Below are 72,089 nucleotides of genomic sequence, written 5' to 3' on the forward strand. Positions count from 1 at the left end.
GATTTGGTAGTACTTTCTCTGATTTGTGCGGCTGAGCGTTAACAGTCTTAAAGGGGAGCTGAACTCAAAATACAACTTATTTGGTTGAAAATGGCCTACATGGCATGCTATTAGTCAAGTACATGTTTTATTTAACAATGTATACATATTCTTTAACTAGGCAAGTCAGTTAAGAACAAATTCTTATTTACAATGACGCCTACACCATCCAAAACCGGACGATGCTGGACCAAATGTGCGCGGACCAAATGTGCGCAGCCCTATGGGACTCCCAATCACAGCCGGTTGTGATACAGCCCGTTTCCATTAACTTATCCAGATATTTTTTGTTGACAATTTGCATTGAAAATAGATTCCTGCTACAGTGCGTTTCCACTGAAGGTCTTGTCAATAAAAAAAAACAAACTTTTTTGCTAAAATCCTAGTCTTGGTTAAAACAATAAAGTAGTTGAAGTGTTTATCCATTTAGGGAAATTGATGAATGAACTGCAGACAGCTTGTATGCCATCCCACCTATCGGTTTCATGTTTCAGGTAGCCTGCAAAAGCCCGCATGGATAGAATGCAAGATTTTACTAATATTTGGCATATTCTAATAATTCTAATGTGCCAACGTGTCGCCACAGTCAGCGCCATGATGAAACGTGTACTCTAGGTGATCTGAAATAATTGGATGTTGAAACTTGTATCCAGCCAATCAGAAAATCAAGGCGAAGCAATTCAGGCATTCTTGAAAGTCAGGACAAGGATCCTGCAGACACATTTTTTATAGTTGAAATGTAGATTTAGCAAGCAGTTGGCATTTAGAATCACGTGCCCTGCATACCTTCACAATTATTATTCATCATTTTTTGGAGGGGTCAAATTAACCTGGATCAATAGAACCTACCTATTTACTACAAAGTGTAAACTACAAAGTCCTCTGACAAATCAACTGTAAATTTCGGTGTTCCTCAAGGTTCCATTTTAGGACCACTATTGTTTTCACTATATATTTTACCTCTTGGGGATGTCATTCGAAAACATAATGTTAAATTTCACTGCTATGCGGATGACACACAGCTGTACAATTCAATGAAACATGGTGAAGCCCCAAAATTGCCCTCGCTAGAAGCCTGTGTTTCAGACATAAGGAAGTGGATGGCTGCAAACTTTCTACTTTTAAACTCGGACAAAACAGAGATGCTTGTTCTAGGTCCCAAGAAACAAAGAGATCTTCTGTTGAATCTGACAATTAATCTTGATGGTTGTACAGTCGTCTCAAATAAAACTGTGAAGGACCTCGGCGTTACTCTGGACCCTGATCTCTCTTTTGAAGAACATATCAAGACTGTTTCAAGGACAGCTTTTTTCCATCTACCTAACATTGCAAAAATTAGAAACTTTCTGTCCAAAATGATGCAGAAAAATTTATCCATGCTTTTGTTACTTCTAGGTTGGACTACTGCAACGCTCTACTTTCCGGCTACCTGGATAAAGGACTAAATAAACTTCAGTTAGTGCTAAATACGGCTGCTAGAATCCTGACTAGAACCAAAAAATTTGATCATATTACTCCAGTGCTAGCCTCCCTACACTGGCTTCCTGTTAAGGCAAGGGCTGATTTCAAGGTTTTACTGCTAACCTACAAAGCATTACATAGGCTTGCTCCTACCTATCTTTCCGATTTGGTCCTGCCGTACATAGCTACACGTACGCTACGGTCACAAGACGCAGGCCTCCTAATTGTCCCTAGAATTTCTAAGCAAACAGCTGGAGGCAGGGCTTTCTCCTATAGAGCTCCATTTTTATGGAATGGTCTGCCTACCCATGTGAGAGACGCAGACTCGGTCTCAACCTTTAAGTCTTTACTGAAGACTCATCTCTTCAGTAGGTCCTATGATTGAGTGTAGTCTGGCCCAGGAGTGTGAAGGTGAACGGAAAGGCTCTGGAGAAACGAACCACCCTTGCTGTCTCTGCCTGGCCGGTTCCCCTCTCTCCACTGGGATTCTCTGCCTCTAACCCTATTACAGGGGCTGAGTCACTGGCTTACTGGTGTTCTTCCATGCCGTCCCTAGGAGGGGTGCGTCCCTTGAGTGGGTTGAGTCACTGACGTGGTCTTCCTGTCTGCGTTGGCGCCCCCCCTTGGGTTGTGCCGTGGCGGAGATCTTTGTGGGCTATACTCGGCCTTGTCTCAGGATGGTAAGTTGGTGGTTGAAGATATCCCTCTAGTGGTGTGGGGGCTGTGCTTTGGCAAAGTGGGTGGGGTTATATCCTTCCTGTTTGGCCCTGTCCAGGGGTATCATCGGATGGGGCCACAGTGTCTCCTGACCCCTCCTGTCTCAGCCTCCAGTATTTATGCTGCAGTAGTTTATGTGTCGGGGGGGCTAGGGTCAGTCTGTTATATCTGGAGTATTTCTCCTGTCTTATCCAGTGTCCTGTGTGAATTTAAGTATGCTCTCTCTAATTCTCTCTTTCTCTCTTTCTTTCTTTCTCTCTCACGGAGGACCTGAGCCCTAGGACCATGCCTCAGGACTACCTGGCATGATGACTCCTTGCTGTCCCCAGTCCACCTGGCCGTGCTGCTGCTCCAGTTTCAACTGTTCTGCCTGTGGCTATGGAACCCTGACCTGTTCACCGGACGTGCTACCTGTCCCAGACCTGCTGTTTTCAACTCTCTAGAGACAGCAGGAGCGGTAGAGATACTTTCAATGATCAGCTATGAAAAGCCAACTGACATTTACTCTTGAGGTGCTGACTTGTTGCACCCTCGACAACTACTGTGATTATTATTATTTGACCATGCTGGTCATTTATGAACATTTGAATAACTTGGCCATGTTCTGTTATAATCTCCACCCGGAACAGCCAGAAGAGGACTGGCCACCCCTCATAGCCTGGTTCCTCTCTAGGTTTCTTCCTAGGTTTTGGCCTTTCTAGGGAGTTTTTCCTAGCCACCGTGCTTCTACACCTGCATTACCTGCTGTTTGGGGTTTTAGGCTGGGTTTCTTTACAGCACTTTATAATATCAGCTGATGTAAGAAGGGCTATATAAATACATTTGATTTGTAAATAGGATAATTTTGGTCAGAGTCAGTTTTGATCAAAACAGACATGAGTAATTGAGGTCATCGCTTTTTACCTGCGGGTTGGGTTTTGATTTCAAATCTCTTGCCTACATGGGACCACTGCCAGGCACAGTTGACAATAAACAAATTATCCAGAGTACAGGTGCCAGTTGTGCTGCCGCACAATTATTTCACAGCCGATCTATCCATTAGCATGCAGAGCTTTGGAATTGTTCATACAATAATCTATTGTCACAAATTTTAATGTTGAAAGATTTTTTTTTTTGTTAAATAAAAGGCTTGTAATTTTCTCCAACTCAAACATCTTCACATTCATGAGCTACGGTTAGCATCAAACAGCTTTCATCAGAGATATGGATATATGATGATGCTTATGTCTACGCCCTAACAACGGGATTCTTTGTCCACAAAACGGAACCGCGGGCTGTCAAGCACCCGCCTTTTACAGGTTTTGGTGTCCATTTATGTTTCGAGGTTGGACTTAAGCACATTAGTGGTAGGGTGCACCGATTGGTGTCACCTCGATAGTCAGTATGTTACCAGTCTCTTTCTTTGATGAAAAGATTTGCCCACGAAGGACCGTCTGTCTCGCTCATTAATGTCTTAATCGAAATTACGCATTGCCTTTTATCCTCGTTGTCCCTTTATGTTTGAGTGGCATTTTTAGTTCTCTTGCTAGGGAACATAAAGCCACCTATTCCTCTCTTTGGATTGGTGGATACGTCTCGTTATTAGATTTAAAAATATATATATTCCATAGGAGGTGTTGACGTCAACCGTCTATGTCCTCTTACATCTAGACGTTCCGCTAGCGGAACACCTGCTCCAATATCCAATGATAGGCGTGGCGCGAATTACAAATTCCTCAAAAATCCCAAAACTTCAATTTTTCAAACATATGACTATTTTACACCATTTTAAAGACAAGACTCTCCTTTATCTAACCACACTGTCCGATTTCAAAAAGGCTTTACAGCGAAAGCAAAACATTAGATTATGTCAGCAGAGTACCCAGCCAGAAATAATCAGACACCCATTTTTCAAGCTAGCATATAATGTCACAAAAAACAAAACCACAGCTAAATGCAGCACTAACCTTTGATGATCTTCATCAGATGACACACCTAGGACATTATGTTATACAATACATGCATGTTTTGTTCAATCAAGTTCATATTTATATCAAAAACCAGCTTTTTTACATTAGCATGTGACGGTCAGAACTAGCATTCCCACCGAACACTTCTGGTGAATTCACTAAATTACTCACGATAAACGTTCACAAAAAACATAACAATTATTTTAAGAATTATAGATACAGAACTCCTTTATGCAATCGAGGTGTCCGATTTTAAAATTGCTTTTCGGTGAAAGCACATTTTGCAATATTCTGAGTAGATAGCTCGCCATCACAGGGTAGCTATTTTGACACCCACCAAGTTTGACCCTCACCAAACTCAGATTTACTATAAGAAAAATTGGATTATCTTTGCTGTTCTTCGTCAGAATGGACTTCTACTTCAATAACAAATGTTGGTTTGGTTCAAAATAATCCATAGTTATATCCAAATAGCGCCGTTTTGTTCGTGCGTTCAAGACACTATCCAAGGGTGACGAAGGGTTACGCGCCCGACGCGTTTCGTGACAAAAAAATTCTAAATATTCCATTACCGTACTTCGAAGCATGTCAACCGCTGTTTAAAATCAATTTTTATGATATTTTTCTCGTAAAAAAGTGATAATATTCCGACCAGGAGTCGTTGTTTTCGTTCAAAGACGAAATAATAAAAACATGGTGTCGCCTCGTGCACGCGCCTCCAGTCTCTGTTCTCTGATCGACCACTATCTAAATGCGCTAGTGTTTTTCAGCCAGGGCCTGCAAAGACATCATTCAGCTTTTTGCCGCCTTCTGAGAGCCTATGGGAGCCGTAGGAATTGTCACTTTACAGCAGAGATCCCCTGTTTTGGATAGAGATGATCAAGAAGGCCAAGAAATGGTCAGAGAGGGCGCTTCCTGTTTGGAATCTTCTCAGGTTTTGGCCTGCCAAATGAGTTCTGTTATACTCACAGACACCATTCAAACAGTTTTAAAAACTTTGGAGTGTTTTCTATCCAAAGCTAATAATTATATGCATATTCTAGTTTCTGGGCAGGAGTAATAATCATATTAAATCGGGTACGTTTTTTATCCGGCCGTGAAAATACAGCCACCTATCCATAACAGGATATTCAACCGAGAGTGAGATGCTAGCCTCATGAATATGCATAGACCGTCTCGAACTTCAACAAGGACAACTCCAATATAAAGTGTTTTTCTTAAAATTGCTGGGACATGACATGCATCACACTTATCACTATGCTCCTAACAAGCAAAGCATTACGAAACCATTAGATCACAAGCCTCAAATCAAAATAGCAATTAATGTTGATCTTGACAAAATTTGAGTCACTCATTCCCCCCATACAAAAACTCCTCACTTGCTTAATAATTAAGATCTGCTTAATGTGCGCTTCACCTCTTTAGTTAACCTTTATTTAACCAGGCAAGTCAGTTAAGAACCAATTCTTATTTACAATGAAGGCCTATCAAAAGGCCTCCTGCGGGGACGGGGGATAAAAAATAAATAAAAAGAGTCACAACTATAAAGCAGGAAACGCATTACGTCACAGATTATCCATTATATTGACCAGAAAATCTAGTGGCCGCTCAATGAAAATAAATGTCTTCAAAAAAGTGAAGGGAGGAGGCAAGATCAGGTGGGACCATTCTTGCACACATAGAACAATAAACCAGATATTTCACTGGACGTTTAAATGTGAAGCATCCGCTTGGCGTTTCCACTCACTACCAAATATAGTAGTGAGAGGAAGCCCAGTGGCCGGCAGTGGGGGAAGATGAAACAAGATGGATTTTGGGCGACATTCTGCAAATGTTTTCATCTCCTTGCTTGTTCTGACCACTGACTCTTTGTTCCCATTTGAAACAACGGGTTGTGGTCTATCTTGGTTTAGTTATAGACATCTTTGATTCTAGTCAATGAGAGGGCAGATACCTGTGAGAACAAACAACAGGCACAACAGTCACCACACCCAAAGTCAAAATTAGCTAGTATATCTTCAAAATTCATGAAAAAAATTTGCTTTTTTGTTAATGTAAGGTTAGGAAAAAGGTTAGCAGTGTGCTTAAGGTTAAGATACATTTTTAAAGAAGAGCAATTGTAGAAATAGGCGGGGTTTATGACTTTGTGGCTGTGGTAACTTGTGACCAGGCACAACTCCGATATAAAGTATTTTTTCTCAAAGTTGCAGGGATGTTACATGTCCTACTTATAACAGTACACTCATAAACTAATCATTGTAAAACTTATATTAGATAAAATAAGCCACATGTAGCAAATAAGACATTACATTTTCTGTTAATCAAATTCAACACTCATTGTCCTCCATACAAAAACTCCTCGTTTGGTGAGCGAACAAAACAAAAAAATGGCACCTGCTGGAGAAAACAGATTTTGGTCCCAGTTATCCCTCCCTCCATCTCTTCCTCTTTGATTACGCTCAGCGCATGGGATTCTTGACCATTCACGTCACGCTAAGCAATTCATCAACCAAAGTACTGTGGCCTGTTTGGGACTGTGACTCGAGGGACAAACAACAATTACTGTCAGGATACGATATAGCGAACATAACACACCCACATTGAACCACACCCCCAGGTGGCTCCTTAATTGGGGAGGACGGCTCATAGTAATGGCTGGAATGGTATCAAACACATGGTTTCTATGGTTTCCATGTGTAGTGTATGATAACATTCCAATCACTCAATTTCAGCCACTGTTATGAGCCGTCCTCCCCTCACCAGCCTCCTGTGATGCCAGGTTACCTTGGTGGTGTATAGACAGGTGCCGACATTCATGGCTTTGTCCACCGCCACCAGCTCCACTGTCAGAGAGCAGCACGAAGCGTTGAATGCTGCTGCAACAACCGTCTGCTTTAGGTCCGTGTAGGTGAGGTTGCCCACTCCCTGGCGGTGTGTGAGGCTGGCGATCCCCGTGCCATTGACGCCGTCGGTCATGTTGACGCCGTCGGAGCTGCAGGCTGCTGGGTCAGCTGGGCAGTCGACCGCCGAGACGCTGACCACCTCACACTGAGGAGGGGTGAAATCTGTCACCTGCAGAAAAGAGAGAGAGAGAGGGGGGAATGGCCCTAGCCCTCACCCTCCGATCCAACAGGTCCCAAGCGTGCTCAATGGGATTGAGATCCGGGCTCTTCGCTGGCCATGGCAGAACATTGACATTCCTGTCTTGCAGGAAATCACGCACAGAACAAGCAGTATGGTTGGTGGCATTGTCATGCTGGAGGGTCATGTCAGGATGAGCCTGCAGGAAGGGTACCACATGAGGGAGGAGGATGTCTTCCCTGTAACGCACAGCGTTGAGATTGCCTGCAATGACAACAAGCTCAGTCCGATGATGCTGTGACACACTGCCCAAAAACATGACGGACCCTCCACCTTCAAATCGATCCCGCTCCAGAGTACAGGCCTCGGTGTAACGCTCATTCCTTCGACGATAAACGCAAATCCAACCATCACCCCTGGTGAGACAAAACCGCGACTTGTCAGTGAAGAGCACTTTTTGCCAGTCCTGTCTGGTCCAGTGACGGTGGGTTTGTGCCCATAGGTGACGTTGTTACCGGTGATGTCTGGTGAGGACCTGCCTTACAACAGGCCTACAAGCCCTCAGTCCAGCCTCTCTCAGCCTATTGTGGACAGTCTGAGCACTGATGGAGGGATTGTATGTTCCTGGTGTAACTCGGGCAGTTGTTGTTGCCATCCTGTACTTCTCCCGCAGGTGTGATGTTCTTGCCTACCGTCTATAAGCTGTTAGTGTCTTAACGACCGTTCCACAAGTGCATGTTCATTAATTGATATGGTTCATTGAACAAGCATGGGAAACCGTGTTTAACCTGTCTGGGCTAGGGGGCAGTATTTTCACGGCCGGATGAAAAATGTACCCAATTTAAACAGGTTACTACTCTGGCCCAGAAACTAGAATATGCATATTATTAGTAGATTTGGATAGAAAACACTCTGAAGTTTCTAAAACTGTTTGAATGGTGTCTGTGAATATAACAGAACTCATATGGCAGGCAAAAACCTGAGAAAAAGTCAACCAGGAAGTGGAGGATCTGAGAATTGTAGTTCTTCTTTCTAGTCCCTTTCAAAACTACAGTATCCATGGGGTTACGTTGCCCTTCCTAAGGCTTCCATTGGCTGTCTAAAGCCTTCAGAAAGTGGTTTGAGCCTTCTCCTGTCACTGGGCAGAGTATAGGAGCTCAATTACTGAGTGGTCTGCCTGGCAACAAAGGGATTGGATATGCGTGGTCACGCAAGCCCGCTGTTCCTTCTTTTTCTCCTTGAATGAATACGCTATTGTCCGGTTGGAATATTATCGCAATGTTACGTTAAAAATACCATAAAGATTGATTTTAAACCGCGTTTCACATGCTTCTAAGTACGGCAATGGAACATTTTGACTTTTCGTCTCTGGTTCCGCGCTTGCGCGTTATGCCTTTGGATAAGTGATCTGTACGCACGAACAAAACGGAGGTATTTAGACATAAATATGGATTATTTGGAACAAAAACAACATTTATTGTGGAAGTAGCAGTCCTGGGAGTGCATTCTGACGAAGATCAGCAAAGGTAAGAGAATATTTCTAATACTAATTCTGAGTTTAGGTTGCCCCGAACTTGGCGGGTGTCTGAATAGCTCGCCGTGATGGCTGAGCTATGTACTCAGAATATTGAAAAATGTGCTTTCTCCATAAAGCTATTTTAAAATCTGACACAGCGGTTGCATCCAGGGGTAGTCTATCTATAATTCTTTAAGTAATTGTTATATATTTTGTCAACATTTATGATGAGTATTTTTGTAAATTGATGTGCACATTCACCGGACGTTTTGGTGGGAATACATTTTCTGAACATCACGCGCCAATGTAAAATGCTGTTTTTGGATATAAATATGAACTTTATCAAACATAACATACATGTATTGTGTAACATAATGTCCTAGGAGTGTCATCTGATGAAGATCGTCAAAGGTTAGTGCTTCATTTAGCTGTGTTTTGGGTTTTATTAACGCATGTCCTTGCTTGGAAAATGGCTGTGATTACTTTTGTCTATGTACTCTCCTAACATAATCTAATGTTTTGCTTTCGCTGTAAAGCCTTTTTGAAATCGGACAATGTGGTTACATCAAGGAGAAGTGTATCTTTAAAATGGTGTAAAATAGTTGTATGTTTGAGAAAGTTGAATTATGACATTTTGTTGTTTTTGAATTTGCCGCCCTGATATTTTGCTAGCGTCCCACCTAGCCCATTGAAGTTAAACCCTTTACAATGAAGATCTGTGAAGTTATTTGTATTTTTATGAATTATTTACGATTTTTTTTGCTGAGTCTATCATCTATCTATCTATCTATCTATCTATCTATCTATCTATCTATCTATCTATCTATCTATCTATCTATCTATCTATCTATCTATCTATCTATCTATCTATCTATCTATCTATCTATCTATCTATCTATCTATCTATCTATCTATCTATCTATCTATCTATCTATCTATCTATCTATGTCACGTCCTGACCATAGTAAGATGTTATTTTCTATGGTAGAGTAGGTCAGGGCATGACAGGGGGTGTTTTTCTATGTTTTGTATTTCTATGTTCATGTTCTAGTTTTGGTATTTCTATGTTGGTTTTGTTTGGGATGCTGTATAGACATATGAAAGATGACTGAAAACTCAGTAGACATATGAAAGATGACTGAAAACTCAATCAATACATAATGACTAGTAGACAGTAGACAGTAGACATATGAAAGATGACTGAAAACTCAGTAGACATATGAAAGATGACTGAAAACTCAATCAATACATAATGACTAGATAGGAACATGCATATTACACAGATCAGCTGAGCAAACAAGCCTTGTGTTTTCAACGGGAAGTTGGAGGCCTGATGCGTGGAGCTGGGTCTCTAATTGGAGATCATACTTAAGTACGTTTTTTTTCCACCTGGTGTTGTGGGATCTTGTTTTTGCACAGCTCTGTAAAGCCTGCAGAAGGTGACGTTCGGTTTCCGTTATTTGTTGTTCTGCTTTAGTGTTCTGAGTTTAAATAAATATTTATCATGAGCACTCAACATGCTGCACCTTGGTCTACTCTCTACGACGAGCACCTCTATCTATCCTCGTCGACCATCTGATTCCAAAGTCATGGGATAACACTGACCACAGTGGAAGGAGTTGGAATGAGTGGTTAGTCTAACTCCTGTGTTGTTCATACTCTAGGTTCTGAGAGAGTGGTCAGTCTAACTCTGTTGTTTCTACTGCAGGTATTGGAGGAGTGGAGGCCCTTATGGTGGTGGAGTGGAGAACTGTGTGGTGTGGTGGTACCTTACAGGCTATCAAGCCAAGGAGAATAGTGGGACAATCAGTGTTCATATCCAGAGTTCTGGATATGTGAGGAACTGCTGTTTAAGGAACTCTTCACTGTATGTTAAGCAACATTTGACTGCTGAACTTATTTGGGCTTGCCATAACAAAAGTGATGAATACTTACTGACTCAAGACATTTCAGATGTTCATTTTTAATCCATTTGTAAAATAAAAAAAAACGGAATTCTACTTTGACATGACCTTCTATGTACACTTTCTGAAGGTAATTGTAATGTATCCAATGCATAAGAACGTAATTCATAATACATAGCCAGCCTACTGAAACCTACTTTTGGCGAAGTTTGACGAAAACCTTGTCACTCCATATTTGTTGTACACAGTGTATTCACACCCTTTGACTTTTTCCCAAAAATGTTGTGTTACAGCCTGAATTTAAAATGGATTACATTTATATTTTGTGTCACTGGCCTATGCACAATACCCCACAATGTTAAAGTGGAATTATGTTTTTAGAAATGTTTACAAATTAATAACTACTATCCTAGTCAAGCAGACTAACAGCTGCTTAGTTTAATACGTGACGCGAAACTGAATGTGAGCTATCGAGATCAGGCTGGTTTCACATGGCTACTAAACTACCTCCGTATTATAACAAAACAACTAACATGAGTCATTCACACAGTAGCTTTTTATTCATGACAGAGATGTAACTGGAGACTTACATTATGATACAGAAATTAAACATCAATCTTACAGTGCAAATAACATGTTGAGAAAGTGCTTAGAGAGAGAGTACTGTTGGCAATTTAGTGACATTCATTTAAATGTTGGCTTTGTCACACGAACCATTGTTGATGCAATGCAATGTCTGCGATGTAGCCGGCCTGGAGCATAACCTTAACTTCAAGAGGCAGCATTGGTCAGGCAGTCAATGCATGAGCCTTACCCTGCGTTCATAACCATGTGGGAAGGTGGTATTTACCACATACGACTGGGAAAATATGCTTGAATGCCCCTCCAACTGGTAACTAGTCTATCATCCCTGAGCTACGTCTTCTCCCACATGCTGACCTCTAACGTCACCTACTAAGGAAATGAACTCAATAACATGTTCAGCAGTTAAATGCAACAACCAAACATTATTATTAAAATGGTTTTTGAACACTATAATATCTTTAAAAGCGTGATAGCTGTACTTTTAGTTTATGATTAAAGTAGCTTGTTGACGAATTTGCGTTTCTCAACGAGTTCAAAGCACATGAATGAATCCAATAGGTATTTACAACTTCACAACGGACAATTTCCACCTTCCCACTTGCTTATTAATGCAGCATTAGATCAGATAAGTAAGTCTCTGAGGGACGTAGTGAAGAAGGCAGAGACCAGCAGACATACCAACAGTGGGAGGGATAGAGCGATGGAGGGCGGTCCCGCGTTGCGGACGATGGAAAACCGACAGGTGCCGACATTCATGGCCTTGTCCACCGCCACCAGCTCCACTGTCAGAGAGCAGCACGAAGCGTTGAACGCTGCTGCAACTACCGTCTGCTTTAGGTCCGTGTGGGTGAGGTTGCCCACTCCCTGGCGGTGTGTGAGTCTAGTGATCCCCGTGCCATTGACACCATCGGTCAGGTTGGCAGAGAGCTGCCAGAAGGCGGAGCTGCAGGCTGCTGGGTCAGCTGGGCAGTCGACCACCGAGACGCTGACCACCTCACACTGGGGAGGGGTGAAATCTGTCACCTGGGGGGGGGGGGGGGGGGCAGAGAGAGAGAGAGAGAGAGAGAGAGAGAGAGAGAGAGAGAGAGAGAGAGAGAGAGAGGTCATGCATTGTTCAGCATGTTCTTAAAAAAAGCTAGATTTAGAGTTAGATAAACTTGGATTTTTTTGGTCAGGAACATATACAGGATGCTACCCTCTACAACATAACCTTCCCTCCAAATCAAAACTCAAAACCTACAACCTGATTTTGGACGGAATTACGGAATCACCTGGAAGGCTTACAACTACCAAAGATTATTATTCCAAAGCCATACATCAAATGCTCTGGAAAACAACAGAAACCTGAAACACCATCCAACCTGGAACTGAGTGAGTAATGTTTAGTCTGAAGCTATATTTTCTTTCCAAAAGCCAAGAAGAAAAATACATTACATTACTTTATAAGGACTGAATGCTAAATTAAGTGAGAGGTGTCAAAGCCCTTTAGCCAAACAATGGCAGGAGAGTCGAACAATCTACTCCAACCAAATGGAGAGGCCTTAGAAGCTGCCTCCCGCTGTTCAGATGTAATTAAAATACAGTACCCTGTGTATGTAAAGAATGATAAGGCAAGAAAAGATCCCAAAATGAAGCTCCTTGTGGAAAATCAAGAGACACTTTTTGCTGACTATTTTAAAAATGGGAACATCAGCAACCTCACCTTCCACACAAACCATCCCCTGGCATGGCACAGTGCTATACTAACACACTACCCCTCTGTTAAGGGGGGGGGGGGGGGGGGGGTGTTAATGAGGGGTGGAAAACAACGAGGATTCTGAGTCAGCTAATATAAATCGGTACAGGGCAACCCCAATCAGTTTCAGCTGGACTTTCACCTAATCAAAGAATTCGCCCAGCAGGAGAAGCTCTCCCTTGAGAAAGATACCCCCACCCCGAGCGGGTCAGACCAGACCTCTTCATTATATAACCCCACAGACGAGCAACCCCCAGTGGAAGGTCAACCGCCCAGCACAGAGTACCACCCCCTCACTGACATGAAGGATACATTTACCCAGCTGGAGGTAAGGCAGGTGGAGCTGGAATAGCAGGTGATTACACTCCAGTCAGCACAGACCCAGACAACAGTCCAGCACTACAGCACCCCCTTAACCAGACCCGGAGAGCTGGAGGTGGAGAGAAACGTATCTGCACTCTGGACTGTGGTGAGACAACTTCAACAATATAAAAAGCAAGAGCAGGAGAAGAACAGAGCACTAGAGGAGAGGACCAGACTGCTGGAGGAGAGGCTGAGGAGGATGGCGGGTGACAGAGAACAACCCACTAGAGAGGTGGCCACCACCACAGAGAAGCCAGCAGAACAGCCCACCTCAGCTCCCGACAAAAGTCTCGACACCACAGCAGAACAGTCCACACCAGACCCTGACCATAGCGTCGACATCACAGCAGAACAGACAAATGAAAAACCCAAAGCCCAGGGGATCTCACCCCCTCTGAGCCCCCCCACCTGTCAGCCACCCTGATAGCCCTCCTGACAACCCCCCCCCCCCACACCCACTGAGGACATACACAAGACAGATTGTACTCCTTATGGACTCAAATGGGAAATATATAGAAGAAAATAAACTCTAAACTCTGGTGTCCAAACACCCAGTGCGCCCTAGATCTTCTGTCTGAGGACCAACTAGGTTCACCTAGCCACATAATAATACACACAGGCACAATTGACCTGAGAACACAGCAGGAAAGGGTGGCCACAGCACTGAAGGGAGTGATTGAAAAATCTTCTTCTACTTTCCCCAATGCACAAGTGGTACCACGAAAATCCACCCTGCTACCACGAAAAAACTTCCACCCTGCTACCATACAGCGGGTAAACACAAGTATTTCCCATGACTGTGCCTCAAAACCAAATGTTTACCTGGTCCACCACTCCACCCTGGACTTGAACAGCCTTTATGACCAGGTCCACCTATACAAGGCAGCAGTGCCCACATCCAGACCACAACACCACCAGCCACATACACATACACATACACACCCCCACCCCAACCCCAACTAATCAACACCACCCCAAGTCAACCATGCCCACACCCCATTTAGGCCCCCTCAGATCAGACCTATGCCCCTCCTGCCCACCCCATGCACCCCTCCCCTGGTACAACAGACCACGTATTCACCCTGCACACCCTAATTGACAAACAAACAAACCAAAACAAAGGCAAGGTCTTCTCATGCTTTGTTGATTTAAAAAAAAGCCTTTGACTCAATTTGGCATGAGGGTCTGCTATACAAATTGATGGAAAGTGGTGTTGGGGGGAAAAAGATACGACATTATAAAATCCATGTACACAAACAACAAGTGTGCGGTTAAAATAGGCAAAAAACATACACATTTCTTCCCACAGGGCCATGGGGTGAGACAGGGATGCAGCTTAAGCCCCACTCTCTTCAACATACACATCAATGAATTGGCGAGGGCACTAGAAAAGTCTGCAGCACCCGGCCTCATCCTACTAGAATCTGAAGTCAAATGTTTATTGTTTGCTGACGATTTGGTGCTTCCGTCACCAACCAAGGAGGGCCTACAGCAGCACCTAGATCTTCTGCACAGATTCTGCCAGACCTGGGCTCTGACAGTAAATCTCAGTAAGACCAAAATAATGTTGTTCCAAAAAAGGTCCAGTCACCAGGACCACAATAATTCCATCTAGACACCATTGCCCTAGAGCACACAAAAAACTATACATACATTGGTCTAAACATCAGCGCCACAGGTAACTTCCACAAAGCTGTGAACGATCTGAGACAAGACAAGAAGGGCATTCTATGCCATCAAAAGGAACATAAAATTCGACATACCAATTAGGATCTGGCAAAACAATATTTGAATCAGTTATAGAACAAAATGCCCTTTATGGTTGTGAGGTCTGGGTCCGCTCACCAACCAAGAATTCACAAAATGGGACAAACACCAAATTGTACAACGGTGTACAACGTAGAACACCAAATAATGCATGCAGAGCAGAATTAGGCCGATACCCGCTAAATATCAAAATCCAGAAAAAATCAGTTCAATTCTACAACCACCTAAAAGGAAGCGATTCCCAAACCTTCCATAACAAAGCCATCACCTACAGAAAGATGAACCTGGAGAAGAGCCCCTAAGCAAGCTGGTCCTGGGGCTCTGTTCACAAACACAAACACACTCCACAGGGCCCCAGGACAGCAACACAATTAGACCCAACCAAATCATGAGAAAACAAAAAGATAATTACTTGACACATTGGAAAACATTAACAAAAAAACTAGAATGCTATTTGGCCCTAAACAGAGAGTACAAGGTGGCAGAATACCTGGCCACTGTGACTGACCCAAACTTAAGGAAAGCTTTGACTATGTACAGACTCAGTGAGCATAGCCTTGCTATTGAGAAAGGCCGCCGTAGGCAGACTTGGCTCTCAAGAGAAGACAGGCTATGTGCACACTGCCCACAAAATGAGGTGGAAACTGAGCTGCACTTCCTAACCTCATGCCCAATGTATGACCATATTAGAGGCACATATTTCTCTCAGATTACACAGATCCACAAAGAATTCGAAGACAAGCCCAATTTTGATAAACTCCCATATCTACTGGGTGAAATACCACAGTGTGCCATCACAGCAACAAGATTTGTGACCTGTTGCCATAAGAAAAGGTCAACTATTGAAGAACCAACACCATTGTAAATACTACCCATATTTATGCTTATTTATTTTCCCTTTTGTACTTTAACCATTTGTACATCGTTACAACACTTTATATTTACATAATATGACATTTGTAATGTCTTTATTCTTTTGGAACCTCTATGAGTGTAATGTTTACTGTTCATTTTTATTGTTTATTTCTCTTTTGTATATTGTCTACTTCACATTCTTTGGCAATGTTAACATATGTTTCCCATGCCAATAAAGCCCCTTGAATTGAATTGAGAGAGAGCCCCCATAGAGTGGGCCGTCTCCACTATATGGATTTTATTTTATATTTTTATATTTTTTAGGCTGCTGGTTTTGAGATAATTTTTTTCTAAGGGTACACTCTAAGCTGTACCCTTAGAGTGGAGACGGCCCATAGAGTGGAGACGGTCCATAGAGTGGAGACGGCCAATACAGTGGAGACGGCCCATACAGTGGAGACGGCCCATAGAGGGGAGACGGCCCATATAGGCCTCTCAGCTCTCTAGTGTATCTTTATCTATACCTCTACTGTTTTACATTTCTACACCCATTGTGATGTCACATTAGAATGCACACACAGGGTTCTATACAACAAAAATATTAACTCAACATGTAAAGTGTTAGTCCCATATTTCATGAGCTGAAATAAAAGATCACAGAAATACAAAAACAAAAAGCGTATTTCTATCAAATGTTGTGAACAAATTTGTTTACATCCCTGTTAGTGAGCATTTCTCTTTTGCCAAGATAATCCATCCACCTGACAGGTGTGGCATATAAAGAAGCTGATTAAACAGCATGGTCATTACACAGGTGCACCATGTGCTGGGGACAATAAAAGGCTACTGGGGATGTCATTCGAAAACATAATGTTACATTTCACTGGTATGCGGATGACACACAGCTGTACATTTCAATGAAACATGGTGAAGCCCCAAAATTGCCCTCGCTAGAAGCCTGTGTCTCAGACATAAGGAAGTGGATGGCTGCAAACTTTCTACTCTTAAACTTGGACAAAACAGAGATGCTTGTTCTAGGTCCCAAGAAACAAAGAGATCTTCTGTTGAATCTGACAATCTGGATGGTTGTACAGTCCTCTCAAATAAAACTGTGAAGGACCTCGGCGTTACTCTGGACCCTGATCTCTCTTTTGAAGAACATATCAAGACTGTTTCAAGGACAACTTTTTTCCATCTACGTAACATTGCAAAAAATCAGAAACTTTCTGTCCAAAAATGACGCAGAAAAATTAATCTATGCCTTTGTTACTTCTAGGTTGGACTACTGCAATGCTCTACTTTCCGGCTACCCAGATAAAGCACTAAATAAACTTCAGTTAGTGCTAAATACGGCTGCTAGAATCCTGACTAGAACCAAAAAATTTGATCATATTACTCCAGTGCTAGCCTCCCTACACTGGCTTCCTGTTAAGGCAAGGGCTGATTTCAAGGTTTTACTGCTAACCTACAAAGCATTACATGGGCTTGCTCCTACTTACATACCTACACGTACGCTAGGGTCACAAGACGCGGGCCTCCTAATTGTTCCTAGAATTTCTAAGCAAACAGCTGGAGGCAGGGCTTTCTCCTATAGAGCTCAATTTTTATGGAATAGTCTGCCTACCCATGTGAGAGACGCAGACTCAGTCTCAACCTTTAAGTCTTTACTGAAGACTCATCTCTTCAGTAGGTCCTACAATTAAGTGTAGTCTGGCTCAGGGGTGTGAAGGTGAACGGAAAGACTGGAGCAACGAACTGCCCTTGCTGTCTCTGCCTGGCCGGTTTCCCCTCTTTCCACTGGGATTCTCTGCCTCTACCCCTATTACGGGGGCTGAGTCACTGGCTTACTGGTGTTTTTCCATGCCGTCCCTGGGAGGGGTGCGTCACTTGAGTGGGTTGAGTCACTGACGTGGTCTTCCTGTCTGGGTTGGCACCCCCCCTTGGGCTGTGCCGTGGCGGAGATCTTTGTGGGCTATACTCGACCTTGTCCCGGGATGGTATGTTGGTGGTTGGAGATATCCCTCCAGTGGTGTGGGGGCTGTGCTTTGGCAAAGTGGGGTTATATCCTACCTGTTTGGCCCTGTCCGGGGGTTTCATCGGATGGGGCCACAGTGTCTCCTGACCCCTCCTGTCTCAGCCTCCAGTATTTATGCTGCAGTAGTTTATGTGTTGGGGGGCTAGGGTCAGTCTGTCACATCTGGAGTATTTCTCTTTCCTTTTCTGGTGTCTTGTGTGAATTAAAATATGCTCTCTCTAATTCTCTCTTTCTTTCTTTCTCTCTCTCCGAGGACCTGAGCCCTAGGACCATGCCTCAGGACTACCTGGCTTGATGACTCCTTGCTGACCCCAGTTTACCTGGCCGTGCTGCTGCTCCAGTTCCAGCTGTTCTGCCTGCAGCTATGGAACCCTGACCTGTTCACCGGACGTGCTACCTGTCCCAGACCTGTTGTCCCAGACCTGCTGGAACCCTGACCTATTCACCGGACGTGCTACCTGTCCCAGACCTGCTGTTTTCAACTCTCTAGAGACAGCAGGAGCGGTAGAGATACTCTCAAAGATTGGCTATGAAAAAGCCAACTGACACTTACTCTTGTGTTACTGACTTGTTGCACCCTCGACAACTACTATGATTATTATTATTTGACAATGCTGGTCATTTATGAACATTTGAACATCTAGGCCATGTGCTGTTATAATCTCCACCCGGCACAGCCAGAAGAGGACTGGCCACCCCTCATAGCCTGCTTCCTCTCTAGGTTTCTTCCTAGGTTTTGGCCTTTCTAGGGAGTTTTTCCTAGCCACCGTGCTTCTACACCTGCATTGCTTGCTGTTTGGGGTTTTAGGCTGGGTTTCTGTACAGCACTTTGAGATATCAGCTGATGTAAGAAGGGCTATATAAATAAATTTGATTTGATTTGATTTACTCTAAAATGTGCGGTTTTGTCATACAACACAATGCCAAAGACATCTCAAGTCTTGAAGGAGCGTGCAATTGGGATGCTGACTGCAGGAATGTCCATCAGAGCTGTTGCTAGAGAATTTAAAGTTAATTTATCTACCATAAGCCGTACCATAATGTTGTTTTAGAGAATTTGGCAGTATGTCCAACTGGCCTCACAACCGCAGACCATGTGTATGGTGTCGTGTGTGTGAGCTAATTTCTGATGTCAACGTTGTGAACAGAGTGCCCCATGGTGGCAGTGGGGTTATGGTATGGGCAGGCATAAGCTATGGACAAACGAACACAATTGCATTTTATCAATGGCAATTTGAATGCACAGAGATACCGTGACAAGATCCCGAGGCCCATTGTTGTGCCATTCATGTTTCAGCATGATAATGCACGGCCCCATGTCACAAGGATCTGTACACAATTTCTGGAAGCTGAAAATGTCGCAGTTCTTCCCGTGGCCTGCATACTCACCAGACATGTCACCCATTGAGCATGTTTGGGATGATCTGGATCGACGTATACGATAGCGTGTTCCAGTTCCCGCCAATATCCAGTAACTTCGGACAGCCATTGAAGAAGAGTGGGACAACATTTTACAGGCCACAATCAACAGCCTGATCAACTCTATGCGAAGAAAATGTGTCGATCTGCTTGAGGTAAATGGTCACACCAGATACTGACCGGTTTTCTGATCCACACCCCTAAGTTATCTGTGACCAACAGATGCATATCTGTATTCCCAGTTATGTGAAATCCATAGATTAGGGCCTAATGAATTTATTTAAATTGACTGATTTCCTTATATGAACTGTAACTCTTTAAAATTGTTGCGTTTGTTTTTGTTCAGGATAATGTACACTGCTCAAAAAAATAAAGGGAACACTTAAACAACACAATGTAACTCCAAGTCAATCACACTTCTGTGAAATAAAACTGTCCACTTAGGAAGCAACACTGATTGACAATAAATTTCACATGCTGTTGTGCAAATGGAATAGACAACAGGTGGAAATTATAGGCAATAAGCAAGACACCCCCAATAAAGGAGTGGTTCTGCAGGTGGAGACCACAGACCACCTCTCAGTTCCTATGCTTCTTGGCTGATGTTTTGGTCACTTTTGAATGCTGGCGGTGCTTTCACTCTAGTGGTAGCATGAGACGGAGTCTACAACCCACACAAGTGGCTCAGGTAGTGCAGCTCATCCAGGATGGCACATCAATGCGAGCTGTGGCAAGAAGGTTTGCTGTGTCTGTCAGCGTAGTGTCCAGAGCATGGAGGCGCTACCAGGAGACAGGCCAGTACATCAGGAGATGTGGAGGAGGCCGTAGGAGGGCAACAACCCAGCAGCAGGACCGCTACCTCCGCCTTTGTGCAAGGAGGAGCAGGAGGAGCACTGCCAGAGCCCTGCAAAATGACCTCCAGCAGGCCACAAATGTGCATGTGTCTGCTCAAACGGTCAGAAACAGACTCCATGAGGGTGGTATGAGGGCCTGACATCCACAGGTGGGGGTTGTGCTTACAGCCCAACACCGTGCAGGACGTTTGGCATTTGCCAGAGAACACCAAGATTGGCAAATTCGCCACTGGCGCCCTGTGCTCTTCACAGATGAAAGCAGGTTCACACTGAGCACGTGACAGACGTGACAGAGTCTGGAGACGCCGTGGAGAACGTTCTGCTGCCTGCAACATCCTCCAGCATGACCGGTTTGGCGGTGGGTCAGTCATGGTGTGGGGTGGCATTTCTTTGGGGGGCCGCACAGCCCTCCATGTGCTCGCCAGAGGTAGCCTGACTGCCATTAGGTACCGAGATGAGATCCTCAGACCCCTTGTGAGACCATATGCTGGTGCGGTTGGCCCTGGGTTCCTCCTAGACCAGTCCATAGCATCAATGCTAGACCTCATGTGGCTGGAGTGTGTCAGCAGTTCCTGCAAGAGGAAGGCATTGATGCTATGGACTGGCCCGCCCGTTCCCCAGACCTGAATCCAATTGAGCACATCTGGGACATCATGTCTCGCTCCATCCACCAACGCCACGTTGCACCACAGACTGTCCAGGAGTTGGCGGATGCTTTAGTTCAGGTCTGGGAGGAGATCCCTCAGGATACCATCCGCCACCTCATCAGGAGCATGCCCAGGCGTTGTAGGGAGGGAGGTCATACAGGCACGTGGAGGCCACACACACTACTGAGCCTCATTTTGACTTCTTTTAAGGACATTACATCAAAGTTGGATCAGCCTGTAGTGTGGTTTAACTTTAATTTTGAGTGTGACTCCAAATTTTGAGTGTGACTCCATGGGTTGATCAATTGGATTTCCATTGATTATTTTTGTGTGATTTTGTTGTCAGCACATTCAACTATGTAAAGAAAAAAGTATTTAATAAGATTATTTCTTTCATTCAGATCTATGATGTGTTGTTTAAGTGTTCCCTTTATTTTTTTGAGCAGTGTATTTATATCTATCTGTACATATATCTGAGGTTACCTTGGTGACAACAGAGAGGCGCAGGACGGCGTAGTTGGAGTCGGACGCTCCGGGGGCCACAGCCTCGATGGTCAGGGTGACGTCTGTTCCTGAGGGTGTGTTGGCAGGCACCGTGATGGTCATTTCCCCTGTGGAGTTTCCTCCGGTGGTCACAGCGATGCTGTTAAGTTAGCATCAGGAATGGGTTAGCATTAAGTGTCAATACAAATGATGCCAAGAGAGGACAAAAATGAGTAATGTTTAGTCATTTTGCTAGGGGAGAAGAAGCTAATTTTAACCAGATAACCTGGTCCCAGATCTGTTTGTGCTTAAATTGCCAACGCCTATGGTCAATGTGCCACGTGACAATGACCATAGGAGTTGGCAAGACAGAACAAACAGATCTGGGACTAGTCTCAGGATATTCCAGACCTGATCCCTACCTGCCGGGGACGTTCATTTTGAATTCTCTGTCATTACTGGCACTAATTTTGTAGCTGCCTCCAGTGGCGTCGGTCATGACAGTGAAGGGAAGGGTGAAGGGTTTACCAGGCTCCATGCTTCTGTCCACCATAGCCTGAAAAGACAAGAACAAGAAACAGGAATTGTTGAAGAGTTGATGTGAGGTCCACTTTTTTTAATGTGCAGTTTGTTTGTTGGCCCATTTACAGAGACACATTTCTGTGCTTAGAAAGTCCATGTTGTAATTTGTAAGTAGGGCCCAAAGTACTACATGTTTAGGGAGTAATAGTCAGTCACTTTTTCCTTTCTGATATTGTCTATAGATGTCTATGACCATGGTTTTTGTCTAACACTATCCCAACGTGCAATATAGGCTCCTTCATAATTTACAAATGAAAGCCGTTTTTCAATGTAAACAGGAAGTGTGTCATTATCACTGACCTTGATGGTAACCTTGGAGACGGACATCTGAGTGGTGGACTGTCTCTGGAACACGGTGGAGGAGACCACATCTGTCCCATTCAACAGCACCACAAACTCCCCCGCAGGGACCTTAGTTACCGTAACCAGGAAGTCTCCATTGCCCATGTCTTCCAGGGCCCCGCCTATGACCTCTGACCCTGACACTGTCACCAAGGCAACGTTGGCCACCTTGACAGAGGCTGGGCCCTTTCTGCCCAACACTGATACCAACAGCATGGCAGGCATACCTGGGAGAAGGAGAGAAAAGAGGAGGAACGGAGGGAAAGAGAGGGAGAGAGAGAGGAGGACGAGTGTAGGGGTAGGGAGAAAAAAAGAGGGAGAGAGAGAGAGGAGGAAAATTATCTTGAAGGCTGTGGCTATGTAACTGTTCTAGGTTCACATCAATTATTACAAATTACAATTAATGGCTTTTTATGACTTTGATGAAGTAGGCTTTATAAATGAACATAATGCATTGTTTCTACCTACACAACATCAAGGAGGACCAGCCTACTTCTGATAGAGAATGCGGCGATGAGTGCAAAACCTCTCGCCAGTGAGAAAAACGACGTGCGCAATGATCATCTGCCTCTAACGATTTTAATGAAGTGGCAGCTGTATTCATGTAGATTATGTCGCCATGATGTCGCCTTAGTAAAATTGTGACAGATTAGCTGCTTGATATGATAATGATGTTATGATGATGATGTTGTAGTGTTTACCTGCTTTTGGACGGCCAGAGATGAGGGCATATCCTGGGTGAGGTCCCTCGAAGGTCTCCACAAAGTTATAAATGAAGGCAATGGTACTCTGACCTGGACACACCACACACACACACACACACACACACACACACACACACACACACACACACACACACACACACACACACACACACACACACACACACACACACACACACACACACACACACACACACACACACACACACACACACATACACACACACACACACACACACACACACACATACACACATACACAGTCAGTCAGGGCTGTATTCTCTCCCTTCTCTTATGGCTCTGTCAGACCTGGGTTCAAATACTTTTGGACATATTTTTACATGATTTAAAAGAGTTAAGGTTAGGGTTAGGTAATGAGTTAGCTAAAAGGGTTAAGGTAAGGGGAAGTGTTAGCTAACATGCTAAGTTGTTGCTAATTAGCTAAAATTGTTCCTGAAGAGTTATGAACAAGCAACCTTAGGGATGCTAGACGATTGCGTTATAAACCCACCCATCCACCACGACCAAACATCCATCCTCCTTTTGTTTTTGCATTAAGAAACCTTCTGTCTTATGTAACTATACCAAACATAGCATACAGTTGAAGTGGGAAGTTTACATACACTTAGGTTGGAGTCAATAAATCTCGTTTTTCAACCACACCACAAATTTCTTGTTAACAAACTATGGATTTGGCAATTTGGTTAGGACATCTACTTTGTGCATGACACAAGTCATTTTTCCCACAATTGTTTACAGGCAGATTTTGTCACGTAAAATTCACTGTATCACAATTCCAGTGGGTCAGAAGTTTACATACACTAAGTTGACTGTGCCTTTAAACAGCTTGGAAAATTCCAGAAAAAGATGTCATGGCTTTAGAAGCTTCTGATAGGCTAATTGCCATCATTTGAGTCAATTGGAGGTGTAACTGTGGATGTATTTCAAAGCCTACCTTCAAACTCAGCACCTCTTTGCATGATATCATGGGAAAATCAAAAGAAATCAGCCAAGACCACAAGTCTGGTTCATCCTTGGGAGCAATTTCCAAATGCCTGAAGGTACCATGTTCATCTGTACAAACAATAGTACGAAAATCGTACTTTTTGGAGAAATGTCCTCTGGTCTGATGAAACAAATATAGAACTGTTTGGCCATAACTACCATCGTTATGTTTGGAGGAAAAAAGGTGAGGCTTGCAAGCCGAAGAACACCATCCCAACCGTGAAGCACGGGAGTGGCAGCATCATGTTGTGGGGGTGCTTTGCTGCTGGAGATACTGGTGCACTTCACAAAATAGATGGCATCGTGAGGAAGGAAAATTATTTGGCTGTATTGAAGCAATATCTCAAGACATTAGGCAGGAAGTTAAAGCTTGGTCGCAAATGGGTCTTCCAAATGGACAATGACCTCAAGCATACTTCCAAAGTTGCCAAAAATGGCTTAAGGACAACAAAGTCAAGTTATTGGAGTGGCCATCACAAAGCCCTGACCTCAATCCTATAGAACATTTGTGGGCAGAACTGAAAAAGTGTGTGCGAGCAAGGAGGCCTGCAATCCTGACTCAGTTACACCAGCTCTATCAGGAGGAATGGGCCAAAATTCACCCAACTTATTTTGGAAAGCTTGTGGAAGGCTACCCGAAACATTTGACCCAAGTTAAACAATTTAAAGGCAATGCTACCAAATACTAATTGAGTGTATGTAAACTTCTGACCCACTGGGAATGTGATGAAAGAAATAAAAGCTGAAATAAATCATTCTCTCTACTATTATTCTGACATTTCACATTCTTAAAATAAAGTGGTGATCCTAACTGACCAAAGACAGGGAATTTTTACTAGGATTAAATGTCAGGAATTATGAAAAACAGAGTTTAAATGTATTTGGCTGATGTGTAAGTAAACTTCCGACTTCAACTGTATAATACTAATCTGAGTGTCCCGGATTTACGTTTACTATGTTACGTCAAGTCTATGAGACCAGGCACACAAACACAGTGGAGGAGACTATGTCGGTCCTGTTCAACAGCACCACAAAATCCCCATAGGGACCTCTGTACCATAACCAGGAAGTCAGCCTGTCTTCCAGGGAGTGAGGGCTGTATTATCTCCATTCTCAATATGGTTCTGGCAGACCTGGGTTCAAAGTTGAAATCGATTTGAAATGGTATTACAATTATTTAAAATGGTATAGATTTCAAACACACACTGCTGCTACTCTGTTTATTACCTATACATAGTCACTTTACCCTACCTACATGTACATATTACCTCAATTACCTCGACTAACCTGTACCCCTGCACATTGACACGGAACCAGTTTTTTTCTTGCTTTTTCTTACTTTTTAAAACTCTGAATTGTTGGTTAAGGGCTCATGAGTAAGCATTTCACGGTAAGGTTGGTAAGGTTCACACACGTTGTAAACTCAGCAAAATAAGAAACGTCCTCTCTCTGTTAACTGCGTTTATTTTCAGCAAACTTAATGTGTAAATATTTATATGATTCAACAACTGAGACATAAACTGAACAAGTTCCACAGACATGTGACTAACAGAAATTGAATAATGTGTCCCTGAACAAAGCGGGGGTCAAAATCAAAAGTAACTCTCAGGATCTGGTGTGGCCACCAGCTGCATTAAGCACCGCAGTGCATCTCCTTCTCATGGACTGCACCAGATTTTCCAGTTCTTGCTGTGAGATGTTACCCCACTCTTCCACCAAGGCACCTGCAAGTTCCCGGACATTTCTGGAGGGAATGGCTGTAGGCCTCACCCTCCGATCCAACAGGTCCCAGACTTCTCAATGGAATTGAGACCTGGCTCTTCGCTGGCCATGGCAGAACATTGACATTCCTGTCTTGGAGGAAATCACACACAGAACGAGCAGTATGGCTGGTGGCATTGTCATGCTGGAGGGTCATGTCAGGATGAGCCTGCAGGAAGGGTACCACATGAAGGAGGAGGATATCTTCAATGTAACGCACAACGTTGAGATTGCCTGCAATGACAACAAGCCCAGTCCGATGATGCTGTGACAAACTTCCCCAGACCATGACGGACCCTCCACCTCCAAATCGATCCCGCTCCAGAGTACAAGCCTCGGTGTAACGCTCATTCCTTCGACGATAGACGTGAATCCGACCATCACCCCTGATGAGACAAAACCGCGACTCGTCAGTGAAGAGCACTTTTTGCTAGTCCTCAGTCTGGTCCAGCGACGGTGGATTTGTGCCCATAGGCGACGTTGCTGACGGTGATGTGATGTCTGGTGAGGACCTGCCTTACAACATACCTGCAAGCCCTCAGTCCATTCTCTCTCAGCCTATTATGAACAGTCTGAGCAGTGATGGAGGGATTGTGCATTCCTGGTGTAACTCGGGCAGTTGTTGTTACCATCCTGTATCTGTCCCGCAGGTGTGATGTTCGGATGTACCGATCCTGTGCAGGTGTTGTTACACGTGGTCTGCCACTGCGAGGACGATCAGCTCTCCGCCCCTGTCTCCCTGTAGCGCTGTCTTAGGTGTCTCACAGTACGGGCATTGCAATTTATTGCCCTGGCCACAGTCCTCATGCCTCCTTGCAGCATGCCTAAGGCACGTTTACGCAGATGAGCAGGGACCCTGGGCATCCTTCTTTTGGGTTTTTTCAGAGTCAGTAGAAAGGCCTCTTTAGTGTCCTAAGTTTTCATAACTGTGACCTTAATTTTCTACCGTCTGTAAGCTGTTAGTGTCTTAATGACCGTTCCACAGGTGCATGTTCATTAATTGTTTATGGTTCATGGAACAAACATGGGAAACAGTGTTTAAACCCTTTAAAGTGAAGATCTTTGAAGTTATTTGGATTTTTACGGATTATCTTTGAAAGACAGGCTCCTGAAAAAGGGCTCCTGAAAAATGTAATTTTTTGCTGAGTTTATTTGGTGCATGTGACACTTTTGATTTGATTATTTAAACCCAGGTCTGGGCTCTGTGTGTATCAAGGCTGCCATCTAGTGTTGAGCGTGAACATAACACACATATTTAATAGAACAGACGTATCTCTATGGTAACTCACCAGTGACCTTCAGTGTGTAGGGCTGGTTGGAGTTCATGCTGATTTCCCATAATCCCGTATGTTTGTCGGTGGCCAGACGGACCCGGTAGAGGTTACCCACCGTCTGGACAGTCCCCAGTTTCCCGTTGGCCTCATTCTGTTTCTGGGTCACACCTGTAGGGGAAGGAGGGTGACAGTCAAATAGGATGACAGTCAAACATACTGTCAATGGGCTATACCTGGTTCATGATACCTTGTTAAAATATGCTTTGTGCCTTAAAAACATTAGGATAGCTACATACTGGAACACGCAAAACAGGTCAGCTGTAACTATTGAGGGAAAACTAACCTTAGATCAGTGTCTAGGGGAAATGTCATCCTATTCAGTTAGCTGAACCTTTACCTGAAAACTGATATCAGATCAGTGTGTAGGTGTTGGAGGTTCTTACCTGCAGGGTTCTTCAGGGTGAAGGTGAGGGACTTTCCAGTGATGTAGATGGTGATGTTGTTCAGAGACTCATCCAGCAGGAAGGAGAACGTCTCAGCTTTGCCTGAGTTCCTCGCTCGCTGTAGGACTGTCACCTGAGGAGGAGGAGGAGGAGGAGGACAGAATGAGAGAGGAAGATAGAAAGAAGAGGTGATGTAGGGTATGTTGTTGTTTTATTGTAACGTGGAGGATTTAATTATCATAGATATAACAATTATGTCTAGGCATTTCTAAAATTCATTATTTATAAAGCACGTGTTTTTTAATTGATCATGTTTTGAATGATTTCAAATCAACTACTGATCTCAAACAAAATGGCCGCCAGTGTTGACTCACCAGAGCGGAGGTGGAGGAGTCGATGATGATGTCAGTGGCCTGGGGCAGATTTTCCTTGGTGACTCCAATGGCCTGACCACCAGACGCCAGCGCCAGGTCCTTGTAGTTCTCGAATGTAGCTGCCCTGGACTCTACCGCACGCCTACTCCTTCTAGCACCATCACCAGTCATGAAGAAAGACACCTGGAGAGACACATAGGTGTGTTTGAGAAAATTTGCCTGGTCGTATTCATTAGGCACCAAACGAAGAAAGAAAGAAAAAAGGGAGTGACTACCTCTCCAATAAGAATTGCTTGTTTTCATTTGCCATTGCAAAACATTTTGCTGCGTTTTGCTACTGTGTGCCCATATTAATACGATCCTGTGCTGTAGGACAAGGTTACTTCTAAAAACAGGAAGTGTTTGAGGAAGTGTTTTGAGGAAATGCTCACGGTTGACTTGGTGCTCCTGATCAGGGCCACGATGGTGTCCTTTAACGCAATGTCCTTGGCAACGGCATCTGTGAAAACATAGATGTGGGACGACGCAGGGGCACCGGTCAGCGCCAACTGGAGGGAGAGAGAGAGAGAGAGAGAGAGAGAGAGAGAGAGGAGAGAGAGAGAGAGAGGAGAGAGAGAGAGAGAGAGAGAGAGAGAGAGAGAGAGAGAGAGAGAGAGAGAGAGAGAGAGAATGCTTAGTGTCTCTATTTATTGTCAGGTGCACCATAAAGAAAGAATGGGATTATATCTGAAAGCTGATTGGAATCTAGCCATGTCAATCACTGTACCTGTAGGCCTGATAGGCACATCTCAGGGAGGTCTCCACCTCCATCAGCCGTGAGTTTAGCGATCTCTGCTTTCATAACATCAGGGTTTGTCGTTCTTATCAGGGGTCCGAACCCTACACACACACACACACACACACAACACACACACACACACACACACACACACACACACACAGTGATCACTAACCACTTCCTGACTTAACCACAAACCGCACCAGCATTTCGATGAATGCCAGAATTTGTCAGTGATGTTTTGCTAAGGAGAATGCTTGGTGGAGTGTAAAGCCAGCTTTACCTGGGTCGTTGAATGGGACCAGGATGTACTGGGAGGGCTCATCCTGCGTTCCCTTCTTGCTGTCGATGATCTCATTGACGACTCGTTTGGCTTCAAGGATATCATCCTTCATGCTCCCAGTAGTGTCGATCACAAAAGCAACCACTGACGATCGTGCTATGCCCATGAGGCTGTGGGAGAGAGAGAGAGAGAAAGAGAGAGATTGTGAGTAATTTCAACATGGGTAATTCCCTCTTCCCCCCCACTCCTGCCCTTCACCCCCCTCTACCCTTCTCCTCCCATTCACCCCTCTCCTCCCCTTCACCCCTCTACCCCTCTTCTCCCCTTCACCCCTCTACCCCGCTCATTTCCTTTACCCCCCTCTACCCCTCTCCATACCGTAGGTAGTCGTTGTCACCGGCGGCTCCCCGGATGTCATCCAGCAGCTGGAGGGTGGCGGTCGTTGCCACGGTGACAGCAGCGGTGTGCAGGGCCACGTTGTCAGAGCGACGCTCGTCCTTGCTGATGCCCCCACGAGGAACCTCAGAGCTGGTCAGGTCAGCTGCACCGCCATGACTACACTTACCTGGGAGGAGAGAGGTGATGATGGGTGTTATACAGAGAGTGTGTGGGTACCTGTGGAAGGTAGTGTGTGTTGTGTGTGTGTGTGTGTGTGTGTGTGTGTGTGTGTGTGTGTGTGTGTGTACCTTTAGGCTTAGCTGCGGAGAAGATCCCCATGTATCCAGAAGTGAGTTTCTTCTCATTAAGAATGTTAGGCAGGATGGAGTTGGAACAGAACCCTCCATTGGCACAGTCACTGCAGGTTGGGGTGCTGACATCTACAGAACCAAATCTCAACGTTTAAGAGTCTCACAAAGACACAACTATTGGAACCAAAAATCTAACATTTGGACTTCGTACCAAAGGACAGATTTCCACCGGTCTAATGTCCGTTGCTCTTGTTTCTTGGCCTAAGCAAGTCTCTTTTTCTTATTGGTGTCCTTTAGTAGTGGTTTCTTTGCAGCAATTCAACCATGAAGGCCTGATTCACACAGTCTCCTCTGAATAGTTGATGTTGAGATGTGTCTGTTACTTGAACTCTGTGAAGCATTTATTTGGGCTGCAATTTCTGAGGCTGGTAACTCTAATAAACTTATCCTCTGCAGCATAGGTAACTCTGGGTCTTCCATTCCTGTGGAATGTTTCATCATAGTTTCATCATAGTGCTTGATGGCTTTTGCGACTGAACTTGAAACTTTCTAAATTCTTGAAATTGTCCGTATTGACTGACCTTCATATCTTAAAGTAGTGATGGACTGTCATTACTCTTTGCTTATTTGAACTGTTTTTGCCATAATATGGACTTGGTCTTTTACCAAATAGGGCTATCTTCAACATAACTGATTTGCTAAAATGCATTAAGGAAAGAAATTCCACAAGTTAACTTTTAAGAAGGCACACCTGTTAATTGAAATGCATTCCAGATGACTACCTCATGAAGCTGGTTGAGAGAAGGCCAAGAGTGTGCAAAGCTGTCATCAAGGCAAAGCGTGGCAATTTGAAGAATTTCAAATATAAAATATATTTTGATTTGTTTAACACTTTTTTGGTTACTACATGATTCCATGTGTTATTTCATAGTTTTGATGTCTTCACTGTTATTCTACAATGTAGAAAATAGTAAAAATAGTAGAAAAACCATTGAATGAGTAGGTGTCCTTAAACCTTTGACCGCTAGTGTAGATGGGTTTCAGTTTAAAGAGCTTACATATATTTTCTTATAAAATAACAGTTAACCAAATTGTCAAGAGACATCATTTACCACCGCAAATCAAGAATGACCGACACACAAATGCACACCCACGCACGCACACACATACACACACACACTCCTAAATCCTAAATGGGCGTGGTGGTCCTTTCTCTAACCCATAATTCCCTCAGACTATTCTGCTTTATTTGCTCTGTTGAACATAGGAGATGACGTGTGTGTTTGTGTCCCTCTCTATCTGCCCTTTAGACTTCCTGTAAACCCGTAATGACCTCACTATCGCATGAAGCCAGGTGGCAGCAGATTTCTCTCTTTGTCTCTCCTTTTTAATCTGCTATCGTACTTTTTCTCTAACATTCCAAGCACGCCTCCCTCCTTCCTTCCCTGCCCTACCACCCTCCCTCCTTCCCCCTTCCTCCTTCCCTGCCCTACCACCCTCCCTCCTTCCCTGCCCTCCCTCCCTCCCTCCTTCCCTGCTCTCCCTCCCTCCCTCCTTCCCTGCCCTCCCTCCCTCCCTCCTTCCCTGCCCTACCACCCCTCCCTCCCTCCCTTCTTCCCTGCCCTCCCTCCCTCCCTCCTTCCCTGCCCTCCCTCCTTCCTTCCCTGCCCTACCACCCTCCCTCCTTCCCCCTTCCTCCTTCCCTGCCCTACCACCCTCCCTCCTTCCCTGCCCTCCCTCCCTCCCTCCTTCCCTGCTCTCCCTCCCTCCCTCCTTCCCTGCCCTCCCTCCCTCCCTCCTTCCCTGCCCTACCACCCTCCCTCCCTCCCTCCCTTCTTCCCTGCCCTCCCTCCCTCCCTCCTTCCCTGCCCTCCCTCCCTCCTTCCCTGCCCTACCACCCTCCCTCCCTCCCTCCCTCCCTCCCTCCCTCCCTCCCTCCCTGCCCTCCCTCCCTCCCTCCCTCTCTCCAGTTGGTTCCTAGCTGTCCTCGTTGCTGCTTTAACACAAGCCCTCCCTACCTGCCAGGTTTTCCAGTGGGAGATCGGGGCGGATCAGGTTGGTGTAGGGTTCAGTGTATCCCAGATCCACCCAGTTACTGTGGCTGTAGAAGTCCTGACAAAACACAAGCATGTATTATATACCAAGTCTGTGTCTGTGGGAAAGATATCTAATTCCCTATTACAGACACCTCAAGACAGAAGTTAAATTGGTTCAGATGATAACACTTGAGCCAAGGTGAAATATGAAACGAGAGATGAGGTGAGATAGATGTTTTCTGTCTCTCCCCTCCCACCTTCTCCCTCTATCCTGTTATTCCTTACCTTATCTCCCTTCATTCCTGGAAGTTCAGACTTTCTCCCTCTTTTCCCATCCACCCCCTCTCCCACTCCTCTCTCTCCCTTTCCCACTCATCTAACTCCCTCTCCTCTCTCTCCTCCCTCTCCCACTTCCCTCTCTCCCTCTCCTCTCTCTCCTCCCTCTCCCACTCCTCCCTCTCCCACTCCCACTCTTCTCTCTCCCACTCCTACTCCTCTCTCTCCCTCTCCCACTCCTCCCTCTCTTTCTCTCCTTCTCTCTCCCCTTACCTGCAGTCAGGGCTCTAATCACACTGGTGCTCCCAACACATTTGTTATTCTATTTATTAATTAATTTGTAAAATAAAATGTTTTAACATTCATTTAACTAGGCAAGTCAGTTACAATGATTACAATGATGGCCTACCGGGGAACATTGTTCAGGGGCAGAATGACAGATTTTTACCTCGTTAGCGCAAGGATTCGATCCAGCAACCTTTCGGTTACTGGCCCAACACTCTAACCGCGAGGCTACCTACCGCCCCATACACAAGTTAGGAGCAAAACAAAACATTTAGGAGCACAACAAAACATTTAGTAGCACTAGAAAAGAGTTGTACTGTGTGCAGTACTCTCCCCAGTGTCCCTCTACCTACCTGTACTGTGTACAGTACTCTCCCCGGTGTCTCTCTAGCTACCTGTACTGTGTACAGTACTCTCCCCAGTGTCTCTCTACCTACCTGTACTGTGTACAGTACTCTCCCCGGTGTCTCTCTAGCTACCTGTACTGTGTACAGTACTTTCCCCAGTGTCTCTCTACCTACCTGTACTGTGTACAGTACTCTCCCCGGTGTCTCTCTAGCTACCTGTACTGTGTACAGTACTCTCCCCAGTGTCTCTCTAGCTACCTGTACTGTGTACAGTACTCTCCCCGGTGTCTCTCTAGCTACCTGTACTGTGTACAGTACTCTCCCCAGTGTCTCTCTACCTACCTGTACTGTGTACAGTACTCTCCCCGGTGTCTCTCTAGCTACCTGTACTGTGTACAGTACTTTCCCCAGTGTCTCTCTACCTACCTGTACTGTGTACAGTACTCTCCCCAGTGTCTCTCTAGCTACCTGTACTGTGTACAGTACTCTCCCCGGTGTCTCTCTAGCTACCTGTACTGTGTACAGTACTCTCCCCAGTGTCTCTCTAGCTACCTGTACTGTGTACAGTACTCTCCCCGGTGTCTCTCTAGCTACCTGTAATGTGTACAGTACTCTCCCCAGTGTCTCTCTACCTACCTGTACTGTGTACAGTACTCTCCCCGGTGTCTCTCTAGCTACCTGTACTGTGTACAGTACTTTCCCCAGTGTCTCTCTACCTACCTGTACTGTGTACAGTACTTTCCCCAGTGTCTCTCTACCTACCTGTACTGTGTACAGTACTCTCCCCGGTGTCTCTCTAGCGACCTGTACTGTGTACAGTACTCTCCCCCGGTGTCTCTCTAGCTACCTGTACTGTGTACAGTACTCTCCCCAGTGTCTCTCTAGCTACCTGTACTGTGTACAGTACTCTCCCCGGTGTCTCTCTAGCTACCTGTACTGTGTACAGTACTCTCCCCAGTGTCTCTCTAGCTACCTGTACTGTGTACAGTCCTCTCCCCGGTGTCTCTCTAGCTACCTGTACTGTGTACAGTACTCTCCCCGGTGTCTCTCTAGCTACCTGTACTGTGTACAGTACTCTCCCCGGTGTCTCTCTAGCTACCTGTACTGTGTACAGTACTCTCCCCAGTGTCTCTCTAGCTACCTGTACTGTGTACAGTACTCTCCCCAGTGTCTCTCTAGTTACCTGTACTGTGTACAGTACTCTCCCCAGTGTCTCTCTAGCTACCTGTACTGTGTACAGTACTCTCCCCAGTGTCTCTCTAGCTACCTGTACTGTGTACAGTACTCTCCCCAGTGTCTCTCTAGCTACCTGTACTGTGTACAGTACTCTCCCCGGTGTCTCTCTAGCTACCTGTACTGTGTACAGTACTGTTGCATATACGCATAGCCCCTCTTTCACCCCCCCCACTCTCTCTCTCTCCTTTTACCTGTAGTGTGTGTAGTACTCTCCCCAGTGTCTCTCTAGCTACCTGTACTGTGTACAGTACTCTCCCCGGTGTCTCTCTAGCTACCTGTACTGTGTACAGTACTGTTGCATATACGCATATCCCCTCTTTCACCCCCCCACTCTCTCTCTCTCCTTTTACCTGTAGTGTGTGTAGTACTCTCCCCAGTGTCTCTCTGGCAGCCTGGAAGTTCTCCCTTTGTACATTGGCCTTGATGCTGACCACCCCATCAGTTATAAGGCGCCGGCCCTCAGCAAACGCCTCTGAGTTGAAGTGATGGGCTGGGCTGTTATAATAAAGATTATGATCAATTGCTTTTATATAGAAAACGGCTGTAGGAGTGATATACCAAATGTTCACTTGGACTGGCACAATAATGACAATGATTAATTGTTTATATCGTTCATACATTAGATCCACTAGAAGAAGGGTGTGTGAGTGACACACATCCTAAACCTTTACAATAAGGTTCTTAGGAATAAAGGTTTTCAGAGCAGCATATGACGTGCTGGATAAGAAAACTCTTTTTTTTTTTAAAACTAGTTGAATAAAGATTGAATAAAAATCGTATGTTGCTTTTCCTGTGCTATTTCCAAGCACTCAAAGCATTTGACATAATAAGGGAACCTCATCCTATATCAATGTAGCACCAACCTGTTGACAAAGTCTCTGTCCACCTGTCCGTTCTGTATGTAGATCTCATTCAGGGCAGATTTGAACTTAGCTGCTGACACTTCACCTGTTGCTTTGGGTCCCAGGCAGGCCTGGACCAGCTCCTCTGCAGAATTGCCCTACAGGGAAAGGTCAGAGGTCAAAGGTTAGACATTCTGATACACTACTCTATTTACTTTATCACGCTCTCTCTCTCTCACACACACACACACACACACACACACACACACACACACACACACACACACACACACACACACACACACACACACACACACACACACACACACACACACACACACACACACACACACCGTGGGGGTGAAGTCTAGTCCCTCTGACTCTGCGATGGCTCGGCACACCTCTGTGACCTTCTGTAGCACGGCCGTTCCTGTGATGCTGACGTGGGTGGAGGCTCCGCCCCCGATGGGAGCAAACGCCCAGGCTCCTCCTGATAGGACCAGGGCCAGGAAGGACACACCCAGCACCGGTGACATCATCAGTCTTTGGGGAGTGGGGGGTGGCTGGTGGATGGAGGGGTGAGTGAGCGAGAGAGAGAGAGAAAGAGCGTGAGAGAGAGAGCAAGAGAGAGAGAGAGAGAGCAAGAGAGAGATAAAGAGAAAGAGCGAGAGAGAGAGAGAGAGAGAGAGAGAGAGAGAGAGAGAGAGAGAGAGAGAGAGAGAGAGAGGAAATCCCTGACCCAGCCCCTGTTGTTAAAGCTCTTGGCCACAACCCAACATGTCCTATGATGAGGGTGTAGTTAGTATGCAGAAGCATCTTTATGATACATCAGTAAAATGTAATTAGACGTTGTCAAAACTGATTCGAGACCAGTGCTTAGCCCCTGTCCTGGCACATACTGCATTCCCTATTACCTGGGAACATACAGAGATGTATATTCATAGCCTGTTATCCCCCCACCGTACTTTATTCCCTGTTGCACAATGTTCTCCTCAGAAATACAAAGGGCATCCTGTTGAAGTGTTTGGCAATGGCTCAACTCAACCATGGCCGTTTTTACTCTATATCCTTTAGCTGAATACCTTTAGTTCCTCAAGTGTTAAAAAGCTAACATTGAACTGAAAGGCTGGTGGGAAATGGATCAATACTGCTCCTTACTTCTGCGTTCTGTCCTAGATTGAATGTATGTCATATGTAGAATCCTATATATACTATATATCATGGTCATATAAATGATGTACAATCCTCTCAATCTGTATACATTATTGGTTTATATATATATATATATATATATATAATCCAAGGGTGTATACAGATAGAGATGATTGTACATATACTACTGTAAGTCGCTCTGGATAAGAGCGTCTGCTAAATGACTAAAAAAATATGACCATTAATTGATTGAAGAAATTAATTGAATACAGACAATCTTTCTACTGAACTGAGAAATGCTGAGAAAATATATTTTGACAAAGCACCAATAACCGAGAATATGGTTAAAATATATTATAATCTAACAACTAAAACCATTTACCATTTAAATGACAGAAATAATGGTAAACAAAATGAAAAGAAAGACCTCTGAATTGTTTTGTGATATAATTGCACCAGTTATGTAAAGAAACCTTCTCAAAGCTTCCATACCTTCTCAGGTTATTTGAGCGTAGTTGGATCTCTTCCTCTTTTGCTGTCTCTGTTGCAGTAGTAACCCAAACTGTAGAGGAACACCCTGGAAGATACAGTACACCTGTATATATACTGGACTGTACCGTCAGGCAGGGATGGAGAGAGGAGGGTGAGGTTTGTGTGTTACAGTACACACTAATCATTAACTTCTAGGGTTTTCCATGGCCACAACATATCCAATTTTCTTATCAGATGTCAATCAATCAATGTGAACCATAAGGGGCAGGGCTACCCTGAACCTAACCTGGTAACAACAGGTACATCATTACCTACACTACCAGTCAAAAGTCTGGACACACATACTCATTCCAGGGTTTTTCTTTAGTTTTTATATGTTCTATGTTGTAGAATAATGGTGAAGACATTAAGACTATAAAATTACACATATAACATAACCAAACAAGTGTTAAACAAATCAAAATATATTTTATATTTGAGATTCTTCAAAGTAGCCACCCTTTGCCTTGATGACAGCTTTGCACACTCTCTTGGCATTCACTCAACACACACACAGGTAATGATTTTCAATCTTTACTGACGATACTGGCTTGAGTAAAGCCAGTGTGTCTATGTATGCGGATGACTCAACACTATACACGTCAGCTACTACAGCGACTGAAATGACTTCAACACTTAATAACAAAGAGCCTCAGTCAGTTTCAGAAGGGGTGGCAAGAAATAAGATAGTTCTAAATATTTCACAAACTAAAATCATTGTATTTGGGACAAATCATTTACTAAACCCTAAAGCCCATCTAAATCTTATAATGAATAATGTGGAAATTGAGCAAATGAAGGAGACTAAACTGCTTGGGGTAACCCTGGATTGTAAACTGTCATGGTCAAAACATATTGATGTAATTTTTTTTTTTTTTTGTCATTTTAGCAGACGCTCTTATCCAGAGCGACTTACAGTAGTGAATGCATACATTTCATACATTTTTTTTTTTTTCTGTGCTGGCCCCCCGTGGGAATCGAACCCACAACCCTGGTGTTGCAAACACCATGCTCTACCAACTGAGCTAGAGGGAAGGCATGTAGCGGTATGTATGTATGTATGCATGTAGTGGTAGCTACATGGGGAGAGGTCTGTCTGTAGTGAAGTGCTGCTCTGCTTTCTTGACATTGCTATACAAGACAAGTCCTACAGGCACTAGTCTTGTCGTCCCTTGACTACTGCCCAGTCATATGGTCAAGTGCCACAAAGAGGGACATAGACACATTACAATTGGACCAAACAGAGCAGCATGACCGACACTTAGATGTACACGGAGAGCCAGCATTGATAATACGCATGTCAATCTCTCCTGGCTCATGGTGGAGTAGAGATGAACTGCATCACCGCTTGTCTTTGTGAGAGGTATTGACAGATTGAAATCACCAGCTGTCTATTTAAGCGACTAGCGCTCAGCTCAAACACCCATACATACCCTACAATACATGCCACCAGAGTTCTCCAAGTCCAGAACAGACTATGGGAAACACACAGTACTACATAGAGACATGACTACATGGAACTCTATTCCACATCATGGAACTCAGCCAAGCAGTAGAATCAGATGTTTTAAAAAATATATAAAACTACACCTTATGGAACAACATGGACAGTAAAGACACACACACACACACACAGCATTCACAAACACACGCTAAGACACACACTCTCCACACACATACATTTGAATATCGTTATTTTGCTGTATCATTGATTTTGTATTGTAGATATGTTGTGGTAGACTAGTGTGTAATAATGTGTTGTATTGTAGATATGTTGTGGTAGAGTAGTGTGTAATAATGTGTTGTAGATATGTAGTGGTAGAGTAGTGTGTAATAATGTATATATGTTGTGGTAGAGTAGTGTGTAATAATGTGTTGTATTGTAGATATGTAGTAGAAGAGTAGTGTGTAATAATGTAGATATGTAGTGGTAGAGTAGTGTGTAATATTGTAGATATGTAGTGGTAGAGTAGTGTGTAATAATGTAGATATGTAGTGGTAGAGTAGTGTGTAATAATGTAGATATGTAGTGGTAGAGTAGTGTGTAATAATGTAGATATGTAGTGGTAGAGTAGTGTGTAATAATGTAGATATGTAGTGGTAGAGTAGTGTGTAATAATGTAGATATGTAGTGGTAGAGTAGTGTGTAATAATGTAGATATGTAGTGGTAGAGTAGTGTGTAATAATGTATATATGTTGTGGTAGAGTAGTGGTGTGATAATGTGTTGTATTGTAGATATGTTGTGGTAGAGTAGTGTGTAATAATGTGTTGTAGATATGTAGTGGTAGAGTAGTGTGTAATAATGTAGATATGTAGTGGTAGAGTAGTGTGTAATAATGTGTTGTATTGTAGATATGTTGTGGTAGAGTAGTGTGTAATAATGTGTTGTATTGTAGATATGTAGTGGTAGAGTAGTGTGTAATAATGTGTTGTATTGTAGATATGTTGTGGTAGACTAGTGTGTAATAATGTGTTGTATTGTAGAAATGTAGTGGTAGAGTAGTGTGTAATAATGTATATATGTTGTGGTAGAGTAGTGTGTAATAATGTAGATATGTAGTGGTAGAGTAGTGTGTAATAATGGTGTTGTAGATATGTAGTGGTAGAGTAGTGGTGTAATAATGTGTTGTATTGTAGATATGTAGTGGTAGAGTAGTGTGTAATAATGTAGATATGTAGTGGTAGAGTAGTGTGTAATAATGTAGATATGTTGTGGTAGAGTAGTGTGTAATAATGTGTTGTATTGTGTATTATATTATTGCATTTAATTTTGATTGGACCCCAGGAAGACTAGATGGTGCCTTTGCAACAGCCAATGAGTATCCATAATAAATACAAATACACACACAAAATACTCTATTCAGTCTTTGTGGGAGGGATTATCCAAGCAGAATCATGAAATATCTTTCTTTACTGTAAATCAGTAATGAGGTTTGAAAGAATTCTGTATGGTTTTATGGTACTAGTTTCACAGGCACTCTGAAGAGATGACTATTGATGTTAGAGAAGGTGATTACTTCGAAAGGAAAATTATTAAAGATATTTTTTCATATCAGCCACGAGGGTGACCAACATAATTCTGGATGGTAACATCATTCTTCATGGTTCAGGACAGGCAGTGGAGACTGATGACTTGGGAGTGGATCGCACTAACGTTAGGGTGGATACTTTATGGTATACTAATATTATTTCACAAGGCATGCAGACAGGTACATTTCTGTGATTGCTATTTGGCGTCGCTAAGGTAATCAGCGTTTATTACCGTTCGTCACAGATAACCCACTGGGCACACACTGGTTGAAGCAACATTGTTTCCACGTCATTTCAATGAAATTACGTTGAACCAACGTGGAATAGACGTTGAATTGACATCTGTGCCCAGTGGGTTGCATGGACTTTTCTGAAGAGTTGTTTTGATAACCAGTGCAAGAAGTACCTGACATCAGACTCAGTGACCCATTAGCTAACGTAACAGTTTCCATGGCAACATCCTATGTTCACAGGTTACATGTGTGTATATGCTTGTGTTTTAATATGTGTGTGTGTTTTAATATGGGCTATACTGTATTTACAAGTTCACAGTCTCATGCTTTCTGCTTAGCTGGGAAGCTCAGCCCAGTTTTATAACAGCAGTTAAAGGGCGAAGCCCCTTATGACGTCCCTAGGAAACCCTGTCCTGTCACTGCCCTGATCACAGATTACCAACCCATATTCACCTCTTTGACTCTGACCCCAGTCTGCAGACACACACACACACACACACACACACACACACACACACACACACACACACACACACACACACACACACACACACACACACACACACACACACACACACACACACACACACACACACACACACACACACACACACACACACACACAGTACCTGCTGTACCCCTGGGAGTGGAGGGGGAAGGAGACAGAGGGGAGGGGACAGTGACAGTATCAGAGGGTTCTGCCCCCTTGGTGAGGTGTGTATCTGTTATGTTGTCATGGTAACGTTATATGACTCAAAGGGGATTTTATAAGGGATGGTGTTGGACAGGTCACAGGGTCAGAGGTCACAGGGTCAGGGGTAGCAGTTGATAACTGATAACAGTATATTCAGTTGATATCGTGAAGATCATGATAATCAACACTAGATGGAGTCAGAGAGGATGTGTTTCTTTATCATGATAATTGACATTGGTTTGGTAAAAACAGCAGGATAAATACACATGTAGGTAGAGTCCAATCTGTGTTTGTGTTTTGCGTTTGAACGTTTTATTATTCCTAAATGAAATATCTATGAAATATAAATAACAAAAATGATAATGCATTAAACCGATAATACATCCATTTAAACTCATAATGCGTGTATCTTCATGTGTTTTAATGTTCCATCCTCTTGATCCTCATATAATCTGTTCATAATGTTAACCATACATGAGTTCTGCTTATTTTCCATCTTTATTACAATAACAGTGGATGTATGGACTTCATTACTGCCACCATAATGGAAAAGCTGGGAACATTGAAGAGGGGATTAAAAATAAAGTTTGAAGCTACAGTCTGCGATTGGTACAAAAATTTTTGGACTTCTAAATGAATGACATATCTTTTTTTTTTAAATCACAGAACCCCCCCCCCCGGCTGCCCTCATAAACTGGTTGATAACAGAATCCAACCCTATTGTAATGAGAACCATGCTTTTATTAAGTAACTATTACATGATATAATCATACATGACGTTTAGCAGACGCTTTTATCCAAAGCAACTTATAGTCACGTGTGCAAACATTTCACATATGGGTCCCAGGAATCAAACCCACAATCCTGGCATTGCAAACACTATGCTCTACAAACCAAGCTACAGAGGACCACACTACACTATGTACAGGGCTGTATTCCGTCATCTGCAGTTTACTAGGGCCGACAGGCTAGGATAAGTGGTCAGGGTGATGATTTGATGCTGCAGAGTGGGTGGATTTATAGTAGTCAATCAGGAAGTAGAAAATATTTTATGAAGCTAGAATGCTACATTTAGTGAATGTCTATTGGTTAAAGACATTGGTATTTTGGACTCCATGACATGGCCCTTATTAAGTAGTGGTGTCCCTTCAGTGGAGCCAGGTGGGGAATTGGCCAGAGTGGTGATGTCATGTTGTTCCAGAGTGGTGATGTCATGTTGTTCCAGAGTGGTGATGTGATGTTGTTCCAGAGTGGTGATGTCATGTTGTTCCAGAGTGGTGATGGGACGTTGTTCCAGAGTGGTGATGTGATGTTGTTCCAGAGTGGTGATGTCATGTTGTTCCAGAGTGGTGATGTCATGTTGTTCCAGAGTGGTGATGTCATGTTGTTCCAGAGTGGTGATGGCATGTTGTTCCAGAGTGGTGATGTGATGTTGTTCCAGAGTGGTGATGTCATGTTGTTCCAGAGTGGTGATGTGATGTTGTTCCGGGGGAGGACGGTCCGGGGTGATGTGATGTTGTTCCAGAGTGGGTGCAGTGTCCGAGGGTGTGGGAGTGTTCCAGAGTGGTGATGTCATGTTGTTCCAGAGTGGGTGGGACGTGTCCGGGGGGGATGTTGTTCCAGAGTGGTGATGTCATGTTGTTCCAGAGTGGTGATGTCATGTTGTTCCAGAGTGGTGATGTGATGTTGTTCCAGAGTAGTGATGTGATGTTGTTCCAGAGTGGTGATGTCATGTTGTTCCAGAGTGGTGATGTGATGATGTTCCAGAGTGGTGATGTGATGTTGTTCCAGAGCGGTGATGTGATGTTGTTCCAGGTGGTGATGTGATGTTGTTCCAGGTGGTGATGTCATGTTGTTCCAGAGCGGTGATGTGATGTTGTTCCAGAGTGGTGATGTGATGTTGTTCCAGAGTGGTGATGTCATGTTGTTCCAGAGTGGTGATGTGATGTTGTTCCAGAGTGGTGATGGGACGTTGTTCCAGAGTGGTGATGTCATGTTGTTCCAGAGTGGTGATGGGACGTTGTTCCAGAGTGGTGATGTCATGTTGTTCCAGAGTGGTGATGGGACGTTGTTCCAGAGTGGTGATGTGATGTTGTTCCAGAGTGGTGATGTCATGTTGTTCCAGAGTGGTGATGGCATGTTGTTCCAGAGTGGTGATGTCATGTTGTTCCAGAGTGGTGATGTGATGTTGTTCCAGAGTGGTGATGGGACGTTGTTCCAGAGTGGTGATGTCATGTTGTTCCAGAGTAGTGATGTGATGTTGTTCCAGAGTGGTGATGTGATAATGTTCCAGAGTGGTGATGTCATGTTGTTCCAGAGTGGTGATGTGATGTTGTTCCAGAGTGGTGATGTCATGTTGTTCCAGAGCGGTGATGTCATGTTGTTCCAGAGTGGTGATGTCATGTTGTGATGTCATGTTGTTCCAGAGTGGTGATGTCATGTTGTTCCAGAGTGGTGATGTCATGTTGTTCCAGAGTGGTGATGTGATGTTGTTCCAGAGCGGTGATGTCATGTTGTTCCAGAGTGGTGATGTCATGTTGTTCCAGAGTGGTGATGTGATGTCACAGATTTGGTACATCATTGCGCAAATTAAGCTACACATCATTAAATATGAGACAAATGACAGACAGTAGCGTAGGCTACAAGTATGAAAATAGATTGAACATGAATATATGATTGAAATAGACATATAACCTAATGTATTTGTATTTGAATGCAGTCATCTTTATATTTGTAGTCAACTTTGTTCTGAAGTTATCGGCACTCATAGAGAAATTGACAAAACACGTGATTCTATGTTTAGCAGTCATCTTCGATGTATAAAGTGACACGGGAGAGCAACAAAACATTTAATGGCACACTTAGCTGTTGCACGTGTGGTCCGAGGCAGGCCTTAGACTACGAGTGTTTTCAAGTGCAACGTTAATAACGACGGGTTTTGGGAAACAGCTGGGATTAAACAATGTTCCTCGAAGGTTCTGAAGATGAACTTAGCCTTCAGATTATTTTGGGAAACCGGGCCCTGGCTGGTTTCACAAGGCTACTAAACTACCTCCGTATCATAACAAAACAAATAACATGAGTCACAAATGCAGCAGGAAAGCAGAGCTTTTTATTCATGCCAGAGAGGTAAACTGGACACTAAAATTAAAACATTAATATTACAGTGCTAATGACATGTTGAGAAATTGCCTAGAGAGAAGCTGCTGGCACTTTTTTACACAAGAAACATTCATTTTCACGGTGGCCTTGGGAACATTCCCAGATGAAAACTTTGCAGGTGCCTGCCAGATCTAACAACAGCTGGATAGGTGTTAATAAACATATTAGCTTTCTTTATCATATCATACAGCAACCTGATGCCCAATTGCGCCATCACTAGCTATGTTTCCATTAACTTGTCCAGTGATGTTTTGTAGACATTTAGAAAGTTGCCTGCTACGGCGCGTTTCCACTGAACTGTCTTGTGTCGATAAAAACAGCTAGTCGTAATGACATCACACCTATAGGGATGAATAAAAATGTTGTGGGTGAAGTGTTTCCATTACCCATTTATGCAAATTGGCAATAAATACATTGGTGATAGCCTGTATGCCCTCCGACCTATCTGTTTCATGTCTCAGGCAAAAGCCAGCATGAATAGAATGCAAGAATTGACTGATATTTGTCATATTCTAATAATTATCATCATGTGCCAACATATCGCCAGGGTGCCATAGTGAAACTTGCACTGTAGTATATCTGAAATAATTGGATGTTGAAACTTGTATCCAGCCAATCAGAAAAGCAAGGCGAAGCAATTCAGGGATTCTGGAAAGTCAGGACAAGGATCCTGCAAAGACACATGGTGTTTAGAGTTGAGAAATAGCTTTAGCAAGCAGTAGGCATTTAGAATTAAATGTAGAGGGGAGCTTTATAGTTAAGTGATAACATCACGTGCCCTGTATACCTTCAACATTATTTGGCAATCATCATTTATATATATATAAAAATCTATTTTCATCATCGTTTGATGAAATAAAGAAAGTTTGAAAAAAGACAAAATCCACTCCTGTTGAATGGATTAAACATTGTTGGTCTTTAGAAAGTTAAGGCAAAGCACTCAATATAGGATAGGGGAAACGTCTCGAGTGGCGCAAAAGGGAATATAATATTGCGGATAAAGTTTTGAAAGGCACAATTTCATGTGTACAACATCTAAAGACCTGCATCACTATACAGAGAGCCGTGCCGTTTCTAAAAAGACATATTTGGGTGTTTTTGGAGCCTTTGTTCATGTTTTTTCAGAGCCCCATACTACACAACGAGGATGAGGAAGTGATTTGCTATTTGGGGTAAGTTCTCAAAAACATGTGAAATCACAAAACAGGTATTCTGAACCCTTCTATAACATGCCATTTACATCAAAAATAGAAATTTGGTTGAGAAATGTATCTTCTCCTTTACGTTTAAGAGGTAGTATCGGGTTGGCAGTCAGTCAGTCCATGAGGTTAAAATCAGATAAGTAGGTCTCTGAGGGACGTAGTGAAGAAGGCAGAGACCAGCAGACACACCAACAGTGGGAGGGATAGAGCGATGGAGGGCGGTCCCGCGTTGCGGACGATGGAAAACCGACAGGTGCCGACATTCATGGCCTTGTCCACCGCCACCAGCTCCACTGTCAGAGAGCAGCACGAAGCGTTGAACGCTGCTGTAACAACCGTCTGCTTTAGGTCCGTGTGGGTGAGGCTGCCCACTCCCTGGCGGTGTGTGAGGCTAGTGATCCCCGTGCCGTTGACGCCATCGGTCAGGTTGGCAGAGAGCTGCCAGAAGGCGGAGCTGCAGGCTGCTGGGTCAGCTGGGCAGTCGACCGACCGAGACGATGACCATCTCACACTGGGGAGGGGTGAAATCTGTCACCTGGGGGGGGGGGGGGGGACAGAGAGAGCGAGAGAGAGAGAGAGTGAGACAGACACCGTGATCATCATGATGAGGGAGAAGTGGAGACGGCCCATATAGTTGAGACAGCTCATATAGTGGAGACAGCCCATATACTGGAGACAGCTCATATACTGGAGACAGCTCATATAGTGGAGACAGCCCATATAGTGGAGACAGCCCATATAGTGGAGACAGCCCATATAGTGGAGACAGCCCACATAGTGGAGACAGCCCACATAGTGGAGACAGCCCACATAGTGGAGACAGCCCATATAGTGGAGACAGCCCACATAGTGGAGACAGCCCACATAGTGGAGACAGCCCATATGGTGGACAAAGCTCATATAGGCCTCTCAGGTCTCTAGTGTATCTTTATCTATACCTCTACTCTCTAGCATATCTACTATATCTGTACATATATCTGAGGTTACCTTGGTGACAACAGAGAGGCGCAGGACGGCGTAGTTGGAGTCGGACGCCCCGGGGGCCACAGCCTCGATTGTTAAGGTGACATCTGTTCCCGAAGGTGTGTTGGCGGGCACCGTGATGGTCAGTTCACCGGTGGCATTTCCTCCGGTGGTCACAGCGATGCTGATAAGATAGCATTAATTGTTAATACAAATTATGCCAAGAGAGGACAATATTTATAAAGGTTTTTGCCAGCATAGAGGAGAAGCTGATTTTGAACAGATCTGTTTTGATCCCTAATCTGTTTATGCTGAAATTGCTCTTATGGCCAATGTGTACAAACAGATCTGGAATCAGCCTCAGGCTTTGATATTCCAGACCTGATCCCTACCTGCCAGGGATGTTCATTTTGAAGTCTCTGTTGTTTCTGGCACTAATTTTGTAGCTGCCTCCAGTGGCGTCGGTCATGACGGTGAAGGGAAGGGTGAAGGGTTTACCAGGCTCCATGCTTCTGTCCACCATGGCCTGAAAAGACAAGAAGAACAAGAAACAGGAATTGTTGAGGAGTTGTTGTGAGGTCCACTTTTGAAAATGTCTATGACCATGGTTTTTGTCTAACACTATCCCAATATGCAATATAGACTCCTTCACGATTTTCAAATGAAATCCGATTTTCAATGTAAACAGGAAGTGTGTCAGCATCACTGACCTTGATGGTAACCTTGGAGACAGACATCTGAGTAGTGGACTGTCTCTGGAACACGGTGGAGGAGACCACGTCTGTCCCGTTCAACAGCACCACAAACTCCCCCGCAGGGACCTTGGTTACCGTAACCAGGAAGTCCCCGTTGCCCATGTCTTCCAGGGCCCCGCCTACGACCTCTGACCCTGACACTGTCACCAAGGCAATGTCAGCCACCTTGACAGAGGCTGGGCCCTTCCTGCCCAACACCGATACCAACAACATGGCAGGCATACCTGAGAGGAGAGGAGGAACGGAGGGAGAGTATAAGGATAGGGAGATAATAGTGGAGAGAGAGAGGAGGACAATTATCTTGAAGGGTGTTGCTATGTAACTGTTCTAGGTTCAGATACATTATGACAAATTATAATGCCTGATTATAAGTAGCAATTATGTTTTGTGACTGATTATAGGTAGTAAAGACGTTTTATGACTGATTATAGGTAGTAATGACGTTTTATGACTGATTATAGGTAGTAACAACTTGTTCTCTTTATGAAAGGTAAAGGTCTCTTTTACAAGGCATCCCTGCATGACAACAATTGCACAATCAAGGCAGCATGGGAGCATAGGAAATACACTAACAAATGCTTTTTAAATACAAAACATGAATCATGAAAAACAACCGCTTTGCTCAGTAGAGTTCCTCAACCAACAATCTGAGTTGCCCGAAGGGCACCAATGCATCCATCTGTACAGTGTTCTGAAGATTGAAGGAAGGAATTTCAAGAGTTATCAAGAGCAGGTCATACAGTACCTGTGATATGTCTATAGGTAAATGCAGTTTTTGCAAATTGACTTTATAAATGAACAGAATGCAATGTTTTGACCTACAATACATCAAAAAGGACCAGCCTACTTTCTGATAGAGAATGCAGTGAACGCAAAACTTGTCGCCCGTGATAAAACGATGTGAGCTTTGGTATAACTGCATCTAACGGCTTTAACACACACCAAAATAAATCTGCCCCCCCCAAAAACTATGTCCTGCTCCTACCCTGACTTTTCCTAAATGTATTTTACACTGCTAATTTGTCCGAACAGAAAAATATTTAGAGCCTTTCTACCTGTTTTTTTCACTCTTATTCCTAACGTAATCCGCCAAAACAACCTATGACATTGTTACCAAGCCAGGCACTAACGTGTCTCTCTATCCTAACTGAATGAATGACCAATGGATGAATGGGTGATAATTGTTCACCCTACTTCACAATTGAACTTAATTTAGGCCTAGCTGAATGATCAGGAGGGTGAATAAGTTGATTTAATTTAGAAAAACAATAGTTGAATGATGAGTTTGTGTTATGCCTATTTATCAGCAGGAAATCATTTGACCACGCGCCTTGGGTGTGGACACCATTCTCTTTTAAGTTTTACTTTGTACAAAGAAGCTGTTATGGGACTGTTTTATATTACTAATCAACTGTAAGGGAACGAAAACATGCTACATGTTACAGTAGGCCTTTAGAATAATGCTAAACATATATATCCTTGACTCTATCCAGAGAAGCAATTGATGCCAGCCTACTGAATGAGTGACAAATGGATGGAACGGGCAATAACTGTGCACCTTACTTCACAATTGATTTTAAATTAGGCCTAACTGAATGGTAAGGAGGGTGAAGAGGTTGGTTTAATTTAATAGTGTAATGATGAGTTGAATGATGAAAATGTACAGGACATGTCTATGGATGAACTCATGTCTATGGATGAACTCAAAGCATGTATTGCACTCTTGTATGTCCGCGGAGCATATGGCATAGAGAGCATGGATGTGGAGTCATTTTGGTCTGATAGGTATGGATGAGGTGGACTTTTTCCCGAGAGATGCCACGCAACCGCTTCAGAGAGTCCCGGTGAGCGACTGTCTGAGACTGTGGTTTTGAGACTCGTGCAGCCTTACATGGGCAAAGGTAGAAATGTGACCATGGACAACTTCTTCAAATCAATTTCCCTGGCAGAAAAGTTGATCACAAAGAAGACTAGGCTGCTCCGAACAATGAACAAACAAAGGCGGGAGCTGTCCCCCTCTGCGCAACACAACACACCAGCAGAGCTGTCCTCACATCAGTGATGCAGAGAGGTAAAGCAACACTCACGGTGTACAGGTGGTAAAGAAATAAGAGTGTTTGCATCTTCAGCACCATGCATCCCACTGTTGCCATTGGCAGTGACCAGAAGAAGAATACAGAGACATTGACAGATTACAATTGCACAAAGGTATGTATCTCTTCCATATACAGATAGCCAAACACCAAATCTGATATTACATTCATATTATTGTTATTGTTATTATTATATAATTCTAACATTTTCTATTCTATTTTATTTAATGCAATAGGTTGGTGTGGACGCACTCGACCAGATGACAAGACTGTACTCTGTAAAAGGAGGTACTCGTCGCTGGCCTGTTGAGGTGTTCTACAACGTGCTCGACGTGACTGCTATCAACGCCCACGTGTTGTACAAACAATGCCTCGACAAGACAGTCAGCAAGAGAGATTTCATCTTGGAGCTGGCATGTGTGCTTCGTGAGAACCACATGAACGCTAAGTAAGAAGCTACAGCCGCCTAGCAGGCTGCCAAGGCCGTAGCGTGTCCTGTTCTCCCTCTTCCCCAAGCACCCCAGCTCCCACTGGGAAAAAGAAGACAGACTGTCAAGTCGGCAGGTGCACAGCGAAACAAGGCCCGTGAAAACATTGTTCACTGCAACCGATTTGTTTGCAAGCTGTGTGAGGTCTGTGGACCTGAAGCATAAAGAGGGGACGAGATTGATTCATGCTAAAGGCACGGGTATACGGGCACAATACTATGTCTGATACAATTAACAAATGACTGTTTTTATATCTTGTCATGAATATATTTTCATGAATATTTCTTTATGCAATTCATCCCTTACAATTGTTCATGCGCTGGTGCTTTTGTTTAGGAATACAGAAAAAATCATTTCACCTGGCTGGCTTTATTATTATTATTATTATTTTCACAATCATCAGCTTTTTGGTTTCTACTTTGACAAAAAAACAAACTACAACTGGACTTTATTAATTATTATAACTCTATTAATAGTCGAATCTACAAATAAAGTGGAAAAATGGATGACACTAATGTTTTCATTGTAAGGGAAACGAAAATAGGCTATAGGCCTATATTTTTTGGAGGACTTTGTAGTACAAAACATATCCTTGGTCTCTATCTAAACATATAACTATAGAAATATATATATTTTCGCAAATATTTGTAATTTCTAAATGTAATTAATACTTTACAATAGTTTATGCAATATTTAACAAGCGTTGGAGCTTATGTTTGGACACCTTGCAGGTTGATATGCATCTGATGGATATGCTAAAATGGACGCCCGGCAACGTTCTCTAGCGGGTATTTATATGCTGAAAGGCCAGGCGGTTCTAGTGTTTTAAATCGCAGCTGCATTCAAGTAGATTATGTCGCCATGACATCGCCATAGTAAAATTATGATTGACAGATTACCTGCTTGATATGATAATGATGTTATGATGATGATGATGTTGTGTTTACCTGCTTGTGGACGGCCAGAGATGAGGGCATATCCTGGGTGAGGTCCCTCGAAGGTCTCCACAAAGTTATAAATGAAGGCAATGGTACTCTGACCTGGAGACAAACACACGGACGCATGAACACACATCGACTTGGTCTCACAATTTTGTATTATTCTGTACGTAAATCCGAGACACTCCATTTAGTGTTATATTTCCTACGTTATGTATTAATTTGTGGATGTCCATCATCCATTTCGGATTATATGTTACAAATTGCAATTGGTACAATATGTTATAATTGTAAATATGTTACGAAATTACAAAACATTCAATATGTTACAAATTTGCAAAACCTATGATATATTACTAATTCCAAATTGTTGTGGCTAACGTTGGCTAGGTGGTTAACACGCTCCAGCAGGTATATCTCACTGGTCACCCCCAAAGCCAACACCTCCTTTGGCCGCCTTTCCTTACAGTTCTCTGCTGCCAATAACTGGAACAAATTGCAAAAATCACTGAAGTTGGAGACTTATATCTCCCTCACTAACTTTAAGCATCAGCTATCTGAGCAGCTTACTGATAGCTACAGCTGTACACAGCCCATCTGTAAATAACCCATCCAATCTACCTACCTCATCCCCATATTGTTTTTTTTTAACTTTTTTTGCTCTTTTGCACACCAGTATTTCTACTTCCACATCATCATCTGCACATTTATCACTCTGGTGTTAATTTGCTAAATTGTAATTACTTCGCTACTATGGCCTTTTTATTGCCTTACCTCCTCACGCCATTTGCACACAATGTATATCAACTTTTTCTGTTGTGTTATTGACTGTAGGTTTGTTTATTACATGTGTAACTCTGTGTTGTTGTTTGTGTCGCACTGCTTGGCTTTATCTTGGCCAGGTCGCAGTTGTAAAATGAGAACTTAACAACGTTAAGTAGCTGGCTAATGGTAGCTAGGCTAGGGGTTAGGGATACCAGTACCTCGCAGCCCACCTAAGAGTAGCTCGCCAAACAATTCTGAAAGTACATGCAATTTGCAGTGTTCCACTGCAAACTGTCATTAACAAAAAACATGTATCTACAATTTGTTATTTGCAAACTTTGCCATGAAATGAGCAGTAGCAGTACAGAACCATCATTAGACCGACCAGTTAGATGGCACATTCCTCACTTGCTAGATATGCAATTAAAGGGCCAGATGCGCAATTAAAGTGGAATTACACAACAAAAATATATTACAAATATTTTTGAAAATTCAGATGTGATTCAAGCGTTGGCATGGACTCAGAACATTCCCCTTTGTTATTTCGTTGGCATGGACTCAGAACATGCCCCTTTGTTGTTTCTCTATGAACAATTGTAATTTTGAGAGTGAAAAAAGTATACTCTAAAACTAGGAGAAATAAAACTGAAAAAAACATAATTTGGAAAATAATCTATAAATAATAAATAAAAAAAATCATTGACAGTTGTTTATTAACCATTATTTTACCAGATACATTGACAGAAAACAGGGCTTTACTTTCGCTTGTACATTAAAGGGCCCGGGAAGAGTCACAGGGGACATGACAAGAATGTGTCTATTTGAAAGCTATATAAAAATGTTGTAGCTTGTGACATTTACATTTTTTGTTTAAGTAGCACTCATGCTAGAAAAGGTTGGAGACCCCTGGATTAGGGTTAAGGTTAGGAGTTAGGTCAAATAGCTACGGTTAGGGTTAGGGGAAGAGTTAGTTAAAAGGGTTAAGGTTCGGGTTAGGTTTAGCTAACATGCTAAGTAGTTGCAAAGTTGCTAATTAGCTAAAATGCTAAAGTTGTCCATGGTGAGATTTGAACACGTAACCTTTGGTTTGCTAGACAATTTGCATTATACACCCATCCACCCTCTTTTTGTTTTTGCCTTAAGAAACCTTCTGTCTCATGTAACCATACCAAATGTATACCAAAATGTAAACGTAACATATCATACTAACTTGAGTTTCCAATATTTACTCTTACTATGTTACATCTAGTCTATGAGACCAGACTGCAGACAGACACAGTGAATGAGGGCTGTATTCTCTCCCTTCTCTATATGGCTCTTCCAGACCTGGGTTCAAATTGTTAAATCATTTTGACATGGTTTTAAATAGTATTTTAAAGTATTCTAAATTATTTAAAAACAGTTTTTGAACCCAGGGCTGGGTACTGTATGGCTGCCCTCTAGTGTTGAGCATGAGCATAACACACATAATTAAACAGAATAGGCTATCTCTATGGTAACTCACCCGTGACCTTCAGTGTGTAGGGCTGGTTGGAGTTCATGCTGATTTCCCATAATCCCGTATGTTTGTCGGTGGCCAGACGGACCCGGTAGAGGTTACCCACCGTCTGGACAGTCCCCAGTTTCCCGTTGGCCTCATTCTGTTTCTGGGTCACACCTGTAGGGGCAAGGAGGGTGAAATGGGATTATTGCAGGATGCCAGTCAAACATACCTGGTGGAACACATTCAAGCCTGGTTGGCTCACACACAGGGGTGTAAAGTACTTAAGTAAGTCGTTTTTTGGGGGTATCTGTACTTTACTGCACTATTCATATTTTTGATTACTTTTACTTTTACTCCACTACATTCCTAAAATAAATCATGTACTTTTTACTCTGTACATTTTCCCTGCAGCTAAAAGTACTCGTTACATTTAGAATGCTCAAGCAGGACAGAATTATGGCACCTATCAATACAATGCTTTGTCATCCCTACTGCCCTACTCCCTCTGATCTGGCGGACTCACAAACACAAATACTGTGTTTGTAAACTATGTTGGAGTGTGCCCCTGTCTGTCCATCTGGTTTGCTTAATATAAGGAATTTGATGTATAGCATTTACTTTTACTTTGTACTTTTACTCAAGTATGACTATTGATGACTTTTTCTCCTACTGTCCTTAAGTATATTTAAAACCAGATACTTTTAGACTTTTACTCAAGTTTACTGGATAACTTTCACTTTTAATTGAGTCATTTTCTGTTAAGGTTTCTTTACTTTTACTCAAGTATGACAATTGAGTACTTTTTCCACCACTGCTCACACATCCCATCGCACCGGCTGGCTATAGGGCAGCAACCAAGATTCTCCACTTCTGACCTTAGGTCAGTGTCCAGAGGAAAAGTCATCCTACTCTGTGAGGTGAACCCTTACCTAAAACCTTACCTTAGATCTGTCTAGGTGTTTGAGGTTCTTAGCTGCAGGGTTCTTCAAGGTGAAGGTGAGGGACTTTCCAGTGATGTTTGAGGTTCTTACCTGCAGGGTTCTTCAGGGTGAAGGTGAGGGACTTTCCAGTGATATAGATGGTGATGTTGTTCAGAGACTCGTCCAGCAGGAAGGAGAATGTCTCAGCTCTGCCTGGGTTCCTCGCTCGCTGTAGGACAATCACCTGAGGAGGAGGAGGAGGAGGAGGAGGAGGACAGAATGAGAGAGGAGAGAAAGTGGAAGTGAAATAAATAGTTACCTACTGTTTTCATTTAATGTATTTTATTGAACCTTTATTTAACCTTTATTTAACTAGGCAAGTCAGTTAAGAACAAATTCTTATTTACAATGACGGCCTACCAAGAGGCAAAAGGCCTCCTGCGGGACGAGGCTGGGATTACTGGTTTTGTTATGCTATGTTATTTTATGTTATGCTACAGTATGCTATGTTATGCTATGCTATGTTATTTTATGTTAAGCTACAGTATGCTATGCTATGTTATGCAATGTTATTTTATGTTATGCGATGTCATTTTATGTTATGCTACAGTGTTCTATGTTATGCTATGCTATGTTATGCTATGATATTATGTTATGTTATTTTGACATGCCTAGGCATTTTAAAAGTTCATTAAGCACATATCTGTTTTTCATTCATCAAGTTTTGAATGATTTTCAATAAAAAACGGATCCAAAACAAAATGGCCGCCAGTGTTGACTCACCAGAGCGGAGGTGGAGGAGTCAATGATGACGTCAGTGGCCTGGGGCAGATTTTCCTTGGTAACACTGATTGCCTGACCACCAGACGCCAGCGCCAGGTCCTTGTAGGTCTCGAATGTAGCTTCGCTAGACTCTACTCCACGCCTCCTCCTTCTAGCACCATCACCAGTCATGAAGAAAGACACCTGGAGAGACACATAGGTGTGTTTGAGAGAGTTTGCCTGGTCGTATTCATTAGGCACCAAACGAAGAAAGAAAGAAAAAAGGCAGTGACTACTTGTCCAATAAGAATTGCGCATTTTGCAGCGTTTTGGTACTGTGTGGCCTAATGAATACAATCCTGAATTGCAGGAAATGTTTTCTTCTAAAACAGGAAGTATTTGAGGAAGTGCTCACGGTTGACTTAGTGCTCCTGATTAGGGCCACGATCGTTTCCTTCAATTCAATGTCCTTAGCAATGGCATCTGTGAAAACATAGATGTTGGACGACGCAGGGGCACCGGTCAGCGCCAACTAGAGAGCGATATCAAAATCCAGAAAAGAGCTGTTAAATTCAACAACCACCTAAAAGGAAGCGATTCCCAAACCTTCCATAACAAAGCCATCAACCTGGAGAAGAGTCCCCTAGAAAAGCTGGTCCAGGGGGTCTGTTCACAAACACAAACAGACCTCACAGAGCCCCAGGACATCAACACAATTAGACCCAACCAAATCATGAGAAAACAAAAAGATAATTACTTGACACATTGGAAAGAATTAACAGGAAAACAGAGCAAACTAGAATGCTATTTGGCCCTAAACAGAGAGTACACAGTGGCAGAATAACTGAACACTGTGACTGAACCAAAATTAAGGAAAGCTTTGACTATGTACATAGCCTTGCTATTGAGAAAGGTTGCAGTAGGCAGACCTGGCTCTCAAGAGAAGGCAGGCTATGTAAACACTGTCCACAAAATTAGGTGGAAACTGAGCTGCACTTCCTAACCTCCTGCCAAATGTATGACCATATTAGAGACACACTTCTTCCTCAGATTACACAGACCCACAAAGAATTAAAAAAAAAAATCTTATTTTGATCAACTCCTGTATCTATTGGGTGAAATAGCACATTGTGCAATCACAGCAGCTAGATTTGTGACCTGATGCCACAGGAAAAGGGCAACCAGTGAAGAACAAACACCATTGTAAATACAACCCATATTTATTTTGATTTATTTTTCCTCTTGTACTTTAACTATTTGCACATCGTTACAACACTGTATATAGACATGATATGACGTCTGAAATGTCTTTATTCTTTTGGAACTTGTGTGAGTGTAATATTTACTGTTCACTTTTTATTGTTTGTTTCACTTTTTTTATCCAACGTAAACATATGTTTCCCATGCCAATAAAGCCCCTTGAATTGAATTGAAATGAGAGAGAGAGAGAGAGAGAGGGAGAGAGAGAGAGAGAGAGAGAGTATTTCATGTCTTTATTTATTGTCAGGTGCACTATAGAGAAAGGTCTTATATCTGAAACCTGATTGGAAGATAGTCATGTCAATCACTGTACCTGGAGCCCTGATAGGCACATCTCAGGGAGGTCTCCGCCTCCATCAGCCGTGAGGTTAGCGATCTCTGCTTTCATAACATCAGGGTTTGTCGTTTTTATCAGGGGTCCGAACTCTACACACACACACACACACACACACACACAGTGATCACTAACCACTTCCTGACTTAACCATAAACCGTACCAGCATTTCGATGAATGCCAGAATTTGTCAATGAGGTTTTGCTAAGGAGAATGCTTGGTGGAGTGTAAAGCCAGCTTTACCTGGGTCGTTGAATGGGACCAGGATGTACTGGGAGGGCTCATCCTGCGTTCCCTTCTTGCTGTCGATGATCTCATAGACGACTCTCTTGGCTTCAAGGATGTCATCACTCATGCTCCCCGTGGTGTCGATCACAAAAACAACCACTGACGAACGCGCTACGCCCATGAAGCTGTGGGAGAGAGAGAGAGATAAAGAGAGAGAGAGTGTGAGTAACTTCAACATGGGTATTTCCCTCTTCCCCCCTCTCCTCCCCTTCACCCCCCTTTACCCTTCACCCCCCTCTACCCATCTCCTCCCCTTTACCCGCTCTCTACCCGTCTCCTCTGCTTCACCCCCTCTCTACCCCTCTCCTCTCCCCCCTCTACCTGTCCAATTCATCCCCCTCTACCCCTATTCTCTCCTTCACCCCTCTCCTCCCCTTCACCCCCCTATATCCCTCTCCTCTCCTTCACCCCCTCTACCCCTCTCCTGCTCTCCACCCCCCTCTACCCTTTTCCGTACCGTAAGTAGTTGTTGTCACCGGCAGCGCCCCGGATGTCATCCAGCAGCTGGAGGGTGGCGGTCGTTGCCACGGTGACAGCAGCGGTGTGCAGGGCCACGTTGTCAGAGCGACGCTCGTCCTTACTGATGCCCCCGCGAGGAGCCTTGGAGCTGGTCAGGTCAGCTGCACCGCCATGACTACACTTACCTGGGAGAGGTGATGATGGGTGTTATACAGAGAGTGTGAGGGTATCTGTGGAAGGTAGTGTGTGTGTGGTGTGTGTGTGTGTGTACGTGTGTGTACCTTTAGGCTTAGCTGAGGACAAGATCCCCATGTATCCAGAGGTGAGTTTCTTCTCATTAAGAATGTTAGGCAGGATGGAGTTGGAACAGAACCCCCCATTGGCACAGTCACTGCAGGTCGGGGTTTTAACATCTACAAAATCAAAACACAATTTTCAAGGGTCGTTCTTAAATTACGGTGACATAAAATAAATATTAGATTTATTTTTATATGAATGCATTTGGGTACATCTTCCCATTCTAAATGAACTAATATGGGACCTTAATAACTTTAAATCATTTTTACCATTATAATAACATTCTGCCACCAGTAGGAGTAGTAACATCAATGATGGTAACACCAATAAGACATTTTAAGTAAATGTGGATTTTCTGAAATGGAGGCCACAAATGCTCAAATGTCATCAAATCTTTAAAAATGATTTACTAGTTATGTGATTAATGATTTTGCTCACAGTGTTATTTCCCTTCATTTAAATTGGCTAACACCAAGTGACACATTGTATTGAGACACCAAATGATCCATGGAATCCTCAAATGTATGACATACTAAAAGGATGTGATTAGCTAATCATTTTTTTTAACATAAACCCTCCCCAGATAACCCTTTGCCACCGGAAAGGGGAATACCTAGTCTGTTGTACAACTGAACGCATTCAACTGAAATGTGTCTTCCGCATTTAACGCAAACCCTCTGAATCAGAGAGGTGCGGAGGGCTGCCTTAATCGACATCCACGGGGCCCGGGGAACAGCAGGTTAACTGCCTTGCTCAGGGGCAGAATGACAGATTTTTACCTTGTCAGCTCGGGGATTCGATCCAGCAACCTTTTGGTTACTGGCCCAATGCTCTAACCACTAGGCTCGAATGCTCAAGGTCATTGTATATCTGTTTAATCTGTGATTTTCAAGGGGGTAACACAAATTACAAAACTGAGGGACACACATTATATTCATAATAAAATAAGTATTTTATTAAACTTCTTTGTTTTTATTGATCTATACAATATATGAAATACTTTTGTTCACTGTCATTCAAAATAATAGAAAGATATCTCTAAATTCCCCAAAACATATCTCTACACCTCAACACATCACCAGTGAGACAAGCCAATTTGCTAGCCCCCAGTAGTTTCTACAATGCATACAAATACACTACATGACCAAAAGTATGTCGACACCTGTTCGTCGAAAATCTCATTCCAAAATCATGGGCATTAATATGGAGTTGGTCCCCCCTTTGCTGCTATAACAGCCTCCACTCTTCTGGGAAGGCTTTCTACTAGATGTTTGAACATTGCTGCGGGACTTGCTTCCATTCAGCCACAAGAGCATTAGTGAGGTCGGGTACTGATGTTGGGCGATTAGGCCTGGCTCGCAGTCAGCGTTACAATTCATCCCAAAGGTATTCAATGGGGTTGAGGTCAGGGCTCTGTGCAGGCCAGTCAAGTTCTTCCACACCAATCTCAACAAACCATTTCTCTATGGACCTCGCTTTGTGCATGGGGTCGTTGTCAAGCTGATACAGGAAAGGGCCTTCCCTAAACTGTTGCCACAAATTCAGAAGTACAGAATCATCTGGAATGTCATTGTATGCTGTAGCGTTAAGATTTCCCTTCACTGGAACTAAGGGGCCCCAGACCATTATTCCTCCTCCACAAAACTTTACAGTTGGCACTATGCAATGAGGTAGGTAGCGTTCTCCTGGCATCCGTCAAACCCATATTAGTCTGTCGGACTGCCAGATGGTGAAGCGTGATTCATCACTCCAGAGAATGCATGTCCACTGCTCCAGAGTCCAATGGTGGCGAGCTTTACAACACTCTTGGCATTGCATATGGCTACCACCCTCCCTCCTTCCTTCCTTCCCTGCCCTACCACCCTCCCTCCCTCCTTCCCTGCCCTACCACCCTCCCTCCCTTTTCCTGCCCTGTCCTACCACCCTCCCTCCCTCCTTCCCTGCCCTCCCTCCTTCCCTGCCCTACCACCCTCCCTCCCTCCCTCCTTCCCTTCCCTGCCCTTCCTCCCTCCCTCCCTCCCTCCCTCCAGTTGGTTCCTAGCTGTCCTCGTTGCTGCTTTAACACAAGCCCTCCCTACCTGCCAGGTTTTCCAGTGGGAGATCGGGGCGGATCAGGTTGGTGTAGGGTTCAGTGTATCCCAGATCCACCCAGTTACTGTGGCTGTAGAAGTCCTGACAAAACACAAGCATGTATTATATACCAAGTCTGTGTCTGTGGAAAGCTATCTAATTCCCTATTACAGACACCTCACGACAGAAGTTAAATTGGTTCAGATGATAACACTTGAGCCAAGGTGAAATATGAAACGAGAGATGAGTGGTGAGATAGATGTTTTCTTTCTCTCCCCCCTTCTCCCTCTATCCTTTTATTCCTTACCTTTTTTATTCTTTTAAATTTTATTTAACCTTTATTTTATCAGGGAGTCAAACTGAGACCAATGTCACTTTTACAGATCAGCTCTAAATTACATAAATTACATCAAAAACAGGGGCGCAACTTTTACTGGAGAAGGGAGGACATGTCCCCCCCACATTCTGAAATTATATTTTGTCCCCCCCAGTTTTATCACTGGAATGTGATACAAAAACGTGGCAACGGTGTACTTTAGGACCATGCGGACACCTCCGAGCGGTCAGTAGGTTGTTTGGAGTGTTTATCCGACCAAAAATGTAAATATAATATTAATTTGATGTCCCCCCCACTTATTAAACCACTTCTATATGCTCCCCTAAATCAAAAACATGGTCATAAAAAAAAAACCACATTCATCAGTAATAAGGTCCTCAATCAGCTTTCTGAACTGACCTAGAGGCACCAAAACATCACATTTAACAACAAAAAAACTAAATGCTGATTAACTTAACTCAGTAGAGACCAAAGGACAGTATGCCATCCCTGAGACCAGGTGTGGTAACTCGTATGTCTAAAGTTTAGTAATGATGTAAGGTATAGTGGGAATTTTTTGTAAAAGGGCTTTAGAAATTAAAACATAGCAACGTATCAACCTATGTGACATCAAAGAGATCAAACCAACTTTCTTGTAGAGAATGCTGTGATGAGTAGTAAAATTGTCGCTTGTAATAAAGCGCAGTGCGCTATGATAAACTGCATCTAATGGCTTTAATGAAGTGGCAGCTGCATTCATATAGATGATGTCGCCATAGTCTAGGACCGATAGGAACATCAGTTGAATAATCTGCTTAAGCACAGGCAAGGAGACATAAATATATATAAAAAAAATGTGCCCCCAATTTCGTGGTATCCAATTGGTAGTTACAGTCTTGTCCCATTGCAGCAAATCTTTTACGGACTCGGGAGAGGCAAAACATGACCCAGCCAAGCCGCACTGCTTCTTGACACAAAGCCCGCTTAACTCGGAAGCCAGCCGCACCAATGTGTTGGAGGAAACACCGTACACCTGGTGACCATGTCAGCATGTATGCTCCCAGCCAGCCACAGGAGTTGCGATGGGACAAGGAAATCTCAGCCTACCAAACCCTCTCCTAACCCAGACAACACTGGGCCAATTGTGCGCCACCTTATGGGTCTCCCCATCACAGCCAGGGATCAAACTTGGGTCTGTAGTGACCCCTCAAGCACTGCAATGCAGTGCCTTAGACCACTGCACCATTCGGGAGGCCGATTCAAATTAATTTTAACAAACAAGTGGTCCCTCAGAAAATGCGTCCCTCAGTTGAATTTCAAAATCCCGATGTGGCCCTCGAGCCAAAAAGTTTGCCCACCCCTGTACTAGAGTCTATTGAAGGACGGTTGCATCGATCTAAGTAACATAATAAAAAATCCCCATCAAAACATAAACCCTCCCCAGATCCCCGTCAGTTTAAGGTAGAGATATCTGTTTTTTGCATGGCTGCCTCTCAAACCACTGCATGGGCTGCCTCTCAAACCACTGCATCCGCCTATCTGTGGTCAAAGGTGTTTGTCAGACCAAGAGACATCCCGAAAATCGGTCTTCTCAGGAAAATGTCTGTAGCGTCCGAAAGGTTTGGCTTACTTACTATAATAACCATACTATGAAAAGATGAAACTCTCACGAACATAATGGCAGTCTCCATTTTGCCCCACGAGACTCATCTGAAGTTGGTACCATTGATGTACCAACTTCTGTTTGTAGCGTCTGAACCATTTGGGCTACAAACAAATGTGACCCCACGTGTCACGGGACTCGTTACCGGTTCAAATAAATAATGTCAGTATGGAGGTAGTTTTGTGCATACCCCCCAAAAAAGGGGTTTAATATGCATAAAAAATACATATTTCCTGAGCTTTCTTATATCTTCTAGATATAAGATAGACACTTCAATCGACCCCTACGGGACCCCTTTCTTAATATCCAGGAAACCTGAGTAGGTATGCATTAAGTTCAATCTGTTAAGTGGTTTTGAAAGCAATTCCATGCAGCCTGTTCACGGCCAGTTGAGGAAAGCGTCTGAATGAGCAGTGACTGGTCAAAAGGATCAAAAGCCTTTGACAGGTTGATGACAGAGAGCAGCACAATGTTGCCTTTTATCCATACAATTAACCACATCATTTAGAACCATGGATGCAGCAGAGATAGTGCTATGACCTGGTCTAAAACCTGACTGATGTACGTTTCAAAGATAAGAAAGATCTTAGCTTGAGAATGAATCAAGGATTCTAACATTTTTAGCTAGGCAAGAACGTTTAGGGATAGGGCGATTCATTATTTAGCTCACAAGGCCATCACTTTTGTGAAAGGGGAGCACATGGGCCGCCTTCCAAACCTTGGGGGATAGTATCATATAAAATCTTTCATTTTTAACCTTTATTTAACCAGGCAAGTCAGTTAAGAACAAATTCTTATTTAGAATGACAGCCTACCCCGGCCAAACCCGGACGACGCTGCGCCAATTGTGAGCCGCCCTATGGTACTCCCAATCATGGCCGGATTGTGATACGACCTGAAATCAAACCAGGGTCTGTAGTGACGCCTGTAGCACTGAGATGCAGTGCCTTAGACCGCTGCACCACTCGGGAGTCCATCAGATTAAAAATATTGGTTAATGATTCAACAATCAGGGGGGCAGAGTGGATGGATCAAGCATATCAGCCCAGTGGATTATTTTACATGAATCTTAAGCAAGGCATCTAGCACATCACAGTGAGTTGTTGCAATGACAACAAAAGATTCAAGAGAAGTTGACGGGTTAACAGTCAAGTCAGCTAGAGGCTGGAAAAGGGAAGAGCAGTCGATTGATTGACCAGTGTAAATTAAACAGTTTCTCTCAAAATAAAAAGCCTGCCGAGATAAAATGATGATAGAAAAGCACCACGTGTCCCAGTGTTCTCCGTTATGACGCCAGAGTCAGACAGAACTTGCTGAGGCAGGAAAGAAGAGGAATTTGTACGTTTCAGTACATTTACTATTTTCAACAAAAAACATTACGATCACCAGCAGAGCCAGAGATAGAGCTGAACAAGCTTTCTTAACCGAGTTAGTACATCTGTTTCTCAGTTGTCTGAGAGATTGCCAGACAACTACACAGTCACTTTTCCTTGCTTTGGCCCAGGCCTGATTTCTCATCTGAATGAGCTCAGATAGCTAAGAAGAAAACCAAGGGTTAGATTTATCTTTGACTCTGAATTATCTGAAAGGGGACCGGAGTGGCTGCAGGAGACCGGAGTAGCTGCAAGGGACCGGAGTAGCTGCAGGGGACCGGAGTAGCTGCAAGGGACCGGAGTGGGTGCAGTGGACCGGAGTGGGTGCAGTGGACCGGAGTGGCTGCAAGGGACCGGAGTAGCTGCAAGGGACCGGAGTAGCTGCAGGGGACCGGAGTAGCTGCAGGGGACCGGAGTGGCTGCAGGGGACCGGAGTGGCTGCAGGGGACCGGAGTGGCTGCAGGGGACCGGAGTGGCTGCAGGGGACCGGAGTGGGTGCAGGGGACCGGAGTGGCTGCCAATGCTCCATTCTGGATGTGCACAGGAGGCCTGGGTATGGCTCCTGTTGCAGGGTTGGAGCTGCCATGGGGGGCAGGAATGATACATGTTGTGGACTGCATCATGTGGTGCACTACCCTCAACACTGTTTTACCAGACCCTAGGGTAGTGGTCGGTGCTGTGTAGAACTGGGCTGAGTTGAGGTGGCCCTGGTCTGATAGAGCTTTGCTGTGATGGGCCAGATCTGGTTGACCATGTCAGAGGCAGGTCTGGTCTGGTCGCATGGGAGGGAGGTTGTAGGGGGATTTGAAGAGGGTACTGTAGAGGGGCCTCTTTGACTGTGTGTGGCTTGGGCATAGCTCATTGTATCTGCATGCAGTTAATTAGGGAAAAGTGGTGGGGGGGCAGTGTTGCTGGCTGTTCTCCAGTCTCTGTGAGGCGCCATCAGATGCAGGTCTAAAGAAATGTCTGATTTATCTCAGGGTGTTGGTGGCTGGTCTGCAGCTCCTGATCTTATCTCCCTTGATTCTTGAAAGTGTTGGACTTCCCCCCTCTTTTCTTTCCATCCTCCTCTCTCTCTCACTCTCTCTCCCTTTCTCTCTCTCCCGCTCCCTCTCTCGCTCCCTCTCTCTCTCTCTCCCTCTCTCTCTCCCACTCCCTCTCTCCCCTTACCTGTAGTCATGGCTCTACATCAGGGGTGTCAAAGTCAATCAGGAAACGGGCCATATTGAAAAAACGAAAGGAATTTGCGAGCCAGACATACATAGCTTATTGTTTGTTTTTACAACAACAAAAAACTAACCTGAATACAACTGCTACCCAAACTGGCCATAGTTTTATTCTGAAAAATATGACGCTTTATAATGTCCACTTACATAGTAATGTGCCCTTGAGCAATGCAGTTAACCCAAATTGCTCCTGTGTAACGGCCGTCGTTGAAGAGAGTAGACCAAGGCGCAGCGTGATTAGTGGTCATCATGAATTTATTAAAGATAGAACACTTTAAATAAAAAAACAAGAAACCAATAGCCAAACAGTTCTGTCAGGTGCAAAACACTAAACAGAAATTAACTACCCACAAACCCCAAAGGAAAACAGGCTGCCTAAGTATGACTCCCAATCAGCGACAACGATGTACAGCTGTCCCTGATTGAGAGCCATACCAGGCCAAAACAAAGAAATACAAAGCATAGAAAAACGGACAGAGAATGCCCACCCAAATCACACCCTGACCAAACCTAAATAGAGACATAAAAAAGGCTCTCTCAGGTCAGGGCGTGACATCCTGTAAGTCGCTCTGGATAAGAGTGTCTGCTAAATGGCGTAAATTTTTACATTTATCCTGGACACTGAAATGAACACAATGAACATATATTACATTTGGTATGGTTACATGAGACAGAAGTTTACTTAAGGCGACAATGAACAGAGAGTGGTTGGCCGGGCATATAACGCAAACATCTAGCCACCCAAAGGTTGTGCGTTCGAATCTCATCACGGACAACTTTAACATCTTTGCTAATTAGCAACTTTTGAACTACTTACTACTTTGTAGCTACTTTGCAACTACTTAGCATGTTAACTAATATAACCCTAACCTTAACCCTTTTAGCTAACCCTTCCCTTATCCCTGACCCTTACCTTAACCCTTTGACATAACTTCTAACCTTAACCCTAACTTTAACCCTAACCCCTAACCCTAACCTCTAGCCTAGCTAACATTAGCCCACTAGCTAACGTTAGCAATAACAAATTGAAATTCGTAACATATCATATGAATTGTAATTTGTAACACATCATACCAAATGGATGAAGGACATCCACAAATTCATAAATACCATATGAAACATAATATATCATGCTAAAAGGACTGTATACAATGTAACCTGCAGATATACATTTCATACGATTTACACATTTACGGCATTTTTATGGTACAGTTTTCTCTTTAGTCAACCCGCCCACCCCCCACCCGCCCTTCATTCACAGAATATTTCATAACCCTTAACACCCCCCCTCCCTCTCTCTCTCCTCTTACCTGTACTGTGTACAGTACTCTCCCAGTGTCTCTCTAGCTACCTGTACTGTGTACAGTACTCTCCCCAGTGTCTCTCTAGCTACCTGTACTGTGTACAGTACTCTCCCCAGTGTCTCTTTAGCTACCTGTAGTGTGTAGAGTACTCTCCCCAGTGTCTCTCTAGCTACCTGTACTGTGTACAGTACTCTCCCCAGTGTCTCTCTAGCTACCTGTACTGTGTACAGTACTCTCCCCAGTGTCTCTCTAGCTACCTGTACTGTGTACTGTCCTCTCCCCAGTGTCTCTCTAGCTACCTGAAATGTTTGCCTATCCCCTCTTTCACACCCCCTTCTCCCCCTCTCGCTCCTCTTACCTGTAGTGTGTGTAGTACTCTCCCCAGTGTCTCTCTGGCAGCCAGGAAGTTCTCCTTTTGTATGTTGGCCTTGATGCTGGCCACCCCATCAGTGATAAGGCGCCGGCCCAGAGCAAACGCCTCAGAGTTAAAATGATGGGCTGGGCTGTTATAATAAAGATTATGATCAATTTATTTTATTTAGAAAACAGCTGTAGGAGTGATATACCAAATGTTCACTTGGACTGGCACAATAATGACAATGATTAATTATTTAAATAGTTCATATATTACATACGCTAGAAGAAGGGTGTAGGAGGGATGCACATCCTAAATGTTTACAATAATGAGCTTAGGAATACTAGTTAAAACTAGTTAAATTAAAATTAAAAAAACGTAAACTCAGCAAGAAAAGAAACGTCCCTTTTTCAGGACCCTGTCTTTCAAAGATAATTCGTAAAAATCCAAATAACTACACAGATCTTCATTGTAAAGGGTTTAAACACTATTTCCCATTCTTGCTCAATGAACCATAAACAATTAATGAACATACACCTGTGGAACGGTCGTTAAGACACTAACAGCTTACAGACGGTAGGCAAGGAAAACGTAGGACACTAAAGAGGCCTTTCTACTGACTCTGAAAAAAACAAAAGAAAGATGCCCAGGGTCCCTGCTCATCTGCGTGAATGTGCCATAGGCATGCTGCAAGGAGGCATGAGGACTGCAGATGTAGCCAGGGCAATAAATTGCAATGTCCATACTGTGAGACGCCTAAGACAGCGCTACAGTGAGACAGGATGGACAGCTGATCATCCTCGCAGTGGCAGACCACGTGTAACAACACCTGCACAGGATCGGTACATCTGAACATCACACCTGCGGGACAGATACAGGATGGCAACAACACCTGCCCGAGTTACACCAGGAACGCACAATCCCTCCATCAGTGCTCAGACTGTCCGCAATAGGCTGAGAGAGGCTGGACTGAGGGCTTGTAGGCCTGTTGTAAGGCAGGTCCTCACCAGACATCACCGGCAACAATGCCGCCTATGGGCACAAACCCACCATCGCTGGACCAGACAGGACTGGCAAAAAGTGCTCTTCACTGACGAGTCGTGGTTTTGTCTCGCCAGGGGTGATGGTTGGATTCATGTTTAACGTCGAAGGAATGAGCGTTACACCGAGGCCTGTACTCTGGAGTGGGATCTATTTGGATGGGGAGGGTCCGTCATGGTCTGGGGCGGTGTGTCACAGCATCATCGGACTGAGCTTGTTGTCATTGCAGGCAATCTCAACGCTGTGCGTTACAGGGAAGATATCCTCCTCCCTCATGTGGTACCCTTCCTGCAGGCTCATCCTGACATGACCCTCCAGCATGACAATGCCACCAGCCATACTGCTTGTTCTGTGCATGATTTCCTGCAAGACAGGAATGTCAGTGTTCTGCCATGGCCACCAAAGAGCCCGGATCTCAATCCCATTGAGCACGTCTGGGACCTGTTGGATTGGAGTGTGAGGTCTAGAATTATCCCCCCAGAAATGTCCGGGAACTTTCAGCTGCCTTGGTGGAAGAGTGGGGTAACATCTCACAGCAAGAACTGGCTAATCTGGTGCAGTCCACGAGGAGGAGATGCACTGCAGTACTTACTGCAGCTGGTGGCCACACCAGATACCGACTGTTACTTTTGATTTTGACCCCTGCTTTGTTCAGGGACACATTATTAAATTTCAGTTTGTCACATGTCTGTGGAACTTGTTCAGTTTATGTCTCAGTTGTTGAAAAATGTTATGTTCATACAAATATTTACACGTTTGCTGAAAATAAACGCAGTTGACAGTGAGAGGACGTTTCTTTTTCTGCTGAGTTCATGTTTCCTTTGCTACTTACATATTAAGGGAACCTCATGCTCTATCAATGTAGCACCAACCTGTTGACATAATAAGGGAACCTCATGCTCTATCAATGTAGCACCAACCTGTTGACATATTAAGGGAACCTCATGCTCTATCAATGTAGCACCAACGTGTTGACATAATAAGGGAACCTCATCCTCTATCAATGTAGCACCAACCTGTTGACATAGTTAGGGAACCTCATCCTCTATCAATGTAGCACCAACCTGTTGACATAATAAGGGAACCTCATCCTCTATCAATGTAGCACCAACCTGTTGACAAAGTCTCTGTCCACCTGTCCGTTCTGTATGTAGATCTCATTCAGGGCAGATTTGAACTTAGCTGCTGACACTTCACCTGTTGCTTTGGGTCCCAGGCAGGCCTGGACCAGCTCCTCTGCAGAATCGCCCTACAGGGAAAGGTCATAGGTCAAAGGGTAGAGGTTAGAAATCAGCCAATCAGAATTGAGGGAAAGGTAGATAAAGAAAATCACATTTAGATAAAAGAACATTTTAACACTCATTCTGACACACAACTCTTCCCTCTCTCTCTCTCACACACACACATTCACACTCACACTCACATGCACACGCACACACATATACACACACACACACTTACCGTGGGGGTGAAGTCTCGTCCCTCTGACTCTGCAATGGCTCGGCACACCTCTGTGACCTTCTGTAGCACGGCTTTTTCCGTGATGCTGACGTGGGTGGAGGCTCCGCCCCCGATGGGAGCAAACGCCCAGGCTCCTCCTGATAGGACCAGAGCCAAGAAGGACATACCCAGCACTGGTGACATCATCAGTCTGTGGGAGTGGGTGGTGGGTGGGGGGTGTGAGTGAGAGAGCAAGAGACAGAGAAAAAGAGAGAGAGTGAGACTGCCATCATCATCATTATCAGGAAGTGGGATTTCATTATCAACAACTGTAAGGAAATCCCTGACACAGCCCCTGTTGTTAAAGCTCTTGGCCACATCCCAACATGCCCTATAATAAAGTTAGTAGACAGTAGCATCTTTACGAAACATGATTAAAATATAATAAGACATTGGCATACCTAATTAGAGACCGGTTTTTAGCCCCTGTCCTGGCACATAGTCCTGGCACATAATACATTCCCTGTTACCCCACTTCAATCAGTGTAGATGAAGGGGAGGAGACAGGTTAAAGAAGCCTTGAAACAATTGAGACATGGATTGTGTATGTGTGCCATTCAGAGGGTGAATGGGCAAGACAAAAAAAGTGCCTTTGAACAGGGTATGGTAGTAGATGCCAGGTGCGCCGGCTTGTGTCAAGAACTGCAACGCTGCTGGATTTTTCACGCTCAACAGTTTCCTGTGTGTATCAAGAATGGTCCAACACCCAAAGGACACACCTTGACTTATTAAGGTTGTTCTGAGGGAATCTCAATATTAGTGTTCCTAATGTTTGGTATACTCTGTGAATATCCTTTAGCTGAATAGCTATTTATTGAACACCTTTAGTTCCTCAAGGACATCTCTAGAGAGACCTGAAAATTGCTGTGCAGCGACGCTCCCCATCCAACCTGTCAGAGCTTGAGAGGATCTGCAGAGAAGAATGGGAGAAACTCCCCAAATACTGGTTTGCCAAGCTTGTAGTGTCATACCCAGGAAGACTCGAGGCTGTAATCGCTGCCAAAGGTGCTTAAACAAAGTACTGAGTAAAGTGTCTGAATACTTATGTAAATGTAATATTTAAGTTTTTTATTTTTAATAAAAACAGTTTTTGCTTTGCCGTTATGAGATATTGTGTATGGATTGATTGGGAGGGAGGACTATTTAATACATTTTAGAATAAGGCTGTAACGTAATGTAACATAATGTGGAAAAAGTCAAGAGGTCTGAATACTTTTCGAATGCACTGTATGTAGATATATAGATACAGTACCAGTCAAAAGTTCGGAAACACCTAATTGTTTATTATATATTTTTACTGTTTTCTACATTGTAGAATAATGGTGAATACATCAAAACTATGAAATAACACATATAAAATCATGTAGTAACCAAAAAAGTGTTGAACAAATCATTTCATTTTTGAGATTCTTCGAAGTAGCCACCCTTTGCCTTGATGACAGCTTTGCACACTGTTACTCAACTGTAAATCCATAATAAGGTATATTTATGGTTGTAATTTCACAGGAAGTCTGATGAGATTACTATTGATTTTAGAGAAACGTGATTACATTGATTATGAAGGGTATATTTTTTGTGTGTCACGATGGTGACCAAACTAACTCTGGATGGTAACATCATTCTTCAACCAGGGAGTGGAGACCGTTGACTTGGGAGAGGAGACTGATGACCAGGGAGTGGATGGTTCCAACTTTATGGTGGATACTTTATGGTGTAATATGGTTTCCTTTACTTCACAAGGCAGACGGTGACAGTATCATAGTGTTCTGCCCCCTGAGTGAGGTGTATCTGTTATGTTGTCATGGTAACATAGTAGGACTCAAAGGGGATTTTATAAGGGATGGTGTTGGGCAGGTCACAGGGTCAGAGGTCACAGGGTCAGGGATAGCAGCTGATAACTGATAACAGTATATTCAGTTGATACAGTGAAGCTACTGATAACCACCACTAGATGGAGTCAGAGAGGACATTTTTCTGTATCATTTTTATGGGCGTGGTGGTGCATGTTTTTGGTTGTTTTTTGGGGGGGAATTTTTTGCTTCTTTCTAAATGACACATATATAAATAATATGCTTAATTCATAATGCATCCTTTTAACCTCTTAAACTGTTGATGAACGTATTTCTTCCTGTGTATTGATTTTCAAATCTCCTGACCCTCATATTATCTGGTCTTGCATCAAATAAACATTTGTTCTGCTTATTTTCCATGCTTAGTACAACAACAGTGTGTGTACACATTACTGTTCCCATAATGTAAAGATGAGAACATTGAAAAGGGGACAAAATTGAAGTTTAAAGCTAAATTCTGCGATTGGTACATCATCATGAGAATTACTTTAAATAGGTTTTTTTGTTTTTACAGTGACAGACTGCCCCTTTAACCTCATTAACTGTCCCAGTATTTTGTTTCTGTACTGTAATGTGTCCTAGAGCAACAGGACTCAAGCCATATGACTGCAGTGCACTTTGGCATTTATATACAACATTGATTTTGGCATTTGCAAAAACGCGTGACGAGCATCATCTAACACAATTAAAATGAAATAATTCACACGGTCCTTATTTCTCCCTTCAAAAGACACGTGAAACCTGAAAACCCTCCTTCACACATGTGCACGTTACACACCATCTGTCAGAATTAAAACATGTTCATTTTCTATCTTAAAATGCACAAACATTCATCCTTACCTTGTTTTTCACGCTTTTACTTCCTCTAAACCCCTTCAATCTCTACCCATCCCCACACACACAGACCACGCCCCCTCTTTCACACATACCACAGCCCCTCTTTCACACACCCACCCCTCACCCCTTTTTCACACACCCACCCCCTCATTCTCTCATTGGTCTCTCTCCCTCCTTTCCTCTCTTCCCCTCCTTCCCTCTCTCACTCCACCCCTTATGGTGACGAGCGCTGAGATAATGAGTGAGTGTCTGTGTGAAACGGGGTAAGAGAAAGAGACAGAGGAGTAGAAAGAGACAGGTGTAGAAAGAGACAGAGGTGTAGAAAGAGACAGGAGTAGAAAGAGACAGAGGAGTAGAAAGAGACAGAGGAGTAGAAAGAGACAGAGGAGTAGAAAGAGACAGAGGAGTAGAAAGAGACAGAGGTGTAGAAAGAGACAGAGGTGTAGAAAGAGACAGAGGAGTAGAAAGAGACAGAGGTGTAGAAAGAGACAGAGGAGTAGAAAGAGACAGAGGTGTAGAAAGAGACAGAGGAGTAGAAAGAGACAGAGGAGTAGAAAGAGACAGAGGAGTAGAAAGAGACAGAGGAGTAGAAAGAGACAGAGGTGTAGAAAGAGACAGAGGTGTAGAAAGAGACAGAGGTGTAGAAAGAGACAGAGGAGTAGAAAGAGACAGAGGAGTAGAAAGAGACAGAGGTGTAGAAAGAGACAGAGGAGTAGAAAGAGACAGAGGAGTAGAAAGAGACAGAGGAGTAGAAAGAGACAGAGGTGTAGAAAGAGACAGAGGTGTAGAAAGAGACAGAGGAGTAGAAAGAGACAGAGGTGTAGAAAGAGACAGAGGTGTAGAAAGAGACAGAGGAGTAGAAAGAGACAGAGGAGTAGAAAGAGACAGAGGAGTAGAAAGAGACAGAGGAGTAGAAAGAGACAGAGGTGTAGAAAGAGACAGTGCAGGAACCATAGATGTCTGTGACAGAGCGGGCAGGATCACCATGCACTGAGGAGGGGGACGACTTTAATCAAACCACCTGAATACTGGAATGACTGAAAGAACACAACACTCCTACAACTGAGAATACTACAGTTTACTTGGTGAGTGTAACCAGAGATAACTCATCATCAGTAGCTACATTTACAGAGACTACTCTAGTTATTATTCCAGGTCTCAGTATCAACAGTAGTTAGTATGACTACACTAGTTATTATTCCAGGTCTCAGTATCAACAGTAGTTAGTATGACTACACTAGTTATTATTCCAGGTCTCAGTATCAACAGTAGTTAGTATGACTACACTAGTTATTATTCCAGGTCTCAGTATCAACAGTAGTTAGTATGACTACTCTTGTTATTATTCCAGGTCTCAGTATAAACAGTAGTTAGTATGACTACACTAGTTATTATTCCAGGTCTCAGTATCAACAGTAGTTAGTATGACTACTCTAGTTATTATTCCAGGTCTCAGTATCAACAGTAGTTAGTATGACTACTCGAGTTATTATTCCAGGTCTCAGTATCAACAGTAGTTAGTATGACTACTCTAGTTATTATTCCAGGTCTCAGTATCAACAGTAGTTAGTATGACTACACTAGTTATTATTCCAGGTCTCAGTATCAACAGTAGTTAGTATGACTACACTAGTTATTATTCCAGGTCTCAGTATCAACAGTAGTTAGTATGACTACACTAGTTATTATTCCAGGTCTCAGTATCAACAGTAGTTAGTATGACTACTCTAGTTATTATTCCAGGTCTCAGTATCAACAGTAGTTAGTATGACTACTCTAGTTATTATTCCAGGTCTCAGTATCAACAGTAGTTAGTATGACTACTCTAGTTATTATTCCAGGTCTCAGTAGCAACAGTAGTTAGTATGACTACACTAGTTATTATTCCAGGTCTCAGTATCAACAGTAGTTAGTTGCCAGAGAGCAGTATTATGGAGAGCAGTGTTAATGTGTTGTTAATAAGCAAGTATTAATCTGAATTGTACCACTTTCATTCTAATATTTCGAACAACATTTAAACAAACTGTAGATATAGAAAACACAAAGATGTAATATAAA

General features: G+C 43.5%; 3 protein-coding genes across 4 annotated transcripts in view; 1 reads left to right on the top strand and 2 right to left on the bottom strand.

Annotated features, from left to right (window-relative positions):
- Window positions 1-11,205: 11,205 nt before the first annotated feature.
- On the bottom strand, window positions 11,206-36,524 carry LOC106610497 (von Willebrand factor A domain-containing protein 7). The gene is made up of 18 exons (XM_014209877.3): window positions 36,330-36,524; window positions 35,039-35,248; window positions 34,707-34,843; window positions 34,194-34,338; window positions 31,682-31,775; window positions 29,661-29,792; window positions 29,353-29,539; window positions 28,975-29,144; window positions 28,680-28,792; window positions 28,345-28,461; window positions 27,914-28,096; window positions 27,540-27,672; window positions 27,112-27,264; window positions 23,036-23,128; window positions 22,293-22,561; window positions 21,833-21,966; window positions 21,411-21,570; window positions 11,206-12,275 (listed from the first exon to the last, which is right to left on the bottom strand). The coding sequence occupies exons 2-18, from the start codon at window positions 35,222-35,224 to the stop codon at window positions 11,874-11,876; spliced, it is 2,808 nt and encodes a 935-aa protein (XP_014065352.2). The 5' UTR covers window positions 35,225-35,248; window positions 36,330-36,524; the 3' UTR covers window positions 11,206-11,873.
- A 6,893-nt stretch (window positions 36,525-43,417) lies between these two features.
- Window positions 43,418-70,132, bottom strand: LOC106610505 (von Willebrand factor A domain-containing protein 7). Of its 2 annotated transcripts, XM_014209887.3 has the most exons (18): window positions 70,035-70,132; window positions 67,306-67,495; window positions 66,957-67,093; window positions 64,807-64,951; window positions 58,575-58,668; window positions 56,481-56,612; window positions 56,198-56,384; window positions 55,696-55,865; window positions 55,432-55,544; window positions 54,274-54,390; window positions 53,880-54,062; window positions 53,208-53,340; window positions 52,198-52,350; window positions 49,938-50,030; window positions 46,365-46,633; window positions 46,047-46,180; window positions 45,679-45,838; window positions 43,418-45,226 (listed from the first exon to the last, which is right to left on the bottom strand). In XM_014209887.3, the coding sequence occupies exons 2-18, from the start codon at window positions 67,489-67,491 to the stop codon at window positions 45,161-45,163; spliced, it is 2,472 nt and encodes an 823-aa protein (XP_014065362.3). In that variant the 5' UTR covers window positions 67,492-67,495; window positions 70,035-70,132; the 3' UTR covers window positions 43,418-45,160. The 2 variants fall into 2 exon arrangements, with proteins under 2 accessions (XP_014065362.3, XP_082834669.1); XM_082978543.1 differs by lacking the exon at window positions 54,274-54,390.
- A 175-nt stretch (window positions 70,133-70,307) lies between these two features.
- The window catches only part of LOC106610507 (prostaglandin D2 receptor 2), a 16,875-nt gene continuing 15,093 nt past the window's right edge, over window positions 70,308-72,089 (top strand). The window contains exon 1 of the mRNA XM_045722988.2: window positions 70,308-71,116. The gene's annotated coding sequence lies outside the window, so the exon portion shown is untranslated. The remainder of the gene's footprint in view (window positions 71,117-72,089) is intronic.

The sequence above is a fragment of the Salmo salar genome, chromosome 08 (assembly GCF_965601325.2).
Source record: "Salmo salar chromosome 08, fSalSal1, whole genome shotgun sequence".
NCBI classification, from domain to species: domain Eukaryota; kingdom Metazoa; phylum Chordata; class Actinopteri; order Salmoniformes; family Salmonidae; genus Salmo; species Salmo salar.

Bases quoted from the DNA above. Each gene is read 5' to 3' on its own strand.
- LOC106610497 (XM_014209877.3), bottom strand. From the start codon at position 35,224: ATGATGTCACCGGTGCTGGGTGTGTCCTTCCTGGCCCTGGTCCTATCA. The intron at 28,462-28,679 runs GTACAGTGATTG...CTCTCCCTCCAG, and splicing joins TGTGCCTATCAGGCCTACAG to TTGGCGCTGACCGGTGCCCC. The intron at 12,276-21,410 runs GTAACCTCAGAT...CCCCCCCCCCAG, and splicing joins GCCTCTCTGTTGTCACCAAG to GTGACAGATTTCACCCCTCC.
- LOC106610505 (XM_014209887.3), bottom strand. From the start codon at position 67,491: ATGATGTCACCAGTGCTGGGTATGTCCTTCTTGGCTCTGGTCCTATCA. The intron at 54,391-55,431 runs GTACAGTGATTG...ATCGCTCTCTAG, and splicing joins TGTGCCTATCAGGGCTCCAG to TTGGCGCTGACCGGTGCCCC. The intron at 52,351-53,207 runs GTAAGAACCTCA...TTGCCCCTACAG, and splicing joins CACCCTGAAGAACCCTGCAG to GTGTGACCCAGAAACAGAAT.